At 46.9% G+C, this 72,089-nt stretch overlaps 1 pseudogene; it reads right to left on the reverse strand.

The window, feature by feature from the left end:
- Nucleotides 1-7,600: 7,600 nt before the first annotated feature.
- Nucleotides 7,601-21,895, reverse strand: LOC143808928 (uncharacterized; annotated as a pseudogene).
- Between the last annotated feature and the right edge of the window lie 50,194 nt (nt 21,896-72,089).

Consider the following 72,089-nt stretch of genomic DNA (forward strand, 5'->3'; position numbering starts at 1 on the left):
CATCATCATTTGCAGCCCCCATCACCCCCACATCATCATTTGCAGCCCCCATCACCCCCACATCATCATTTGCAGTCCCCATCACCCCCACTTCATCATTTGCAGTCCCCATCACCCCCACTTCATCATTTGCAGTCCCCTATCATTTCATCATGTGCAGTACCCCCTCAAACACGCTTCATCATCTGCAGCCCCCTATCATTTCATCATGCGCAGGGCCCCTCTCAAACACACTTCATCATTTGCAGCCCCCTATCATTTCATCATGCGCAGTACCCCCTCAAACACACTTCATCATCTGCAGCCCCCTATCATTTTATCATGCGCAGTGCCCCCTCAAACACACTTCATCATCTGCAGCCCCCTATCATTTCATCATGCACAGTGCCCCCTCAAACACACTTCATCATCTGCAGCCCCCTATCGTTTCATCATGTGCAGCCCCCTATCATTTCATCATGCGCAGTGCCCCCTCAAATACACTTCATCATCTGCAGCCCCCTCAAACACACTTCATCATCTGCAGCCCCCTATCATTTCATCATGCGCAGCCCCCTATCATTTAATCATGCGCAGCCCCCTATCATTTAATCATGCGCAGTGCCCCCTCAAATACACTTCATCATCTGCAGCCCCCTATCATTTCATCATGCGCAGCCCCCTATTATTTCATCATGCGCAGTGCCCCCTCAAATACACTTCATCATCTGCAGCCCCCTATCATTTCATCATCTGCAGCCCCCTATTATTTCATCATGTGCAGTGCCCCCTCAAACACACTTCATCATCTGCAGTCTCACTCTCCCCCACCTCACCCATTTAAAAAAACAAAAATAAAAATGTTTTTTATACTTACCTCAGTCGTTCCCGGCCGTCTAGTGTTTCCAGCAGTGAAGCAGCAGCTAGAATATATGGGCTGCTGAGAGGACCTGACAGGAGCCCCTACATTCTAGCACATTCACTACTGAGACTGCTAGAATGGATGGGCTGTAGTCAGGACCTGCAGGGAGCCCATACATTCTAGCTACAGCCGAGCAGGAGCTGTGCAGCCGACTAGGTAAGACAGCCGTGCACAGCTCCAAAAAGGCTCCCGGGCCCCAGCGCCGACGTGTGCGCCGCAGTGCACAGTATTTTAGTGCATGATGGGGCCCGATCAGTAGAAGCACAACAGTGGGGCCCCGGATCTGCGGGCCCCTCTGTGTACTGCTGCTGACCGGGCCCCATACAGCAGTAACGGCTGTAATGCCCTGATGGCGGCCCTGAGAAGGAGGTCTTGGGAGGACCGGAGATTACATGAGGGAAGATGTTGAGAGATTAGTCTGGAAATTTACGGAGGAGAAAGGTTATGGATGGGTTTGTAGGTCAGCGTTAGTACAGGTAGTTTAAACTGGATAGGCTGGGAAATTGGGAGCCAGTGAAGGGATTTGCAAAGTGGGGAAGCAGGAGTGTAGCGAGGAGAGAGATTAATTAGTCGGGCAGCAGAGTTAAGGAAAGACTGGAGGAAAGCGAGAGTGTTAGAAGGTAGGCCACAGAGGAAGATGTTGCAATAGTCGAGGTGGGAGATGATTAGGGCATGCACAAGCATTTTAGAAGACTGAGGGTTGAGGAAAGGACGGATTCTGTAAATATTTTTGAGCTGGAGGCGACAGGAGGTGGCGAGAGCTTGGATGTGCGGTTTGAAGGACAGGGCAGAGTCAAGGGTTACTCCAAGGAAGCGGATTACTGGGACAGAGGAAAGTGTGAATTCATTTATTGTGATAGATCAGGTAGGGCGGGTCTGCGAGATGGAGGAAAGTTAATTAGTTCAGATTTGTCCACATTGAGTTTAAGGAAGCGAGTGGAGAAGAAGGAGGATATGGCTGATAGACACTCTGGGATTCTGGAGAGCAGAGAGGTGACATCTGGGCCAGAGAGGTAGATCTGAGTGTCATTGACATATAGATGGTACTGGAAGCCATAGGACTTTATGAGTTGTCCCAGGCTAAGGGTATAGATAGAGAAGAGGTCCTAGGACAGAGCCTTGAGGAACACCAACAGAGAGTGGGCGAGATGAAGAGGTAGTATGGGAGTAGGAAACGCTAAATCTGCGGTTGGTAAGGTATGAGGAGATCCAGGAGAGGGCAAGGTCTTTGACACTAAAGGAAGAGAGAATCTTTTGTAGGAGGCAGTGGTCAACTGTGTCGAAGGCAGAGGACAGGTCTAGAAGGAGTAGTATAGAGAATTGTCTGTTAGCTTTGGCTGTTAGTAAGTCGTTAGTAATTTTGGTCAGGGCAGTCTCAGTGGAATGGTGGGGACAGAAGCCAGATTGTAGGTTGTCGAAGAGCGAGTTAGATGCAAGGTGAGAGGAAAGTTCAGTGTGGACGTGCTGCTCAAGGAGTTTGGAAGCAAATGGGAGCAAAGATATGGGGCGATAGCTGGACATAGCGCTTGGGTCAAGGGATGGCTTTTTGAGGATAGGTGTTATTGTGGCATGTTTGAAAGCAGAGAAGAAGGTACAAGAAGTTAGTGATAGATTGAAGAGATGGGTTAGGGATGGGATTATTGTAGTGGTGAGGTTGGTTGGGAATGAATGGGATGGGGTCAAGTGTTGTGAATTCTGCTCTTGGGCTCCCTCCGGTGGTTGTAAGTGGTAGCGCTGCTGTCTCTGAATCACAGCATTTATCAGGTGTTTTCACTTTTTCCAATTTGAACAGGGCTATTTAGTCTTGCTTCACCCTTTAGTCAGTGCCAGTTGTCCATTGTTCCTGGAGGATTCACATCCCTGCCTGGTCTCTTCTGCTTTGCAGTTCTTTTCAACAAAGATAAGTTCTGGCCTTGATTTTGCTGTCCACATGCTGTGGTCTTATTGTTCAGTTATTTTCCATGTTTTGTCTTGTCCAGCTTGGTCTGTATAAGGATTTGTTTAGCCAAGCTGGTATCTCTGGAGATGCAGATATACCCTCCATGTCTTTAGTTAGCTGTGGAGTTTTTGTATTTTCTGTGGTGGATATTTTCTAGTGTTTTAATACTGACCGCATAGTACTCTGTCCTGTCCTTTCTATTTAGCTAGAAGTGGCCTCCTTTGCTAAATTCTCATTTCAGTCTGTGTATGTTTTTTCCCTCTCCTCTCACAGTCAATATTTGTGGGGGGCTGCCTGTTCTTTGGGGATTTTCTCTGAGGCAAGATAGTTTTCCCTTTTCTATCTGTAGGGGTAATTAATCCTCCGGCTGTGTCGAGATGTCTAGGGAGCGCTAGGTACATTCCACGGCTACTTCTAGTTGCGGTGTTAGGTTCAGGGTCTGCGGTCAGTACAGGTACCACCTTCTCCAGAGTACGTCCCATGCTGCTCTTAGGCCACCAGATCATAACAGTCAAGTGCACATGTGGTGAGGTGTGATTTGGAGAGAAGATGAGCAAGCTGTCCTTCAGTGATTTTGGAGAGTGAAGTTATGGGGTTAGGGCATTGGTCTGGCATAAAAAAGGGTTGTGGTGATTTGACAACAAAGACTTGCCTTGTTTGGTCTATCTTATTTTTGAACTGCGTGGCAAAGTCCTCAGCAGAGATTGGGGAAGTGGTGGGCGGAGGAGGGAGTTAAAAGTGTTGAACAACTGTTTGGGGTTGTGGGATAAGGAAGATATAAGGGATGTAAAGTAGGCCTGTTTAGCAGAGGTGAGAGCTGATTTGAATGCAAGTGTTGCTTGTTTGAGTGCAGTGAAATCATCTTGCGAATGCGTTTTCTTTCAACGCCGTTCTACAATTCTGGATACTTGCCGAAGCTTTTTAGTGATGTTATTGTGCCAGGGTTGTCTATTGATTCATCGCACTCTGCTACGCATGACTGGGGCGACTGAGTTGATGGCTGATGCCAGAGTGGCATTGTAGAAACTAGTGGTAGTGTCTGTGTCGTGGAGTGAAGCTATGGAGGACAGTAGCTGAACAGAGTTAGAGAGTGTGTGAGGGTCTAGATGTACGAGGTTTCTGCGGGGATGCGCATGTTGCTGGACATGGGTGACAGGTGTGGAGGACAGTGATGAGAAAGTGAGAAGATGGTGGTCAGATAGAGGGAGAGGGGAGGTGGTGAAGTTAGATAGGGAGCAGAAACGGGTGAAGACCAGGTCTAATGTGTGTCCGTCTGTGTGGGTGGCTGAGGAGGACCACTGAGTAAGTCCAAAAGATGAAGTAAGGGACAGGAGTTTGGAGGCTGCTGACTGGTGGGTGTCAATGGGGATGTTGAAGTCATCCATGATGATGGTGGGAATATCAGCAGAGAGAAAGTGAAGAAGCCAGGTAGAGCATTGGTCAATAAAGGCAGTGGTCGGGCCCGGAGGTCGGTATATGATAGCCATTTGGAGCTTGGAGGGAGAGTAGATGCGGACAGAGTGGACTTCAAAAGATGGGAGGATAAGGGAGGGGAGAGGTGGGATTTGGCTAAAGGTGCAGTTAGAAGAAAGGAGAAGGCCTACTCCTCCACCATGTCTGTTGCCAGTCAGAGGAGTGTGGGTGAAGTGGAGGCCGCCGTAGCATAGCACAGCAGGGGAGGCTGTGTCAGAGGGTGTCAGCCATTGGTCGGTGAGGCCCAGGAAGGAAAGATTACGAGAGGTAAAGAGGCTGTGAATCACATGGAGTTTATTGAAGATGGAGTGGGCATTCCAGAGTGATCCAGAGAGAGGGAGCAGGGTGGTGGGCGTCAAGGGCACGGATTTAAGGTGGGCAAGATTTCAGGTGTTTATATTGGGTTGGGAGCAATAGGAGGGGGTAGTAATGGGAGGTATGAGCTGTGGGGGTCCAGGATTGGGAGATATGTCACCAGCAGTGAGGAGAAGCAGAGAGAGACAGAGCAGGTGGGAGAAGGAGAGTGGCCAGCTTGTTTTGTGTTTTATTAGGAGAGATCTGAGGTTGAGGAGCAGGTCAGCGGAGGAGATGAGGTGGGGAGGCAAGAGGGAAGGAGAGATTATTACTTGGTCCATACGAGAGAAAAGTGAATTGCACTAGAGATGATATGAGTCCATAATAGAAGTGAAATGGCCTTTTAGTTAACTGAATATTATCAGCTATGCAAATAGTTTGTGGTGCTCAGCACAGAATAAACATGTGAGTCTAATGCTTGACAAAAGAGGGAAAAAAAAAGCGTCACTCACCACGTTTGCAGTATCGTCGTCCTTTCCAGTACTCCCTGCATTTCTCCATAAGCCCAAATCCCGCACTGAAATGCCTGCACCATTGGTGAAATAAAAGATTTTTGAGAAATACTGCAAACGTGGTGAGTGCCGCATTTTTTTTCTCTTTTGTCAAGCATGAGATTATTACTTGGTTAGAGGGTGCTGGGGCTTGGGGATGGTGGAGAGTGAGAAGTAATGGAGCCAAAACTGTTAGAGCGTATGTCAGCATGATGAGAGTAAGTGTGGAGGAAAGGGAAAGAAATTTAGTATATTTAATAACCGATGTTAGGCGTACCTTCTGTTCACTTCTGGCATATTTCTGCTGTTTCCTTTTAGAGACATCCTTATAGAGACAGACTAAAGAGAAATGCAGTACAATGCATACATTAAATAATTAGATACAGCTGCTCATCACACAGTATTATCGAATACTTAGATACAGCAGCTCTGTAGACACTAGTACTCATAAGGGTATGTGCACACGTCAGGATTTCTTGCAGAAATTTCCTGAAGAAAACCGGAAATTTTCTGCAAGAAATCCGCATATTTTTTTTTGCGTTTTTTTCCCGTTTTTTTCCCGGTTTTTTTTTTAGCATTTTGCAAGCGAAATTAGCTTGCAGAATGCTAAAGTTTTCCAAGCGATCTGTAGCATCGCTTGGAAAACTGACTGACAGGTTGGTCACACTTGTCAAACATAGAGTTTGACAAGTGTGACCAACTTTTTACTATAGATGCTGCTTATGCAGCATAAATAGTAAAAGATAGAATGTTTAAAAAAAATGCTTATACTCACCGGCAGACAGCTGATCTCCTCAGCGGCGTCCGTTCCTATAGATGGTATGCGGTGAAGGACCTTCCATGACGTCGCAGTCACGTGAGCGGTCACATGACCGGTCTCGCGACCAATCACAAGACCGCGACGTCATCGCAGGTCCTTCACCGCACACCAGCTATAGGAACCGAAGCGGCAGCATGCACCTGAGAGGCGGGAAGACATCGAAGGTGAGTATATGACTATTTTTTATTTTAATTCTTTTTTTTTGACCAATTATACGGTGCCCAGTCCGTGGAGGAGAGTCTCCTCTCCTCCACCCTGGGTACCAACCGCACATAATCTGCTTACTTCCCGCATGGTGTGCACAGCCCCGTGCGGGAAGTAAGCAGATCAATGCACTCCTAGGTGTGCGGAACCCCGCAATTCCGCATTTTTATTGAACATGTTGCTTTTCTTTCCGCGATGCGATTTTTTTGCGGAAAAAAATGCAACATTTGCACAAAAAATGCGGAATACACTGTAAATAATAGGAGGCATATGTTAGCGAAAAAAACGCGAAAAATACTGAACATGGCCTAACATTAGGTAGCCTTGCAGCGCTGGGGTCAAATCCCACCAAGGACAACATCTGCAAGGAGTTTGTATGTTCTTCCTGCATTTGCGAGGGTTTCCTCCGGGTTCTCTGTTTCCTCCCACATTCCAAAGACATACTGATAGGGATTCTAGATTGTGAGCCCAATGGGGATAGCGGCGATAATGTCTGTAAAGCGCTGTGGAACTAATGGCGATATATACAGGTGCCTCCCACAACATTAGACTTCAATACAAAAAGTGAGACTCATATATTATATAGAGTCATTACAGACAGAGTGATCTATTTCAAGTGTTTATTTCTGTTGATGATGATTATGGCTTACAGCAAATGAAAACCCAAAAGTCATTATCTCAGTAAATTAGAATACTTTATAACACCAGCTTGAAAAGTGATTTTAAAATCCTAAATGTTGGCCTACTGAAATGTATGTTCAGTAAATGCACTCAATACTTGGTCGGGGCTCCTTTTGCATCAATTACTGCATCAATGCGGCGTGGCATGGAGGCGATCAGCCTGTGGCACTGCTGAGGGGTTATGGAAGCCCAGGTTGCTTTGATAGCAGCCTTCAGCTCGTCTGCATTGTTGGGTCTGGTGTCTCATCTTCCTCTTGACAATACTCCACAGATTCTCTATGGGATTAAGGTCAGGCGAGTTTGCTGACCAATCAAGCACAGTAATGTAAACCAGGCAGATAGTGTCAGATGTAAGAGTATATACTACAGTTTAGCAGCACAGTATCACACATGGTAGGCTTAGATACACGGACATTATAAATGGCAAGTTCTCATCCTTTATTGTAGTGATATAATACACACATGACTTCCTATCATTCAGCTGCACTGTCATTTCATGTATCATGTAATGGAGAAGTGAGGTTTGCTTTATGATTAGAGATGAGCGAGTATACTCGTTGCTCGGGTGACCTCCGAGTTTTTGTTAGTGTTCAGAGATTAAGTTTTCATTGCGCCAGCTGAATGATTTACAGCTATTAGCCAGGTTAAGTACATGTGGGGGTTGCCTGGTTGCTAGGGAATCCCCACATGTACTCAGCCTGGCTAGTAGCTGTAAATCATCCAGCTGCCGTGATGAAAACTAAATCTCCGAGCACTAACAAATACTCGGAGATCACCCGAGCGTGCTCGGGAAAACCCGAGCAACGAGTATACTCGCTCTTCACTATTTATATGTTGGTGCCTTGATGAGGAAGGCTAGACCTCACAGCGCTGGCCATGGCTTCTGGAGTTGGGTACTCTGCTGAGCGTCACCCAGCTGCTCTCTTCCCACTGTTACTGTCTATGTGGAAGCTGCGTATCTTGGCTCAGGCAGCACAAGTTTCAGAACTATCACTTTCTTTTTCAGCTCAAAAGGAAGACATTTTTTTCCTCCATAACAAGTATGTAAGCAGCAAAGCAGAACATATGGCAAGGATGGTGCAGCAGACGCACAACGTCTTTTTCTCCAAATCTTCCTGTTTCCTAAAGTGTTCAATAAAACCAACCTGTAAAAGGCAAAATAAATTAGTACAAAGGTCACAAGATGCCCAGGTGATACCGGCTGTACATATATAATTATATACAGGAGATTCCCAGGTTATACCAGCTGTACATACAGTATATAATTATATACAGGAGATACCCAGGTTATACCGGCTGTACATATATAATTATATACAGGAGATGCTCAGGTTATACCAGCTGTACATATATAATTACCGGTATATACAGGAGATGCTCAGGTTATACCAGCTGTATATGCAGTATATAATTATATACAGGAGATACCCAGGTTATACTGGCTGTACATATATAATTATATACAGGAGATACCCAGGTTATACCAGCTGTACGTATATAATAATATACAGGAGATGCCCAGGTTATACCAGTTGTACATATATAATTATATACAGGAGATACCCAGGTTATACCAGCTGTACATATATAATTATATACAGGAGATATCCAGGTTATACCAGCTGTACATATATAATTATACACAGGAGATGTCCAGGTTGTACCAGCTGTACATATATAATTATATACTGGAGATGTCCAGGTTATACCGGCTGTACCTATATAATTATATACAGGAGATGCTCAGGTTATACCAGCTGTACATACAGTATGTAATTATATACAGGAGATACTCAGGTTATACCGGCTGTACATATATAATTATATACAGGCGATACCCAGGTTATACCAGCTGTACATATATAATTATATACAGGAGATGTCCAGGTTATACCGGCTGTACGTATATAATTATATACAGGAGATGCCCAGGTTATACCGGCTGTACGTATATAATTATATACAGGAGAATCCCAGGTTATACCAGCTGTACATATATACTGTAATTATATACAGTAGAAGCCCAAGTTATATCAGCTGTACATATATAATTACATACAGGAGATGCCCAGGTTATACCAGCTGTACATATATAATTATATACAAGAGATGCCCAGGTTACACCAGCTGTACATATATAATTATATACAGGAGATGCCCAGGTTATATCAGCTGTACATATATAATTATATATAGGAGATACTCAGGTTATACCAGCTGTACATATATAATTATATACAGGAGATGCCCAGGTTATATCAGCTGTACATATATAATTATATATAGGAGATACTCAGGTTATACCATCTGTACATATATAATTATATACAGGAGAAGCCCAGGTTATACCAGCTGTACATATATAATTAAATACAGGAGATGTCCAGGTTATACCGGCAGTACCTATATAATTATATACAGGAGATGCTCAGGTTATACCAGCTGTACATACAGTATGTACCGTATATACTCGAGTATAAGCCGAGATTTTCAGCCCAAAAAAATGGTCTGAAAGTGCCCTTCTCGGCTTATACTCGAGCCATGGAAGGCAGGGAGGGGGTCGGCGGGTGAGGGGGAGCGACGCCTGTCAAATACTCACCTGCTCCCGGCGCTCCTGAATATGGACTCCACGCCCACAGGGGTGGAGCCGCATATTCATTACTGTAATGAGCGGTACCATGTGACCGCTCACTACAGGAAGAAGCTGTCGCGCCATACACCGTGGAACATGCAGGGACCGCGTCAGGAGCGCCGGGAGTAGGTGAGTATATTTACCTTCCCTCATTCCACCGAAGCTCCGTCTTCCCGTCCTCTTGCAGTGACTGTGCAGGTCAGAGGGCGCGATGATGTATTAGTGTGCGCGCCGCCCTCTGCCTGAACAGTCAGTGCGGAGAGACGGGATGCTGAGGAGCAGCAACGAGAGGTGAGTATGTCATTTTTTTTATTTTAGTGCAGCAGCAGCATTATATGTGGCACAATGCTGTATGGAGCGTCTATGGGGCCATAAAGAACTGCATGGAGCATTATATGGGGCATCTATGGGGCCATAAAGAACTGCATGGAGCATTATATGGGGCCATAACTGCATGGAGCATTATATGGGGCATCTATGGGGCCATAACTGCATGGGGCATTACATGGGGCATCTATGGGGCCAAAAAGAACTGCATGGAGCATTATATGGAGCATCTATGGGGCCATAACTGCATGGAGCATTATATGGGGCCGTAACTGCATGGAGCATTATATGGGGCCGTAACTGCATGGAACATTATATGGGGCATCTATGGGGCCATAACTGCATGGAGCATTATATGGGGCATCTATGGGGCCATAACTGCATGGAGCATTATATGGGGCATCTATGGGGCCATAACTGCATGGAGCATTATATGGGGCCATAACTGCATGGAACATTATATGGGGCATCTATGGGGCCATATGTTGTGAATTTGGTTTTTGGGCTCCCCCGGTGGTCACTGGTGGTACTGGACTTGTGTGCTTCACTTTCTCTGTTCACCTGTTTCCATCAGGATATGGGTGTATCCTATTTAGCCTTGCTGCTCAGTTATTCTAGTGCCGGCCATCAATGTAACCAGAGCCTTTCTGTTGCATGTTCCTGCTTCTAGACTACTATCAGCTAAGTTGGACTCTTAGTCCTAAGTTTGTTTTGCATTTTTGTTCCAGTTCACAGTTATGTTATTTTTCTGTAGCTGGAAGCTCTTGTGGGCCGAAATTGCCACTCCGGTGTCATGAGTTGACACATGAGTCTTAAAGTAATTTCTGGATGGTATTTTAATAGGGTTTTCAGCTGACCGTGAAGTTCCCTATTGTATCTTCTTGCTATCTAGTAAGCGGACCTCGCTTTGCTGAACCTACCTTCATACTGCGTATGTCTTTTCCTCTGAACTCACCGTCAATATATGTGGGGGGCTTCTGTCTCCTTTTTGGGGGAATTTCCCTAGAGGTAAGCCAGGTCTGTCTTTTCCTCTATTAGGGTTAGTTAGTCCTCCGGCTGGCGCTAGGCGTCTAGGGATAAAACGTAGGTACGCCACCCGGCCACTGCTAGTTGTGTGGTAGGTTTAGCTCACGGTCAGCTCGAGATTCCATCACCCAAGAGCTAGTCTGTTGTTTAAGTTCTCTGACGTTCCCTTGCCATTGGGAACCACGACAGTATGGCCGGCCAAGGGTTAAAACCGTTGGCAGAAGAAAGGAGAGAAAAAGAAGTCTGCAGATTTTTTTTTTTTCTTCTGAGCTTGCTTTTTAGTTGACTCAGTTGCATTTCTGCTCTAATTGCAGCCTTTGTCTCTCTCTCTCCTTCTAATCCTTGAATGGCTCTGATCTCACCTGATTAATATGGATCCTCAGAGTTTGGCTACAGGTTTGAATAATCTTGCTACGAAGGTTCAAAATTTACAGGATTTTGTTATTCATGCTCCTATATCTGAACCTAGAATTCCTATACCAGAATTTTTCTCCAGGGATAGATCTCGTTTCCTGAATTTCAAAAATAATTGTAAATTATTTCTTTCCCTGAGATCTCGCTCCGCTGGAGATCCCGCACAGCAGGTTAGGATAGTAATTTCCTTGCTGCGGGGTGACCCTCAAAACTGGGCATTTGCATTGGCACCCGGGGATCCTGCGTTGCTCAATGTGGAGGCGTTTTTTCTGGCTTTGGGGTTGCTTTATGAGGAACCTAACTTAGAGATTCAGGCTGAAAAAGCCTTGATGGCCCTATCTCAAGGGCAAGATGAAGCTGAAATATACTGCCAAAAATTTCGTAAATGGTCTGTGCTTACTCAGTGGAATGAGTGCGCCCTGGCGGCGAATTTCAGAGAGGGTCTCTCTGATGCCATTAAAGATGTTATGGTGGGGTTCCCTGCACCTACAGGTCTGAATGAGTCCATGACAATGGCTATTCAGATTGATCGGCGTTTGCGGGAGCGCAAACCTGTGCACCATTTGGCGGTGTCTTCTGAGAAGGCTCCAGAAAATATGCAATGTGATAGAATTCTGTCCAGAAGCGAACGGCAGAATTTTAGGCGAAAAAATGGGTTGTGCTTCTATTGTGGTGATTCAACTCATGTTATATCAGCATGCTCTAAACGTACAAAAAAGGTTGATAAGTCTATTTCAATTGGCACTTTACAGTCTAAGTTTATTCTGTCTGTGACCTTGATTTGTTCATTATCGTCAATTACCGCGGATGCCTATGTCGACTCTGGCGCCGCTTTGAGTCTAATGGATTGGTCCTTTGCCAGGCGCTGTGGGTTTGATCTAGAGCCTCTGGAAGTTCCTATACCTCTGAAGGGTATTGACTCTACACCATTGGCTAGTAATAAACCACAATACTGGACACAAGTGACTATGCGTATGAATCCAGACCATCAGGAGATGATTCGCTTCCTTGTGTTGTACAATCTACATGACGTTTTGGTGCTCGGATTACCATGGTTACAATCTCATAACCCAGTCCTTGACTGGAAAGCTATGTCTGTGTTAAGCTGGGGATGTCAGGGGGCTCATGGGGACGTACCTTTGGTTTCCATTTCGTCATCTGTTCCCTCTGAGATTCCGGAATTTTTGTCTGATTATCGTGATGTTTTTGAGGAGCCTAAGCTTGGTTCACTACCTCCTCACAGAGATTGCGATTGTACCATAGATCTGATTCCGGGCAGTAAATTTCCAAAGGGTCGTTTATTTAATCTATCTGTACCTGAACATGCTGCTATGCGAGAATATATTAAGGAGTCCCTGGAAAAGGGACATATTCGTCCTTCTTCATCTCCCTTAGGAGCCGGTTTTTTCTTTGTATCCAAAAAAGATGGCTCTTTGAGGCCGTGTATTGATTATCGACTCTTGAATAAAATTACAGTCAAATATCAGTATCCTCTGCCACTGCTGACTGATTTGTTTGCTCGAATAAAGGGGGCTAAGTGGTTCTCTAAGATTGATCTCCGTGGGGCGTATAATTTGGTGCGAATTAAGCAGGGGGATGAGTGGAAAACCGCATTTAATACGCCCGAGGGCCATTTTGAGTATTTAGTAATGCCTTTTGGTCTTTCAAATGCCCCTTCAGTCTTTCAGTCCTTTATGCATGACATTTTCCGTGAATATTTGGATAAATTTATGATCGTGTATCTGGATGATATTTTGATTTTTTCGGATGACTGGGATTCTCATGTCCAACAGGTCAGGAGGGTTTTTCAGGTTTTGCGGGCTAATTCCTTGTGTGTGAAGGGTTCTAAGTGTATTTTTGGGGTTCAAAAGATTTCTTTTTTGGGGTACATTTTTTCCCCCTCTTCCATTGAGATGGATCCTGTCAAGGTTCGGGCTATTTGTGATTGGACGCAACCTTCTTCTCTTAAGAGCCTTCAGAAATTTTTGGGCTTTGCTAATTTTTATCGTCGATTTATAACTGGTTTTTCCGATGTTGCTAAACCTTTGACTGATTTGACCAAAAAGGGTGCTGATGTTGCTGATTGGTCCCCTGCTGCTGTGGAGGCCTTTCGGGAGCTTAAGCGCCGCTTTTCTTCCGCCCCTGTGTTGCGTCAGCCTGATGTTACTCTTCCTTTTCAGGTTGAGGTCGATGCTTCCGAGATCGGAGCTGGGGTGGTCTTGTCGCAGAAAAGTTCCGACTGCTCCGTGATGAGACCTTGTGCGTTCTTTTCTCGAAAATTTTCGCCCGCCGAGCGAAATTATGATATTGGTAATCGGGAGCTTTTGGCTATGAAGTGGGCTTTTGAGGAGTGGCGTCATTGGCTTGAGGGGGCTAGACATCAGGTGGTGGTATTGACCGATCACAAGAATTTGATTTATCTTGAGTCTGCCAGGCGCCTGAATCCTAGACAGGCGCGCTGGTCGTTGTTTTTCTCTCGGTTTAATTTTGTGGTCTCATACTTACTAGGTTCTAAAAATGTGAAGGCGGATGCCCTTTCTAGTTTTGAGCCTGATTCCCCTGGTGATTCTGAACCTACAGGTATCCTTAAGGATGGGGTGATATTATCTGCTGTTTCCCCAGACCTGCGACGGGCTTTGCAGGAGTTTCAGGCGGATAGACCTGATCGTTGCCCGCCTGGTAGACTGTTTGTTCCTGATGATTGGACCAGTAGAGTCATCTCGGAGGTTCATTCTTCTGCGTTGGCAGGTCATCCCGGGATCTTTGGTACCAGGGATTTGGTGGCTAGGTCCTTCTGGTGGCCTTCCCTGTCTCGAGATGTACGAGTTTTTGTGCAGTCTTGTGATGTTTGTGCTCGGGCCAAACCTTGTTGTTCTCGGGCCAGCGGATTGTTGTTATCTTTGCCTATTCCGAAGAGGCCTTGGACTCACATCTCTATGGATTTTATTTCTGATCTCCCTGTTTCTCAGAAAATGCCTGTCATCTGGGTGGTGTGTGACCGTTTTTCAAAGATGGTCCATTTGGTGCCCTTGCCTAAGTTGCCTTCCTCATCCGAGTTGGTTCCTCTGTTTTTTCAAAATGTGGTTCGCTTGCATGGTATTCCGGAGAATATCGTTTCTGACAGGGGGACCCAGTTCGTGTCTAGATTTTGGCGGGCGTTCTGTGCTAGGATGGGCATTGATTTGTCTTTTTCGTCTGCGTTCCATCCTCAGACTAATGGCCAGACTGAGCGAACTAATCAGACTTTGGAGACTTATTTGAGGTGTTTTGTGTCTGCGGATCAGGATGACTGGGTTGCCTTTTTGCCGTTGGCGGAGTTTGCCCTCAATAATCGGGCTAGTTCTGCCACTTTGGTTTCTCCTTTCTTTTGCAATTCGGGGTTTCATCCTCGTTTTTCTTCCGGTCAGGTGGAGTCTTCGGATTGTCCTGGAGTGGATACTGTGGTGGATAGGTTGCATCGGATTTGGGGACAGGTGGTGGACAATTTGGAGTTGTCCCAGGAGAAGACTCGGCATTTTGCTAACCGCCGTCGTCGTGTTGGTCCTCGTCTTCGTGTTGGGGACTTGGTGTGGTTGTCTTCTCGTTTTGTCCCTATGAGGGTTTCTTCTCCTAAGTTTAAGCCTCGGTTCATCGGCCCGTATAAGATTTTGGAGATTCTTAACCCCGTGTCCTTTCGATTGGACCTCCCAGCATCTTTTTCTATCCATAATGTCTTCCATCGGTCATTATTGCGCAGGTATGAGGTACCGGTTGTGCCTTCCGTTGAGCCTCCCGCTCCGGTGTTGGTTGAGGGTGAATTGGAGTACGTTGTGGAGAAGATCTTGGACTCCCGTGTTTCCAGACGGAAACTTCAGTATCTGGTTAAGTGGAAGGGCTACGGTCAAGAGGATAATTCTTGGGTGACAGCCTCTGATGTTCATGCCTCTGATTTGGTCCGTGCCTTTCATAGGGCTCATCCTGATCGCCCTGGTGGTTCTGGTGAGGGTTCGGTGCCCCCTCCTTGAGGGGGGGGTACTGTTGTGAATTTGGTTTTTGGGCTCCCCCGGTGGTCACTGGTGGTACTGGACTTGTGTGCTTCACTTTCTCTGTTCACCTGTTTCCATCAGGATATGGGTGTATCCTATTTAGCCTTGCTGCTCAGTTATTCTAGTGCCGGCCATCAATGTAACCAGAGCCTTTCTGTTGCATGTTCCTGCTTCTAGACTACTATCAGCTAAGTTGGACTCTTAGTCCTAAGTTTGTTTTGCATTTTTGTTCCAGTTAACAGTTATGTTATTTTTCTGTAGCTGGAAGCTCTTGTGGGCCGAAATTGCCACTCCGGTGTCATGAGTTGACACATGAGTCTTAAAGTAATTTCGGGATGGTATTTTAATAGGGTTTTCAGCTGACCGTGAAGTTCCCTATTGTATCTTCTTGCTATCTAGTAAGCGGACCTCGCTTTGCTGAACCTACCTTCATACTGCGTATGTCTTTTCCTCTGAACTCACCGTCAATATATGTGGGGGGCTTCTGTCTCCTTTTTGGGGGAATTTCCCTAGAGGTAAGCCAGGTCTGTCTTTTCCTCTATTAGGGTTAGTTAGTCCTCCGGCTGGCGCTAGGCGTCTAGGGATAAAACGTAGGTACGCCACCCGGCCACTGCTAGTTGTGTGGTAGGTTTAGCTCACGGTCAGCTCGAGATTCCATCACCCAAGAGCTAGTCTGTTGTTTAAGTTCTCTGACGTTCCCTTGCCATTGGGAACCACGACAGCCATAACTGCATGGAGCATTATATGGGGCCATAACTGCATGGAGCATTATATGGGGCATCTATGGGGCCATAACTGCATGGAGCATTATATGGGGCCATAACTGCATGGAGCATTATATGGGGCCATAACTGCATGGAGCATTATATGGGGCATCTATGGGGCCATAACTGCATGGAGCATTATATGGGGCCATAACTGCATGGAGCATTATATGGGGCCATAACTGCATGGAGCATTATATGGGGCATCTATGGGGCCATAACTGCATGGAGCATTATATGGGGCCATAACTGCATGGAGCATTATATGGGGCCATAACTGCATGGAGCATTATATGGGGCCATAACTGCATGGAGTATTATATGGGGCATCTTATGGGGCCATAATGAACTGCATGGAGCATTATATGGGGCATCTTATGGGGCCGTAAAGAACTGCATGGAACATTATATGGGGTATATTTGTATATGGAGCATCTTATGGGGGGTGACCAGAAAAATGCCCACAGGAAAATTGCCCACACGGAAAATTGCCCACACGGAAAATTGCCCACACGGAAATTTGCCCACACGGAAAATTGCCCACACCGAAAATTGCCCACATGGAAAATTGCCCACACGGAAAATTGCCCACACAGAAAATTGCCAATTGCAGCATCACAAAGTTTCAGATCCATGATATTTGAGGTGCAAGGTGAAAAATGCCCACAGAAAATTGCCCACAGGCTGAATTATAGGTTAAATGCTCTGTAGGACAGGGGGATAGTATATGCATGTATACATGAGGTGCTCTGCAGGGCAGAAGAATAATATATAATAGGTGAGATGCTCTGCAGGACAGAGAATAGCAAAGACCTATAGGTTAAATGCTCTGCAGGACAGGGGAATAGTATGCAGGTATACATGAGATGCTCTGCAGGGCAGAATAATAATATAGATTTGTATGTGAGATGCTCTGCAGGACAGAGAATAGCAAAGAGATATAGGTTAAATGCTCTGCAGGACAGGGTGATATTATGCCTGTATACATGAGATGCTCTGCAGGGCAGAAGAATAATATATAATTATAGGTGAGATGCTCTGCAGGACAGAGAATAGCAAAGAGATATAGGTTAAATGCTCTGCAGGACAGGGGGATATTATGCAGGTATACGTGAGATGCTCTGCAGGGCAGGAGAATAATATAGAATTATAGGTGAGATGCTCTGCAGTACAGAGAATAGCAAAGAGATATAGGTTAAATGCTCTGCAGGACAGGGGGATATTATGCCTGTATACATGAGATGCTCTGCAGGGCAGAAGAATAATATAGAATTATAGGTGAGATGCTCTGCAGGACAGAGAATAGCAAAGAGATATAGGTTAAATGCTCTGCAGGACAGGGGGATATTATGCAGGTATACGTGATATGCTCTGCAGGGCAGAAGAATACTATAGAATTGTAGGTGAGATGCTCTGCAGGACAGAGAATAGCAAAGATATATAGGTTAAATGCTCTGCAGGACAGGGGGATAGTATGCAGGTATACGTGAGATGCTCTGCAGGGCAGGAGAATAATATAGAATTATAGGTGAGATGCTCTGCAGGACAGAGAATAGCAAAGAGATATAGGTTAAATGCTCTGCAGGTCAAGGGGATATTATGCAGGTATACGTGAGATGCTCTGCAGGGCAGAATAATAATAAAGAATTATAGGTGAGTTGCTCTGCAGGATAGAGAATAGCAAAGATCTATAGGTTAAATGCTCTGCAGGACAGGGGAATAGTATGCAGGTATACATGAGATGCTCTGCAGAACAGAGAATAGTATAGAATTATAGGTGAGATGCTCTGCAGCACAGAAGAATGTCGGAAAAAATTGCCCACATAAAAAACTACCGATATGTTTATTAAGAACAGTTTATTAAGGAGTTCTAATAACAACAATAACTTAAGTTTATTAAACAATCATTGCACACCTGCAAATAATTAGCTGCCGGGTGATTGTCCTTGACTTCCATGGGCTCCATTGAAATACAATACAGCACAACACAGGCAGCAAAGAAAATGTAGAATGGATTTCAACAAAGGTCTCTGGGCCCAGTTTACTTCTCCAGGTTCTACAGGTTCGGTTCACTCATCCCTAGTCCCAGAGTACGGATTCTGTTCTTAGGAGTTGTCATTCCACTGTGCTAACAATAATTCTACTCTCATTGTGGTGTGTCTGGGCCTAGAGACTTTATTCCACTCTCATTGTGCTGTGTCTGGGCCTAGAGACTTTATTCCACTCTCATTGTGGTGTGTCTGGGCCTAGAGACCCTTATTCCACTCTCATTGTGGTGTGTCTGGCCTAGAGACCCTTATTCCACTCTCATTGTGGTGTGTCTGGCCTAGAGACCCTTATTCCACTCTCAATGTGGTATGTTTGGGCCTAGAGACCCTTATTTCACTCTCATTATGATGTGTCTGGGCCTAGAGACCCTTATTCCACTCTCATTGTGGTGTGTCTGGGCCTAGAGACCCTTATTCCACTCTCATTGTGGTGTGTCTGGGCTAGAGACCCTTATTCCACTCTCGTTATGGTGTGTCTGGGCCTAGAGACCCTTATTCCACTCTCATTGTGGTGCGTCTGGGCCTAGAGACCCTTATTCCACTCTCATTGTGGGGTGTCTGGGCCTAGAGACCCTTATTCCACTCTGTGTGGTGTGTCTGGGTCTAGAGACCCTTATTCCACTCTCATTGTGGTGTGTCTGGCCTAGAGACCCTTATTCCACTCTCATTGTGGTGCGTCTGGGCCTAGAGACCCTTATTCCACTCTCATTGTGGGGTGTCTGGGCCTAGAGACCCTTATTCCACTCTCATTGTGGTGTGTCTGGGCCTAGAGACCCTTATTCCACTCTCAGAGTGGTGTGTCTGGGCCTAGAGACCCTTATTCCACTCTCAGAGTGGTGTGTCTGGGCCTAGAGACCCTTATTCCACTCTCATTATGGTGTGTCTGGGCCTAGAGACCCTTATTCCACTCTCATTGTGGTGCGTCTGGGCCTAGAGACCCTTATTCCACTCTCATTGTGGGGTGTCTGGGCCTAGAGACCCTTATTCCACTCTCATTGTGGTGTGTCTGGGCCTAGAGACCCTTATTCCACTCTCAGAGTGGTGTGTCTGGGCCTAGAGACCCTTATTCCACTCTCAGAGTGGTGTGTCTGGGCCTAGAGACCCTTATTCCACTCTCATTATGGTGTGTCTGGGCCTAGAGACCCTTATTCCACTCTCAGTGTGGTGTGTCTGGGCCTAGAGATCCTTATTCCACTCTCATTGTGGTGTGTCTGGGCCTAGAGACCCTTATTCCACTCTCGTTATGGTGTGTCTGGGCCTAGAGACCCTTATTCCACTCTCATTGTGGTGCGTCTGGGCCTAGAGACCCTTATTCCACTCTCATTGTGGTGTGTCTGGGCCTAGAGACCCTTATTCCACTCTGTGTGGTGTGTCTGGGTCTAGAGACCCTTATTCCACTCTCATTGTGGTGTGTCTGGCCTAGAGACCCTTATTCCACTCTCATTGTGGGGTGTCTGGGCCTAGAGACCCTTATTCCACTCTCATTGTGGTGTGTCTGGGTCTAGAGACCCTTATTCCACTCTGTGTGGTGTGTCTGGGCCTAGAGACCCTTATTCCACTCTGTGTGGTGTGTCTGGGTCTAGAGACCCTTATTCCACTCTCATTGTGGTGTGTCTGGGCCTAGAGACCCTTATTCCACTCTCAGTGTGGTGTGTCTGGGCCTAGAGACCCTTATTCCACTCTCATTGTGGTGCGTCTGGGCCTAGAGACCCTTATTCCACTCTCATTGTGGGGTGTCTGGCCTAGAGACCCTTATTCCACTCTCAGTGTGGTGTGTCTGGGCCTAGAGACCCTTATTCCACTCTCATTGTGGGGTGTCTGGGCCTAGAGACCCTTATTCCACTCTGTGTGGTGTGTCTGGGTCTAGAGACCCTTATTCCACTCTCATTGTGGTGTGTCTGGCCTAGAGACCCTTAGGCTATGTTCACACGCTGCGGATCCGCAGCGTTTCCGCAGCTGCGGGTCCGCATCGGTTTCCCATGCGTTTACAGTACAATGTACTGTACAATGCACATGCTGCGGAAAAAACGCGCAGAAACGCAGTGGTTTACATTCCGCAGCATGTCAATTATTTGTGCGGAATCCGCAGCGGTTTTACACCTGCTCCATAATAGAAAACCGCAGGTGTAAAACCGCAGTGGAATCCGCACAAAAACCACGGTAATTCCGCAGTAAATCCGCAGGAAAAATGTGCAGTTTTTGCCCTGCGGATTTATCAAATCCGCTGCAGAAAAATCCACAGATGATCATTCTACGTGTGCACATACCCTTATTCAAATCCACTCTGCATTTCCTTTCATCCTATGCCTGCCTGCACCTGCAGTATATGTGTATGATACATAAATAGGTGGGATCTGTTCACTCTTACTCTTGGTAGCCATAAGTGGATAGGGGAGGAAGTGCAGGCCCCAGATTTACTGCCACTGAAGTCAATGGGAGAGCGGCGCTGCTATGGCACTTCCGCTCAGATTCTGACAGCCTCACCTTTCTGCGGTGCCTTCTGGGCTTCCAGGACCATCTATCTCAGCCAGCAGCACCCTGCTTTTGGTGGGCACCCACTGAGATGATAATGTATTAGATCTGACCTGCAGTCCCATGTAACTCCACAGATAATACAGTGATTCTTTTGTGGGTACTGATAGCAGTGATGGCTCCTCTGGATCACACTGCTGCTGGTTTTGCATGTGCTTCTGTTCTGGGCTGGTGGGAGGAGTAAGGCAGAGTCAGTGAGAGATGAGAGCAGACTACATCTATCTATTGCTGAGAATGACAGACTGCTACAAACCACAGATCTTCAGCATGTTTGCAGTTTTGCACTAGGTCAGCTGTAAATCACAAGTTGATCACATATCATGTGAACATCCTCACCTTTCACCTCAAATATCATAGATCTGAAACTTTGTGATGCTGCAATTGGCAATTTTCCGTGTGGGCAAATTTCCGTGTGGGCAATCTTCCGTGTGGGCAATTTTCCATGTGGGCAATTTTCCTGTGGGCATTTTTCATGTGGGCATTTTTCATGTGGGCAATTTTCCTGTGGGCAATTTTCCTGTGGGCATTTTTCAGGGAACCAATTATATACAGGAGATGCCCAGGTTATACCAGCTGTACATATATAATTATATACAGGAGATGCCCAGGTTATACTGGCACATTGTGTATCACTGGACCATGCAGGTTGAATACTCACCCATCCACCCTTCCTCCTTAGCACTGGGCAGACATGTTCCCCCACATAGGCACCCATTCTCTCGGCCATCGGTTCCAGCACGCTCTCCATGCCAGGCTCCTGGCAGTATACGGCCATTTGCCCGGCTAGGACATATATGGACAGGACTGTGCCCCATGGAATGTCGGCCGGGTACCCCGGGTGCCTCGTCTGTCGGTCCCTGTACCCCTGAATGTTGTCATCTATGGTCTCTATGAGGAAGTCGCAGGCTCCGGCCTCTGTTACCCCTTGGAACACCCAGGGCCAGCGCTTGAAGAAGATGGGAAACCTTTCCAGGAGCTCGTCCCCGGCCTAGCGCAGGGTGCGGGTGCCCACTGAGGGTGCAGGCCCATTGGCTCGGCCCGTTACATAGGCTATATAGTCTTGGGCCAATTGATAGGCCTCAGTGACTAGTGGGTCCATGTGCCTCTCTGCAGACATCACTGGAGATGAGCGATGGTGTATTAATCTTCCGGAGCCCCCGCGACCACGTCTAAAAATATCACCACATCTATCACCACATACCTCCCTCGCTACCAACATCTCTGCTTGCTGCCTGTGAATGCCAGTATTACCTGCCTCCGCCATGTGGCCGTGTGACCAGGATGTGATCAACACTGACAGCAAGCAGAGGTCTGAGGTCCGGCAGAAACTGGTACATAGGTATTCACGCCAACAAGTAAAACACCTTGAAATGGCTCAAATTTTGTGCAGAATATGAAGTTGTTGAAAACATATGCGACTTTTGGTGTTGATACACCAGTCCCACACAGCTGTGCAGACAGGGGTGGGATGGGGCACGGCAAGTACCTCCCTGCTAATTCTTCACAATTTAGGCCACTATAAGTCCATAAATACGCCAGGAACGTAATCCAGGCCCTGACCAGTGACATTTCTGGTGCAAGGCACTTGTAAGACGCGTCTAATTCAATAAGTGCCGCATCTTACTGCAGCGGTGCCTTTTATAAGACTGGCCTGTAAGGCACCAGTCCTAAGGAATCTGACCCACCACTATATGGGATGTGATATCACTGTCTCACCACTAGGAGGTGACAGCATTCCATGTTTGGATGCCACTGATACTGAAACAGGCGGCACTGCAGCTCCTGTTTAACATTAGTGAATGTATGAAAGGGAAAATCTACCTTTTAGTAAAAAAGGACTGTACTGTGACATCACTATTAAGTAAAAAAGGGGGGAGAAGCCAGCGCTGCTTATGGTCAGAACGCAAAACATAAAGTGCACATGCACATATTGATTTCTAACTGAGTTTCAAAAATGAGACATTTAGCCAACAATCAATTCTTTGAGCCACCCCACCACTTCACGGCATTTTCATAATGGGGCAGTCCTCCTCTACGTTTTTTATATTCGCTGTGCCATTACGGCCTCTAAAAAGCAAGACCACATTAAATGCAACCTGTACCTGAAGCATTTCTGAATCACTCCCATGGCACCAGAAAGGACAGCACAGATAAAGGTTGACCAGGTCTGGACATAGACATTTCAGTTCCAACCTCCACACTGCCTAACCAGCACCACAGATGAAGGGTGAGACATGCTTGGACACAGGTGCACAATCAAACAAAGCCTAGGGCAGGGCAGGGCTGCTGTATGTGTGTACAGCAGCCTAGGTCAATCACAAAAAAAAACCCTGGCACCATGGGAGTGATTCAGAAATGCTTCAGGTACAGCTTGCATTTAATGTGGTCTTGCTTTTTAGGAGGCCTTTATGGCACAGCGAATATAAAAAACGTAGAGTAGGACTGCCCCATTATGAGAATGCCATGATGTGGCGGGGTAGCTCAAAGAATTGATCAATTGTTTGCTAAATGTCTCATTTTGAAATACAGTTAGAAATTAGTATGTGCATGTGCACCTTATGTATTGCGTTCTGACCATAAGCAGTGCTGGCTTCTCCCCTCTTTTGCTTTTACTGTGACATCACTGTGTGCATTATCCATGTACTGTAACATCACTGTGTGCAATATTACTGTGCTGTGACATCACTGTGTGCATTATTCCTGTGCTGTGATATCACTGTGTTTATTATCCATATACTGTGACATCACTGTGTGTATTGTCCCTGTAATGTGACATCACTGTATTATCTATATACTGTGACATCTCTGTGTGCATTGTTCTTGTGCTGTGACATTGCTGTGTGCATTATTTCTGTATTGTGACATCACTGTGTGCATTATCCCTGTACTGTGACATCACTGTATGCATTATTCCTGTGTTGTGACATCACTGTATTTATTATCCCTGTACTGTGCCATCACTGGGTCCATTATCCATATACTGTGACATCACTGTATTATCCATATACTGTGACATCTCTGTGTGCATTGTTCCTGTGCTGTGGCATTACTGTGTGTATTATCTCTGTATTGTGATATCACTGTGTTTATTATCTCTGTACTGTGATATCACTGTGTGCATTATCCCTGTAATGTGACATCACTGTATTATCCATATACTGTGACATCACTGGGTCTATTATCCCTGTACTAATATAAAAAAACTGACCGTCACATCGAAACATAGAACAAGTGTGAACAGGTGCTGAACCTAGAGTCACCAACTCGTATACAGTCAAATAAATAAGGCAGCACACTGCGGCGCTAAAACATGCAAACATGAAACATGAAAATTGAACTGCATTACTGCGTTAGAAATATGAAAAAATGAGAACGTTTAGCGCATAAATTGGCCAATTTATGTGTACCTGGTAGCCACATTAAGGCATCTCTTGTATACCAGGACCTAGACATTCCTTTCCTTGCTGAGAATAAACGTCTTCATCTGAATGGGAACCTACTGTGAATCCATTTCTTAGACTATAATCTCTCTGTGGAGGGGTAATGGTCCTGCTGCGATTAAAACACCTGTGTCAGATGAAGACGTTTATTCACAGTGAGGAAAGGAATGTCTAGGTCCTGGCATACGAATGATGCCTTAATGTGGATACCAGGTACACATTAATTGGCCAATTTATGCGCTAAAGGCTCTCATTTTTTCATATTTCTAATGCAGTAATGCAGTTCAATTTTCATGTTTGCATGTTTTAGCGCCGCAGTGTGCTGCCTTATTTATTTGATTGTATACGAGTTGGTGACTCTAGGTTCAGCACCTGTTCACACTTGCTCTATGTTTGGATGTGACGGTCAGTTTTTTGAAGTTTGTATTCATTAGCCTTCTGACTGAGCACTCCTCCTTTTAGCCACAGGTGTTTTTAATCACAGTAGGTCCACTACCCCTCCACAAAGAGAGAGATTTTCAGTCAAAGAGAGGACTTCCTTTTAGGTTCCCATTCAGATGAAGACTTTATTCTCAGAGAGGAAAGGTATTGCTAGGACCTTGTATACGAGAAATGCCTTAACGTGGCTACAAGGTACACATAGATTGGCCAATTTATGCGCTAAACTTTCTGAATTTTTCATATTTCTAGTGCAGTAATGCAATTCAATTTTCATGTTTCATGTTTGCAGGTTTTGGCGCCACAGTGTGCTGCCTTATTTATTTGACTGTATACGAGTTGGTGACTCTAGGTTTAGCACCTATTCACTCTTAGTCTATGTTTGGATGTGACGGTCAGTTTTTTGAAGTTTACTATCCCTATACTGTGACATCACTGCGTGCATTATCCATATACTGTGACATCACTGTGTGCATTATCCATATACTGTGACATTACTGTGTGTATTATTCCTAAACTGTGACATCACTGTGTGCATTATCCATATACTGTGACATTACTGTGTGTATTATTCCTGTACTGTGACATCACTGTGTGTATTATCCACATACTGTGACATCACTGTGTGTATTATCCCTGTACTGTGACATCACTGTGTGTATTATCCATATACTGTGACATCACTGTGTGTATTATCCCTGTACTATGACATCACTGTGTGTATTATCCACATACTGTGACATCACTGTGTGTATTATTCCTGTACTGTGACATCACTGTGTGTATTATCCACATACTGTGACATCACTGTGTGTATTATCCCTGTACTGTGACATCACTGTGTGCATTATCCATATACCGTGACATCACTGTGTGTATTATCCATATACTGTGACATCACTGTGTGCATTATCTCTGTACTGTAACATAATAATAATAATAATAATTTTATTTCTATAGCGCCAACATATTCTGCAGCACTTTACATTTTAGAGTGGACTTGTACAGACAATAGACAATACAGCATAACAATAATCACATAAATCCACAGATACCAAGAGGAGTGAGGGCCCTGCTTGCAAACTTACACTGAGGGCCCTGCTCGCAAGCTTACAATCTATGAGGAAAAAGGGGACACACGAGAGGTAGATGGTAACAATTACATTCATTTTTCTGACCAGCCATAGTGCAAGAATCGGGTGTTCATGTAAAGCTGCATGAACCGGTTATCAGCCAGAATATGTAACAGTGCAGACACAGAGGGCTATTAGATGCATGAAGCGTGTGAGAGCATGATACGAGGAACCTGGTTATGGTAAAAAGTTTGAATGGGCAACACAGGGATATTTAGGTAAATGCGTTGAGACGGTAGGCCAGTCTGAAGAAATGCATTTTTAGGGCACGCTTAAAACTGTGTGGATTGGGGATTAATCGTATTACCCTGGGTAGTGCATTCCAAAGAATTGGTGCAGCACTTGAAAAGTCTTGGAGACGGGAGTGGGAGGTTCTGATTATTGAGGATGTTAAGATCAGGTTATTAGCAGAACGGAGGGCATGGGTACGGTGGTAGGCTGACACCAGGGAGGAGATGTAGGTTGGTGCTGAGCCATGGAGTGCTTTGTGGGTGAGGGTAATAGTTTTGTACTGGATTCTGGAGTGGATGGGTAACCAGTGTAATGACTGGCACAAGGTAGAGGCATCGGTGTAACGGTTGGTGAGGAATATGATCCTGGCTGCAGCATTCAGGACAGTTCGGAGCGGGGAGAGTTTGTTAAGAGGGAGGCCGATTAGTAGAGAGTTACAATAGTCCAGACGAGAATGAATAAGAGAAATAGTAAGAGTTTTTGTTGAGTCGAAAGAAAGAAAGGGTCGAATTCTAGAAATGTTTTTGAGGTGCTGATAACAAGAGCGAATGAAAGCTCGGAATTAAGTATGACCCCAAGACAGCGGGCATGTTGCTGGGGAGTAATGGTAGAACCACACACGGAAATGGTATTCCTGCACTGTGACATCACTGTGTGCATTATCTGTATTATCACATCCCGTTTTGCATTATCTCTGTGCATTATTGAGGTGTAATCATCAGCTTTTCATTTTGTTAAAGGGAACCTGTCACCCCCAAAATCGAAGGTGAGCTAAGCCCACCAGCATCAGGGGCTTATCTACAGCATTCTGGAATGCTGTAGATAAGCCCCCGATGTATCCTAAAAGATGAGAAAAAGAGGTTAGATTATACTCACCCAGGGGCGGTCACGGTCCGGTCCGATGGGTGTCGTGGTCCGGTCTGGCGCCTCCCATCTTCATTAGATGACGTCCTCTTCTGGGCCTCTCTGATCTTTCCCGGCGCCTGCGCACTGTAGTACTTTGCTCTGCCCTCAACAGGGCAGACAAAGTACGCCTGTGCCGGAGCCGCAGTGTGAAGACAAGAAGAGGACGTCATCGTAAGAAGATGGGAGGCACCAGACCAGACTGCAACACCTTTCGTACCGGACCGCCCGCCCAGGTGAGTATAATATAACCTCTTTTTCTCATCTTTTAGAATACATCGGGGGCTTATCTACAGCAATGTAATGCTGTAGATAAGCCCCTGATGCTGGTGGGCTTAGCTCACCTTCGATTTTGGGGGTGACAGGTTCCCTTTAACTTGCTGCAGAAGGTGGTCGTGGTAGAGAAGGGCCCCATTCCAAGGTTTGCTGTGGGCCCCCGCGTTAGGGTACTGTCACACAGTGCAACTTTCCAACGATCACGACCAGCGATACGACCTGGCCGTGATCGTTGGAAAGTCGTTGTGTGGTCGCTGGGGAGCTGTCACACAGACCGCTCTCCAGCGACCAACGATGCCGAGGTCCCGGGTAACCAGGGTAAACATCGGGTTACTAAGCGCAGGGCCGCGCTTAGTAACCCGATGTTTACCCTGGTTACCAGCGTAAAAGTAAAAAAAAAAAAACCGTACATACTCACATTCCGGTGTCCTTCAGGTCCCGTAAAGTGAAAGCAGATCACAGCGTTGACGTCACCGCTGTGCTCTGCTCCGGCCGGCAGTCAGTCAGAGCGGGAAGCAGACGGCAAGGGACCTGAAGGACACCGGAATGTGAGTATGTACGTTTTTTTTTTTTTTACTTTTACGCTGGTAACCACGGTAAACATTGGGTTACTAAGCACGGCCCTGCGCTTAGTAACCCGATGTTTACCCTGGTTACAAGCGAACGCATCGCTGGATCGCTGTCACACACACCGATCCAGCGATGACAGCGGGAGATCCAGCGACGAAAGAAAGTTCCAAACGAGCTGCTACGACGTACGATTCTCAGCAGGGTCCCTGATCGCCGCTGCGTGTCAGACACTGCGATATCGTATGGATATCGCTGGAACGTCACGGATCGTACCGTCGTAGCGACAAAAGTGCCACTGTGTGACAGTACCCTTACTCTTAGTTCTGTTATTCCCCCGTTATCTATCTAATCTTCCTAAACGCAGTAAAAACATACAAACTCTACACAGATGTTGTTCTGATCAGGACTGAACCCATAACACCAGTGCACCAAGCAGGAGGCACTGAGTAACTAGACATATAGATAAGCCGGAGTGATTGATCCCTTTATCTCACACCACAAGTAGATAGATAGCCAGCACCAAAATAGACTGCACTTCCTTAAAGGGACAGTCCGCACAATTCTAAAAGGTTGTCAGGCGCCAATTCTATCCACTATATCTTATATTACATTTCTTGTTGTTATTGGATCCAAAATCACTATAAATCTTGGTGCTGGTGAGTACAACTAAGTGGCACTTCCCCGAGGATGAAGCCCTCTGACAATCCACGCCATTTTGTGATACAAATCCCATTTAGTGGTCCCTGATGTATTTTGATACAGAATGCGCTTAGTGATGCATACGGGGCTGATTCACCAAGAAGTTATCGCCAGAAATCTGGATTCAAACAGTTTGAAATGGCTGAAAATTTTTGTACAGTTCGAAGTTTCGCAAAAAATAGGCACCGTTTTTATGCCAGTCCCGGGCAGATCTGCCTACTTTTAGAAAAGTGGGTAGAGCTTGTGCTGGATTGGTCATGGCCAAAAGCGCCAAGGTGGAGAACATTACAACAGAAATGGCTGGGGTCAGGGGTGTAACTACAACAGGTGCAGGGGTTGCAATCGCATCCAGAGGCTGGAGCCTAGGGGGTCCTAAAAGTCCCTTTGGCCTATAGAAAAAGATTATAGCTATTAAAGATTTAAAATATTTGAGAGCCCCTTTGGAGCTTTCGCATTGGGTCCATGAGTTTCAAGTTACGCCACTGGCTGGGGTCAATTTCAAGTAGTGGCTCACGTCCATTGAAGGATGCGCCAAATAAATTAAAGAGTCCGACTGTTTTGCACCTTCTCGTGGCCCCCTATTTTGGGCTATGCATCTTGTCTATATAGCTTACCACGGACAGGTGCATAACAGTCAGGGTTTGTCTCTGCCTCTGTCTATTTTGAGGTCTGCTGACACATAGCGAGGAGAAATGCTGGAAGTAGGACCATCCCGACTGGGTCACCTTGTCGCGGTTGGATAGCTTTTACACTTTTTTAATCAAAATAGTGTCAACCAAATCCCCTATGTTATTTACATGTACTATTATTTCAGGGGATTTGCTCATTGTTTATATCTTAGGTTTTGTCTGTTAATAGCCACAGTGTGAATGTGCGCCTACACATTGCACTTATACCAACAAATGTGCCGTCCATTTCTAATGGTGGCACATACAGAAGTGCTGTAGACCGTGTGTGAACTTTCGCCTGTGTACGTGACTGTCTGCAGCGGTTGTCCTTTGAGTAAGTTTGTTATTGATGAAAATTACCTATATTCAAATTTATTGTAAGTCGTCCAAACTCCACTCCTCCTATCTGGTGACCTTAATAAACTTTCCGTGTTTTCCACGCTATCAATCATTCTACAGTGATTTCTCTAGTCCAAGTATTGTACAGTTACCGATCCTGCTGAAAGTACACACACACACACACACACACACATACATATACACAGACATACACACACACAGGTATATAATGTTAAATGTAATAGTAACATATAAATGTGTATAGTATATATGTATTTGTATACCCTGGAATAGAACAAAAATCAACTGGAAAAAACACAGAAAAAAATCCTGATTAATACATAAAGCATAAAATTATCAGAATTCATTACCTAGAGGTTTAGGACCCCCTTGGGGGCCATTTTTTTTACTTAACTACATGTAGTTTGGGTAAAAAGATATCATATTTATAATTGGGTTTTAGTGATAGAAAAAATTAAAATACATCTCGCTGGGACACATCTACAGCCCCGACTATACACTGGCATCATCATGTGTGGCCATTATACAGTATTGAACATCATGTGTGGCCATTATACAGTATGGAGCATCATGTGGGGCCATTATACAGTATTGAACATCATGTGTGGAAATTATACAGTATGCAGCGCTGTGTGGCCATCATACAGTATTGAGCATCATGAGGGGCCATTAGACAGTATTGAGCACTGTGTGGCTATTGCACAGTATGGAGCACTGTGTGACCATTATACAGTATGGAGCCTCATGTGTGGTCATTATACAGTATGGAGCATCATGTGTGGCCATTATACAGTATTGAGCATCATGTGTGGCCATTTTACAGTATGCAGCACTGTGTGGCCATTATACAGTATTGAGCATCATGTGGGACCATTATACAGTATGGAGCATCATGTGGGGCCATTATACAGTATGGAGCATCATGTGTGGCCATTATTCAGTATTGAGCATCATGTGTGGCCATTATACAGTATGGAGCATCATGTGTGGCCATTATACAGTATTGAGCATCATGTGTGGCCATTATACAGTATGGAGCATCATGTGTGGCTATTATACAGTATTGAGCATCATGTGTGGTCATTATACAGTATGGAGCATCATGTGTGGCCATTATACAGTATTGAGCATCATGTGTGGCCATTATACAGTATGGAACATCATGTTTGGCCATTATACAGTATGGAGCATCATGTCTGGCCATTATACAGTATGGATCATCATGTGTGGCCATTATACAGTTCGGAGAATCGTGTGGCCATTATACAGTATGGAGCATCATGTGTGGCTATTATACAGTATTGAGCATCATGTGTGGTCATTATAAAGTATGGAGCATCATGTGTGACCATTATACAGTATTGAGCTTCATGTGTGGCCATTATACAGTATGCAACACTGTGTGGCCATTATACAGTATTGAGCATCATGTGGGGCCATTATACAGTATGGAGCATCATCTGTGGCCATTATACAGTATTGAGCATCATATGGGGCCATTATACAGTATTGAGCATCATATGGGGCCATTATACAGTATTGAGCATCATGTGTGGCCATTATACAGTATGCAGCACTTAGTGGCTATTATACAGTATTGAGCATCCTGTGTGCCCATTATACAGTATGCAGCACTGTGTGGCCATTATACAGTATTGAGCATCATGTGGGGCCATTATACAGTGTTGAGCATCATGTGTGGCCATTATACCATATGGAGCGTGATGTGTGGCCATTATACAGTATTGAGCATCATGTGTGGCCATTATACAGTATTGAGCATCATGTGTGGCAATTATACAGTATGCAGCACTGTGTGGCCATTATACAGTATTGAGCATCATGAGGGGCCATTAAACAGTATTGAGCACTGTGTGGCTATTGTACAGTATGGAGCATCATGAGGGGCCATTACACAGTATGGAGCACCGTGTGGCCATTATACAGTATGGAGTATCATGTGTGGCCATTATACAGTATGCAGCACTGTGTGGCCATTATACAGTATTGAGCATCATGTGGGGCCATTATACAGTATTGAGCATCATGTGTGGCCATTATACAGTATGCAGCTCTGTGTGGCCATTATACAGTATGGAGCATCATGTGTGGCCATTATACAGTATGGAGCATCATGTGGGGCCAATGTACAGTATTGAGCATCATGTGGGGCCATTATACAGTATTGAGCATCATGTGTAGCTATTATACAGTATGCAGCACTGTGTGGCCCTTATACAGTATTGAGCATCATGAGGGGCCATTATTCAGTATGGAGCACTGTGTGGCTATTGTACAGTATGGAGCATCATGAGGGGCAATTATACAGTATGGAGCACTGTGTGACCATTATACAGTATTGAGCATCATGTGTGGCCATTATACAGTATGGAGCACTGTGTGGCCATTATACTGTACGCAGAATCATGTAGGGCCATTATACAGTATTGAGCATCATGTGTGGCCATTATACAGTAAGGAACACTGTGTGGCCTTATTTTTTCTGTCTATAATTTTTGTTTATTAAACAGTGTGATCAGCAGTGCTAAATGGATGTGGTTGGGGCGTGGATATGGGAGTGACTAGTTGTAAAATGGGTGTAGTCAGGGTCGGGGCCTAAAATTTTCCACACTGCATGTGCCGCTACCTTTGTCCCTCTTTGCTTTCTTCAAAAGTTGGGAGGTATGTTCACCTGCGTTCAATAGACGACAGCGGACATGTGCTGCATCCAAAGTGCTGCCAATTACTGAACGTCTGCACCTACCCTAAAGAGAGTGGGAAACAAGCGTGGAACAACTTCAATATTGTCGATCTCACTCGTTTATTGGCCTGAACTTAGCGCTTGTAAATACAACAGAAATGTTTCTGTGTGATGGTGCAATATGTGAGCATTTTGGTGCCCCACTTTAAGCTTTTGCCCAGGCCCCACTTTGTCTAAAACCGACCCTGATCGGAGGTGTATAAACCATATGCTCAGTGTGAGTTCCCCAATAACCAGCCTAGTAGTGGAAGCAGCCACTGCCTCGTCCATCACTCGTCAGACAATTATTGTGTAATAGTCCTGACAATTAGAGGCAGTGGAGTTGCGTTCCCATGATAACTGGTAGCAGCAGCGGCATCTGTGTGATCTCTCAGATGTCATCTGTGACAAAGGGGTAACAGTGGTGGGTGCAGCGTGACCCCCCAACTTTGTATCCATGACAGTTTCATTAAACATTGTGCACCATTTTACTCTTACAACATGTTGTTTCTCTGTACATTGCTATCTGCAGAATGACTTAACCGAGAATCAAATATCAAAGACTGACTGTAACTTCCAAACAAGGAACAGGTGCTTATTAAGGGTAACCATATCCATATATAACTAACAAATAAAGTTGCACTACCTAGCGCTATAGGATGCAAACACGAAATATATGAAAATTGAATTGCATTACTGCTCTAGAAAATAGTAAAGAATGAAGATACTTAGCGCATAAATTGGCCGATTCATGTGTGCCAAAAGCCACGACAAAGCAGTCTTCTTTGCTGGAAACCTAATCTAATCTGATTCCTCTCATGGGTTGATAGCCTACATTTATATGGGTAGGTAGGATCCTGCTATATGCTGATGGGTGGAGTGCTCGGTCAGAGAGCCTATATACCTACCATACAAATGTAGGCTATCAACCCATGAGAAGAATCACATTAGATTAGGTTCCCAGCACAGAGAGTTGATTTTCATGGCTGCTAGGCCTACATGACCGTGTATGGCCAATATGGCTATCTCTTACCTGTGACCTCCACTACTCACTAACCCATGTAGGAAAAAACACCACCCCTTTGAAATAAAAATATTACCCATTAATTCTTTTGGATAATTTGGGCCACAGCGGCCAGTTTATTAGCAAATAATAACAAACATTTTCATTAAATATTAATATGCAATTTATGCAAAAAATTTGAGGAGAGGGTTCTTGGAGCTCCCAAAAAAATCTGGCTTAAATATTTGGCAAATAAACCAAAAGAAGTTAACCACCACTTTTTACCCTCAGCCGTGCACCACCAGCTCGAAGGCACCATAAGGCCGGGATCACACATACGCGAGATACGGCCGAGTCTCGCAGGTGAAATCCCTCCTCTGGCGCCGGCACTCCAGAGCAGAGCGTGCAACCGCACAGCAATACATGGAGCTGCACGCTCCGCTCCCAAGTGCCGGCGCCAGAGGAGGGATTTCACCTGCGAGACTCAGCCATATCTCATGTATGTGTGATCCCGGCCTAAATCCCTTTCCGGGAAAAAATTAACCACCAACCAGCTCCCAAGGTAAAAAACCGCGTCCAGAGCCCGTAACCAAAATGCCAGATCAACCAACACAATTTTAACTGTCCGGAATTTTACTTACAATTCCTTCCCCGTTGAATCAGCATCAACTCCAAGAACCCTACCCCCGCTAACCACGAACAGCCCTGACCACCTCAGGCTCGTGAGTGCCCCAACGCTACCAATGCTCTCTCAATTCCTTCTTGTATTGCAAGTGCCCACAAATCAATTCCAATCTCGTTTAAATGAACTCCGTCTTCCCTCCAAAAATTACCAATACCCAATTCCAATTCAAAATGCCTTACACTTATCCCCCCATTCCTGGAAACAAAATTCGCCACTGCCCTGTTCAACTTCACCCTAGCCCTATTAATCCCTTTAACAGATCGTGCTAACCTCCAGTTCTGTCGGGGGGACAATATCCGACCATACAGTCAAAACCCCTGGAAATGACGTCCACAACCGGAGGAAGTTGAAACGAATGTCCCTGATCAACTCCCTAACCGGTTTAGAGCCCAAATCATTCCCCCCCAAATGCACCACCAAAATGTCAGGTGGTCTGTCTAAACGGGCATCTCTAGCAAAATAAGACATGGCTCTGCTCCAAACCATCCCTCGAAAACCCAACCACCGAACAACAACCTGATCCCTGCTAATGCCCAATTGCCTACCAGCTGGCCTCACATCTGCCCAAAGCGCCCCCCAATAAACAAACAAGTGTCCAAAAATCCAGGCCAAATACGCATCCCGACCTGAAATACATAACAACAGTAACCGTTAATCCAAACCCCTTGGTATGCCCCCAACGCAATTAATGACGCACATATGTCAAATAGCGACCCGAGCTCCACCGGCCAATCCGCTTGATAATGTCCGCTCCCAGGCCAAGACTATCAGCCTCTGAAGCGGCCCCGATCCTAAAGGAATGCGACCAGTACCTGTCTCGTGCTAGGCCCAACTCTGCTAATCCCCTATGGAGAATCGCAGTAAACTGAAAACGAGACAAAAAAGCCCCACCACTATGGCACAACAATGGGCCCACCTGACTTGACCACAAACTCCAGTATTCTTTCAAGCACCGTTCCGGGCACATCAACGACCCGACAACTCTACCCAGAACCACATGCTTCCCTGTACCCTCCTGATCTGTTTTGGAACATCGAATCCAAAAAACAATGCCCCCCTCCCAAAATTCCACATCCTGGGCCAAGAGGCCACCCGCCCTGACCCTGCTGCTAGACACTAATTCACCTATTCGCAGTGCCCTGAAAAACGCCAAAGAAAAAGCCAACTAAAACAATGCTGCTTCAAAATCAGAGCAGCAAATCCTCTCCAGAACTCAGCCTAAACGTTCAAGCACACTGAACGATATAGGGCAGCACCTGTTAACACTCCGATTGCCTTTTTGAAAACCTTTCAATGCTTGCTTCACCCAAAAAAATTTTGTCACGTCAACCAAGCCCTCCAACTTAAAACCGAAAGCAAGGCCGGCCACAAATTTATTAACTTTAGAAATAGACCATCCGATATCTGCCGCCCTGCCAACCAAACATAACACTGCGAGCGCCTTAACTTCCCCCGACCCCAACGTTCCCCACTGGACCTCCCAACTCTGCCATATCCTCCACGATGCTTCTTAAGACGCCCAGGTGTGGCTTGAAACCAAAGCTCGAATTAACCGTTCCGCTCCTACGTAAGAATCTCCCACAAGTGCTAAGGGCACACTGCTCCTGAGGCCCACTGCGTCTGGTGCCAGCTCCTGGAAACACTCCCACTGTAAACGAGATAAGGCATCTGCTATAGAATTTTGCAATTTTGCACGCCTGGCACATGCACCGCGGAAATCCAAGCGTTTAATTCCAGACACCACAAAACGAGTTCTCTCTTCAATTTAATCATGGGGGGGGGGAGACACGGACAGAGTGTTGATCACTGACACCACACTCATATTGTCACAATGGAACCGAACTCTGCGATTCGCAAACATTTCACCTCAGATCAAAACTGCCACCATGATGGGAAACAATTCCAACAAAACAAGGTTTTTTGTGAAACCCTTCTGATGCCACCAATCAGGCCACCTTCCAATGCTCCACTGCCCTCCACAATAGGCCCCGTAACCAACGCTGCCTGACGCGTCTGTGTAAATCTCGCAATCGATATTATTCACTATCTGTTGCTGTATCAAAGAACGACCATTGTACTGTACCAAAAAACGTTGCCACACCATCAAATCTTCCTTATGCTCCTTATTCAAGCGAACAAAATGATGCACCGACCACACCCCCGCCGTTGCCCCAGACAACCTGTGGCAAAAAATGCGGCCCATGGGCATGATTCTACATGCAAAATTCAAACGGCCGAGCAGTGACTGCAACTCCTTCAAGGTCACCTTTTTAAGCCTCCTAATTTGGTCCACTTCCTGCTTTAGTATCAAGAGTTTATCCTCTGGCAACCGACATTCCATTCTTTCCGAATCAATCAGTATTCCCAGAAAACTTAAAACAGTGCAAGGGCCTTCATTCTTTCGCTTAGCCAAAGGTACACCAAAACGCACAGCCACCCATTCCATTGCGGCCAAAGTATTCCTACATAAACTAGAATCTGGTGGACCTATAAATAAGAAGTCGTCCAAGTAATGTATAACGAACGGGACGCCAGCAACATCCCTAACCACCCATTCCAAAAAGGTACTGAACGTCTCAAACAATGAACATGAAATTGCACAACCCATCAGCAAACACCTATCCAAATAATAGCCACCATTCCAAAAACATCCCAACAAGGGAATACTATCCAGGTGCACCGGGAGTACTCTGAAGGCCGATTCAATATCTGTCTTTGCCAACAAGGCTCCCCTGCCATAACTGCGAACCTATTGCACTGCCGTGTCAAACAATGTACAGACAACTGAACACAACTCCTGAGAAATGCCATCATTAACCGACAACCCCTTCGGATACGATAAATGCTGTACTAACCTAAATTTATTCTGTTACTTCTTAGGTAACACCCCCAATGGAGAGACAATCATTCCCTCAACTGGTAAACACAAAAATGGACCCGCCATTCTACCCAACTCCACTTCCTTTTTTAATTTGCTGCTGACTACCTCTGCATGCAATTCAGCCGACCTCAAATTCTTAACTGAAAAAGGAACCGTGTGGTTGGGGGGGAATACTAAAAACTTCAGCAAAACCATCCCGAATGACCCCAGCCTTCTCCTGATCAGGGTACCTACTTAGAAAGGGGCCATATTTTGAAGACTCACTGGCGTCTCCCTCTTGACCGGTGCCCACTGCGGGCTTCTCCCTCGCTTTTTTAAAACATTTTGAGGCCCCGTGTGAACTTCCATATTTGCTCTGGCCCTCGTTGAATTGCTAGCACATTCCAGATTTGTCCTTTGCTCCCTGCATCCCCTGACTACTGCTTCCATGGCCCGCCTGCTAGTTGCCACTACTTCTGCTACTTCCGCCCCCATGAAAGGACTGGCTGTACCTGACTGGAGCCATCACTTTCAACAAGAGCCCAATATCTTTCTGGCCCCACCTAATCTCGGGTCTGACCGCCTTCCTCTGCCTAAATTGTTCATTGTAGCACAGCCAGGCCTGCCCTCCATATGTACGGTGTGTCTGACCAAACGAATCAAGATAACAGAATAAATCAGAACAATTCTCAGGAGACTTCTCACCTATTACGCTCGCCAATATCGCAAACGTTTGCAACCAATTAACAAACGTCTGCGGAACCAGTCGCCACCTCTTTTCCTCCTTCTTGCTATCGTCCTTCTTTCCCTTATCCAGATTAAACGTCCCCAATGGAAGAAGGGCAAAAATCTCCACATATTTGTCTCGCCAAATCTTTTCCTTTACCTCCTTCTTTAAATGCGCCCCCAAGGGCCCCTCAAACCAAACATACACTTCCCCCTTAGCTCTTTCATCCAGCTTTACTCAATCCCCTTTATCTTTTTCAGTTTGCACCGACACTGATACGCCCGATGACGGCGACTGCTCTCTCCCTACTGATCCAAGCGGCTCGCTTGCCGACTGCGACCCGAACCCCGATCCCCGGGAGCCATTCCCCAACTGGCGATGCCACAAGCCTGCTCGCCTCTCCACCGTCTAATCTACTCAAAATCTGCGACATGCTAACTAAGACATTCAAATACAAAAAAAAGAAAAGAAAAAGCATGCCCATAAGATAGGGAACACCCAAGCTCATTAGACTTTAAAATTTTTATTTCAATTAAAAAAAGATAATCACAGCACATAAGACACACTGACAATTAAAAACATTTTAAAACACAATGTGAATACTCAATGGTCATGCCTTATAATAAAGTCCATGATCCACCGCAGCTGCCTACTCAAAACCAAAATGATAATGTGAGCTCCAAAACATGCATGTAGAAACCACTAGATTATAACAGGACTGCATATGTAACAATAGACCTTGTATATAATATTGTGCATACCATAAACACATGCAAGTAAATACACTGACCTAACTATTCACAGTACCATATAGCTAAATAAGATGGAGGAATGCATGATCGGTTGTGGACAAATCTTTACACTCGCCTAGAGAAACCAGACTAAATAAATCTACATGCTCCCAAAACCATGTGGATCCCGTTCAAAAGTAATACCAATGGGGCTCAGGCTATAATGGTATACAAAACCTGGCTTCACCGCAGGCAAGGAAAAGGAAAAGAAGGCCAATGCTCAAACCCCACAATTGGGGTCTGTACAAATCCAAAGGAGCGTCATTTGAGCTGAGAGCAGGAGTGGGCGAGCACCCCACACATATCGCCACTACAGTTGTGGCTTCTTCAGGGGAAGAAAGAGAATGTACGCTGTGTCCAACAAATGCGTAATATGGCTATCATGATTGATTATTTAACTCTGACCAGGGTGATGATGAATCATGCAATCCTGGCCATCTTGGCAGGAGCGTTCTGTTGTTAGTGTCAATAAAGTTACACATAGACACCCATTGCGCAGGCGTCAAGAAGTCTGCTTCTCGTGTGTGTGTAGTAACAAAAGATGCTAGCGTCAGTGGAGCCACCCACAATCACCAACCGCGCAAGCGCCAAAAAAACTGCGCATGCGCATCGGCATAATACCGGCAAAGCTAGTATTTACAGCTGCCAGTGAGATGAGTGTCATAACTGCTAGTCAAGAGATAGAGAACCACAAGGCACAGAAACCGCACTACAAATACAATAAGCACCCGGGCAAAGTCAGGGAACATCAAAATAGACCAACATAAAAAATGGATGTTCGAAAATGTCATTTAAGGAAAAATATGAAAAGAAAAAGAAAGAATAAAAAGAAAAAAGAAAAAGAAAACTGCTTGTATGCATGTATATAGTCACTGATCAGTGTCCACATATACAAAAAACACAACGATCCAAATGGGTCACTGTGCTTGATGTAAAGCATGGTGAGTAGACAAACCATATGAAAGACTGGTAAAACGTACACACAGAAAGGGGAGGGAGAAGAAAGAGAGGAGAGGAGGGGGAGAGGGGGAAAAAGAAAAAGGGGAAAGAAGAAAGGAAAAAAGAAGATACCAAAATTTACGCCAAAAACATAAAGATAGCACAGTGCTACATGGTCACAATGTTTCAATAATGATATTTATTCATTGTATTCAGATAGATGTAATATACATCATCCAACACACGACCCAATTCTCCAGAGACGTTATAAGTATTGATTGTAAAGATCCAATATCACTAAAAAATGCTCATACAATTCATGATGTATAGGGATCTTTCCGATCTTTATCCAGGAAAGTATGTTAATGATAAAAGTGATGTTGAGTTAGGGAAGAACTATAAGACATACCAGCCCACAGCGACTTACATCGCTAGATGCGCAATATCGAAATAGGGGAATCAATCTCCTATCGGGAGAGGTATATCAAAAGGCAAAAAATGCCAACAATATGGAACTGTGAATAAAGTAAAAAACTTCTACTTCTTGGACAGATTGCCCTAAAGGAAAATCCTACATTGGTCCCAAATAAATACGAATACACCATATACCGAGTCCATCACATCAGACAATAATCTGATACTGTGAATAGAGTAGGAAACTGTGACTCAGATATGTTACCCTGATAAACGAGGGGGGTCCAGATGTTCCAGATATTCCATTATACACATCTACATATCGTATCAAGAGTCCACCACATAGATTGCCTACACCACAAAATATACATGCACAAATCCCAAGATGAAGGAAGTTCTTCATAAGTCAACACGATAGTGTTCTCAAGGCGGCCATCTGCATAGTAAGGAGGCTTGCATAATAAGCTGAAAATGTTTGCAGCCCTCCAAAACTATTCCCGTGAAGACGTATGTCCAGAGTAAGCCCATTTTTCATATGTCTCTCAGGTACGTAGACCATAGAAAAATGGAACCCTGATGTACATAGTTTTTAACCAAGGAACACATTGTAGGACGATGTGTCTCCAACGGAAAGGAAGTAACCATAAGTTGCAGAGGAGGGAGGAAATGAAAGACCTGGGGAAAGGAGACCAGCAATATATTAGATCTCAAAAAGATTATTAACCATAAAAACCAGAGAAACGTAGTTCTTCATTAAGACCATTTGGAGTCAGACTCTTTAGATCATATATCCAGCGTGATTCCCGGCGGAGCAATTCCTTAGTTGGATTCCCACCTCGGATATTGCTCTGAACTTGGTCCACCACCATTATACATAAGCCTTGTTGTTTACCTCCATGGAATTCTAAAAAGTGAGATGCTATTGATGTAATAGGCTTAACCTTCTCTAGGTCTATCTTGGCCTTGCTGATGTTAGAAATGTGTTGCCGGATCCTTCGCCTGACTTCCTGACCCGTTTGGCCCACATAAATCCTTGGACATGGACAAATCAGTAAATAGATCACATTTCTTGATCGACAATTTGAATAAAATTTGGTCTTAATGATTTCTGGAAAAATAGGTAGAGAAATATTATCATTGGCAATCATGTATGGACATACATTACGTCCCCCACAGGGAAAAGAGCCTACAAGGCGACTACCTGTTCCCAATCTGATCGTAGGTCTTTTAAAATGACTGATAGTTAGGTGGTCTTTGAGATTTTTTGCCTTTCTGGCCACCATCTTTGGAGAATCAGAAATAAAAGGCCTTAGTTTTGGCTCACTAAGTAAGATGTCCCAATGTCTACTCAATAGATCCCGGATATCCCGCCATTGGTTATTGTAAACTGTGACCAAGTTTATGGTCCTTGGTGCATCCCGTGGATTAGGTTGTAAAAGGGTGCGCCTGTCACTAGTAACCGAATGCAAAAAGGCCTAAGATATTACCCTACGGGGATATCCCCTCTGAGAGAGGCGATTGGTGAGGTCCAATGCACCTTCTCGAAAATCAGTGTCGGAACTGCAGTTACGCCTGACCCTTAAGAACTGACCTTTAGGTAAGTTATTACGCAGGTGTTGAGGGTGGAAACTCGTGAAGTGTAGTAGACTGTGGCAGTCAACTTGCGAAATAGTTTAGTCCGTATTCGAGTACCATCCTTCATGATCTTAAGATCCAGGAAGTCTACCGTGGAAGTCGAAAGGGAGGCTGTCAAAGCAATGTTGAGGGTGTTGTTATTCAGTTCAGAAATGAAGGCTATACAATCAGATTCAGAACCGGTCCAAAACAGTATAAGGTTATCAATGTATCGAAGCCAACGAAAAACGTTGGCTTGAAAAGCCCGCGATGGGCGCACACGTGTCTCCTCCCACCAACCCATGAAAAGGTTGGCGTAAGAAGGTGCACAGCGTGCCCCCATCGCGGTGCCCGACGCCTGCTTATAAAAGACACGGTCAAAAACAAAATAACTGTTAGACAGTACAAAGGACAAAAGATCCAAAATCAAAGAATGATGCCTTCGGTCACCTGAGGTTTGACAATCCAGGAAAAATGAAACCGCCTCTATTCCCAATGTATGATCGATACTTGTGTACAAAGACTCTATGTCTATCGTCACAGGACTGGTGTTCGAAGGAACGATCAAATCCTGCAGTTGTCGAATCAAATGAGAGGCGTCCTGTATATATGAGTCTAAAAGAGGAACAAAATGCTTCAAAAAATAATCCAAATAAGTACACGGCCTTTCAAACAGGCTGCCAATACCCGCAACAATTGGCCTACCTTGGGGCTCGTGAACAGATTTATGAATCTTTGGCAGTAGGTACTGTGTTGGCACGACTGGATGTTGTGTGGTCAGAAAATTGAACTCCTTCTTAGTCAAGATGTCGTTGCATCTAGCCATAAACAACAAACGGTCCAATTTCTTCTTGAAAACGGCAGTTGGATCAGATGGCAAGGCTTGATAGCAGTTAGTGTTGCTCAACTGTCGTTTTGCTTCTTTGGTGTACATATTAATAGGCCACAGAACAATATTGCCACCTTTGTCCGCCTCCTTAATAATAAATTACGGATTACTTCTCAATTTGGACATAATTTTCCGTTCCGTTGGTCCTAGATTCTCCCCTTGATGCTTGGTGGGCTTTAGATTGGCAATAGCCTTGCTCACCGTATCATAAAATGCTCGAATCGTGAGGAACAACAAAAAAGATGGTGTCGCTTGTGATGGTAATCGCCATAGCTGACTGGAGTCACTCTTGGTAATACCCGTGCCTGATACCTCATTTTCTTCCAACAGCTCAACAAGGTCTCCGAACGCCTGTCTTTCGTCCTGTGATAAAGAGTCAATGATGGAAGGCTGATGGTACAGGAGCTTCAAAGTTAATTGTCTACAGAATAGGTATAGATATTTTGTTAAAGTAAACTTATCTAATTTGTTCATTGGTGCAAAGGACAAGCCCCTAGATAACACAGATATCTCAGAATCAGAGAGAACATAATCAGATAAATTTACAACTTGCCAACTACCTGGATTTTGAGCTTTACTTCTGGACTCTATTTCTTCCTGTTGTGCCTCAATTCCCTCCGATATGTTGGAGACCAGGCCTGATACCGCCGTCTCTTTTTCCTTGGATTTATTCTGTTGACGACGTACTCTCCTGCTGCGCTTTCTTGATCGCTTGTTCCTGATAATAAAAAATCACTTGTGGAAGAATCCCCAGCAGCAGCAGAGAGTATTGGAAAAGGAGGCCAAACTCAGCACCTTTGATTTCCAAAATGTGGTCTTTTCAAAAACGACTCAAAGATACCATTCACAACTTTGAAAAGGATTTCATAGAGAAGAAAAAACGAAAATATGCCCGTGATAAGAGAGATTTTGATAACCATCAGATGTTTAAATGGTCACACCATGGCAACAAAAGGTTTGCCGGATTTAGAGGAACACATACGCAGAACCCAATACCCTCTGCTACTCTATTCACAGTATCAGATTATTGTCTGATGTGATGGAGTCGGTATAGGGTGCATTCGTATTCATTTGGGACCAAAGTAGGATTTTCCTTTAGGGCAATCTGTCCGAGAAGTAATAGTTTTTTACTTTATTCACAGTACCATATTGTTGGCATTTTTTGCCTTTTGATATACCTCTCCCGATAGGAGATTGATTCCCCTATTTCGATATTGCGCATCTAGCGATGTAAGTCGCTGTGGGCTTGTATGTCTTAGGGTATGTGCACACGTAGAAATGGTCCACTGCGGATTTTTCCGCAGTGGATTTAATAAATCCGCAGGGCAAAAACACTTCGGTTTTCCTGCGGATTTATCGCGGATTTACTGCGGTTTTTGTGCGGATTCCACTGCGGTTTTCTATTATGGGGCAGGTGCAAAACCGCTGCGGATTCCGCACAAAGAATTGACATGCTGCGGAATGTAAACCGCTTCGTTTCCGCAAGTTTTTTTCCGCAGCCTGTGCACTGTGGATTGCGTTTCCCATAGGTTTACATTGTACTGTAAACGCATGGGAAACCGCTGCGGATCCGCAGCGTTTGCACATAGCCTTATAGTTCTTCCCTAACTCAACATCACTTTTATCATTAACATACTTTCCTGGATGAAGATCGGAAAGATCCCTATACATCATGAATTGTATGAGCATTTTTTAGTGATATTGGATCTTTACAATCAATACTTATAACGTCTCTGGAGAATTGGGTCGTGTGTTGGATGATGTATATTACATCTATCTGAATACAATAAATAAATATCATTATTGAAACATTGTGACCATGTAGCACTGTACTATCTTTATGTTTTTGGCGTAAATTTTGGTATCTTCTCTTTTTTCCTTTCTTCTTTCCCCTTTTTCTTTTTCCCCCTCTCCCCCTCCTCTCCTCTCTTTCTTCTCCCTCCCCTTTCTGTGTGTACGTTTTACCAGTCTTTCATATGGTTTGTCTACTCACCATTCTTTACATCATGCACAGTGACCCATTTGGATCGTTGTGTTTTTTTGTATATGTGGACACTGATCAGTGACTATATACATGCATACAAGCAGTTTTCTTTTTCTTTTTCCCTTCATATTTTTCCTGAAATTACATTTTCGAGCATCCACTTTTTATGTTGGTCTATTTTGATGTTCCCTGACTTTGCCCGGGTGCTTATTGTATTTGTAGTGCGGTTTCTGTGCCTTGTGGTTCTCTATCTCTTGACTAGCAGTTATGACGCTCATCTCACTAGCAGCTGTAAATGGCTTTGCCGGTATTATGCCGATGCGCATGTGCGAGCGCAGTTTTTTTGGCGCTTGCGCGATTGGTGATTGTGGGTGGCTCCACTGACGCTGGCATCTTTTATTACTACACACGCTCGAGAAGCAGACTTCTTGACGCCTGCGCAATGGGTGTCTATGTGTAACTTTATTGACACTAACAACAGAACACTCCTGACAAGAGGGCCGGGATTGCATCCGGCTCGCATGATTCGTCATCTCCCTGGTCAGTATGCTTCCAGATTTTTTGAGTTAAATAATCAATCACGATAGCTATATTACGCATTTGTTGGACACAGCGTACATTCACTTTCTTCCCCTGAAGAAGTCATAACTGTAGTGGCGATATGTGTGGGGTGCTCGCCCACTCCTGCTCTCAGCTCAAATGACGCTCCATTGGATTTGTACATACCTCAATTGTGGGGTTTGAGCATTGGCCTTCTTTTCCTTTTCCTTGCCTGCGGTGAAGCCAGGTTTTGTATACCATTATAGCCTGGGCCCCATTGGTATTACTTTTGAACGGGATCCACATGGTTTTGGGAGCATGTAGATTTATTTAGCCTGGTTTCTCTAGGCGAGCCTAAAGATTTGTCCAGAATCGATCATGCGTTCCTCCATCTTATTTAGCTATATGGTACTGTGAATAGTTAGGTCAGTGTATTTACTTGCATGTGTTTATGGTATGCACAATATTATATACAAGGTCTATTGTTACATAAATGTTTTTAATTGTCAGTGTGTCTTACGTGCTGTGATTATCTTTTTGTAATTGAAATAAAAATTTGAAAGTCTATTGAGCTTGGGTGTTCCCTATCTTATGGGCATGCTTTTTCTTTTCTTTTTTTGTATTTGATTGTTGTATTTTTGCCCATGGTGAACCCCTTGTAGCTATACATATGGTGATGCCTTCCACATTCTCCTTTGCTTCTGGACACTAACTAAGACATCTCGCAGCCTCGGCACTACTGTCCCACCGGAACCCCCCAACTCCCTTGCTATCACACCTAACACCTGACTCCCTCCAACATCACCTGACCTAACCCCCCCCCCGGGCAACAGACTAGACATAGATTCAAACTCACCGAACTGTGCGGGTGCTGTGTCCCCGCCAGCCGGACGTCCCGAATCCTGACGTTCTCTGTCGCCATCTTGATCATTGCCAAAATCAGACTCTTCTGCGCCACTACGCTGCTCCAGGCCCGCGCCCCTGGCCTCCTCGTCACCAGGGGGGACCTGAACGCCTGCAGCAAGTCACACCACTGACCTCAGCCTCCATCTGGACCGTTGTAAATGAATCATAAAAGCCTCACAATGCACAAGAATTTTATTAAAAATAATTAAAAACAAATGATGTCCAATGAACCAATTTTAATATATAAAAATAATATATATAAAATTATTATATTTTATTTCGCTATTATAGTAGTGAAACATACGTTGGAGAGGTGTGTACAGGGGACGGTGTGAGCTCCAGACTGGTGAGCACTGTGGCATTATGTGATCTTCTTTGATTTATATTATTCCAGCACCATTGGCTCTTTGATCACTTGATCACATTCAAGGCATTTATTATTATTATTTGCCTCCATTATTGTTGCTCAATTCACTTTAAGTTTGGTATTCATTTGTGTACTTTTATTTATCACATGATATGAATTTTTTGGTGTATCACTATTGATTGTCATTATTCACTTTTGGTTATATATTGAACATTGATTCACTATTTTAATATAAATACATTTTTTCACTTCATTCACATATTTTTTTATTACAATAACACACACACACACACACACACGCACGCACGCACGCACGCACGCACGCACACACACACACACACACACACACACACACACACACACACATATATACAGTGGGGCAAAAAAGTATTTAGTCAGTCAGCAATAGTGCAAGTTCCACCACTTAAAAAGATGAGAGGCGTCTGTAATTTACATCATAGGTAGACCTCAACTATGGGAGACAAACTGAGAAAAAAAAATCCAGAAAATCACATTGTCTGTTTTTTTATCATTTTATTTGCATATTCTGGTGGAAAATAAGTATTTGGTCAGAAACAAACAATCAAGATTTCTGGCTCTCCCAGACCTATAACTTCTTCTTTAAGAGTCTCCTCTTTCCTCCACTCATTACCTGTAGTAATGGCACCTGTTTAAACTTGTTATCAGTATAAAAAGACACCTGTGCACACCCTCAAACAGTCTGACTCCAAACTCCACTATGGTGAAGACCAAAGAGCTGTTGAAGGACACCAGAAACAAAATTGTAGCCCTGCACCAGGCTGGGAAGACTGAATCTGCAATAGCCAACCAGCTTGGAGTGAAGAAATCAACAGTGGGAGCAATAATTAGAAAATGGAAGACATTCAAGACCACTGATAATCTCCATCGATCAGGGGCTCCACGCAAAATCCCACCCCGTGGGGTCAGAATGATCACAAGAACGGTGAGCAAAAATCCCAGAACCACGCGGGGGGACCTAGTGAATGAACTGCAGAGAGCTGGGACCAATGTAACAAGGCCTACCATAAGTAACACACTACGCCACCATGGACTCAGATCCTGCAGTGCCAGACGTGTCCCACTGCTTAAGCCAGTACATGTCCGGGCCCGTCTGAAGTTTGCTAGAGAGCATTTGGATGATCCAGAGGAGTTTTGGGAGAATGTCCTATGGTCTGATGAAACCAAACTGGAACTGTTTGGTAGAAACACAACTTGTCGTGTTTGGAGGAAAAAGAATACTGAGTTGCATCCATCCAACACCATACCTACTGTAAAGCATGGTGGTGGAAACATCATGCTTTGGGGCTGTTTCTCTGCAAAGGGGCCAGGACGACTGATCCGGGTACATGAAAGAATGAATGGGGCCATGTATCGTGAGATTTTGAGTGCAAACCTCCTTCCATCAGCAAGGGCATTGAAGATGAAACGTGGCTGGGTCTTTCAACATGACAATGATCCAAAGCACACCGCCAGGGCAACGAAGGAGTGGCTTCGTAAGAAGCATTTCAAGGTCCTGGAGTGGCCTAGCCAGTCTCCAGATCTCAACCCTATAGAAAACCTTTGGAGGGAGTTGAAAGTCCGTGTTGCCAAGCGAAAAGCCAAAAACATCACTGCTCTAGAGGAGATCTGCATGGAGGAATGGGCCAACATACCAACAACAGTGTGTGGCAACCTTGTGAAGACTTACAGAAAACGTTTGACCTCTGTCATTGCCAACAAAGGATATATTACAAAGTATTGAGATGAAATTTTGTTTCTGACCAAATACTTATTTTCCACCAGAATATGCAAATAAAATGATAAAAAAAACAGACAATGTGATTTTCTGTATTTTTTTTTCTCAGTTTGTCTCCCATAGTTGAGGTCTACCTATGATGTAAATTACAGACGCCTCTCATCTTTTTAAGTGGTGGAACTTGCACTATTGCTGACTGACTAAATACTTTTTTGCCCCACTGTATATATATATATATTTTGTATGCCGATGTTTTTTTGGATAAAAAATAAAAGATAAAAAATATAGTAAATTATATACCTGCTGCTACACGGTCTGGTCTGTTGCTCCATGTCCCCTGTTTGACACATCTTTTCTTATATTTATACATATATATTTTTTTTATATATGTATAATTTTATATATATATATATATATATATATATATATATATATATATATATATATATATATTATTTTTATATATTAAAATTGGTTCATTGGACATCATTTGTTTTTAATTATTTTTAATAAAATTCTTGTGCATTGTGAGGCTTTTATGATTCATTTACAGCCTTTTATTTATGTTTTTGTGTATAATCATGTTTTGATTTTCAATAAAATAAAACTTAATCAACATTTTTATTCATTCTTTTGAATACTTTTTTTGGGGGTATATATATTATTGGTTTCAGTATTCATAGTATTTTATATTCTTATAATGGTGGTATTTCTTTTCTGTATAGGTTTTGTTCCATCTGGACCGTGCCTGGTCCCTGGACCCACTTGTGCGATTCGACGCCCATCCTTGGAATATGCCAGGCAGCGTGACTCCACTGCCCGCCGCCCTTCCTGCTCGTTGCTGACTTTCTGGGCCCGGTTGCAGGTCGGTCCCCTGCTGCTGCCTGCCCACTTAAATCCTCCTGCGTGTGCTCCTTCCAGTTGTTCCCCCCGCTAGGGGCCCCACCAGGGGGAACAGCCATGCAGTCGACACCAGAGGCCGTATCCGCCGCCCCTGGCCTCCGCCTACCCACTGGAGTCGCAGTAAGTCCTGCCAGGGTATCCGCTCCCCTCCCGGCCTGGCCACGGGCCCTCAGTGCCTCCTGTACCGCCGCTGCAGGCCGCACTTCCGGTGTGGCCCTCGCTCTTGATGTGCGCCGTTGTCCCGCACCAGCAGGCCAGCTGTAAGAATTCCTGCCAGAGGAGGCACAGCGGGGGGATGCCACACCGCTGCACCCGGCCTCCGCAGGGTCCCTAGAGGGTCTCCGGAGCCTGCACCTGCGGCGCGTCGTTACCTCCTGTGGCAGTCTCTCTGGAGGCCTTGTCCTCCTGCTGGCACAGTCCCGGGTTCCAGCGCCACCCAAAAGTGATTAAATCTGCTCCCCCAGCCAGCCTCCTCTCCTGGATCGCGCGACACCCCGCAGGCACTCCACCAGGCATTCCACTGACTCCATCAGGTAATGTGTTTGCTGGAGGTCTCTTCACTCTCTCTTCACGCTGGCTTCCTGGGTCCAACTGGCAGTTTTCCCGCACTTTCGCCTACTCCCAAAGCCCCCGCCCCTAATGTCCCTCCCCTAACCCCCCCTTTAACCAATCCTATCCCTCAGCCACCAAATTTAAAAAATGCCTTATGTCCAAGCGTAGTCATGGGGGGCTTCTATTGAGCTGCGCTTATTCCTGCCCCCACTTTGATTTGGCCAATTTATATGCTAAATATCTTTGTTTGCTTTGTCCTATTTTCAAGAGCAGTAATGCAGTTCCATTTTCATATATTTCATGTTTGCATGCTACAGCGTTACAGAGTGCAACTTTGTTAGTTAATTGAGAATCAGTCAGTAAGCTTGTTCTAAGTAAGTCTTTTTTCTGTCTTTTTCAGATCCCTGCTCAGCTTATTTATGACCATAAAGTTCAGCTCAACTTTGATGTGGTCATAACTCAGCATGGAGTAGCTTAGAAACATGCAGATAAAATAGTTGCAAACTGCTCGTCAGAACCAGTTCACTGACTGATTCTCAGTTAACTCATTCTCTAGCACACAAAGGTATTAAAAGACACAACGAAACAACATTTTTAATGAAACCCAATTGCAAAATTATATTTTGCCCAAAATACATTCATTTGTATAAAAATATCCCTGAAGGTGTCTTTATCCTTTGATTTGGTTAATTCTACTATTTTAATATACAGTACAGACCAAAAGTTTGGACACACCTTCTCATTTAAAGATTTTTCTATATTTTCATGACTATGAAAATTGTACTTTCACACTGAAGGCATCAAAACTATGAATTAACACATGTGGAATTATATACTTAACAAAAAAGTGTGAAACAACTGAAATTATGTCTTACTAGATGGCAGCCCGATTCTAAAGAATCGGGAGTCTAGAATCCATATATACTTTATTTATTCAAATGTAAGAATAATACAATTAATAAATAATAGTAAGAAAGAACAAAAAATGGCTGCACTCACCAGCTCTTGACAATTCTTGACAGTACGGCACATTTCTGATTGGTCGCTCGCGGCAGGCGGCAACCAATCAGAAAAGTGCCGCGCACCACGAAGGCATATATCTTTGTCCACCCTGAGCGGGTGTAGGACGCTGGTGACGTCACTTATCTCCGGACATTATCTCCGGACAAAGCCACGGAAGTTGGCACGAATTGCCGGAAGTAGTATTCTAGGCAATTATATATTAGATTTTAATGTTATCAGTGTTTACCTTTGAACGTTTATATTGTATTGTCCTGTCACCAGCCATGTGTACGATTATCGGCCGAAAGCCTCTCTGGAACCAATAATCACCCCATGTAAAGGTATCTTTATAAGTTAAAGATTCAGAATACTATGACTTTTATCATATCCTGAACAGTCAAGTTTTTTATGAACCGTTAAGGTTTTCTGGTTGAAGTAAAAAAAACTCTGAGTGTTTACAGTTTGAAACCATAAAATGTTGACAAATTATGTCATTCTTGAGTATATCACTCAATGGTGCTCATAAACGTGTCAAATTTGATCTATAATATACTTTAATATACGTTACTTTAATCTTTAATATACTTAAGAACAGGGCCCCAGACATCACACAGGGGGTCTGAAACACCGCACAGTGGTCCAAAATATCGCTGTGCTCTGCCTGGGGCCCCATATGCTGCCTGGGGCCCCTGTGCTCTGCCTGGGGCCCCATATGCTGCCTGGGGCCCCTGTGCTCTGCCTGGGGCCCCTGTGCTCTGCCTGGGGCCCCATGTTCTGCCTGGGGCCCCTGTGCTCTGCCTGGGGCCACTGTGCTCTGCCTGGGGCCCCATATGCTGCCTGGGGCCCCTGTGCTCTGCCTGGGGCCCCATATGCTGCCTGGGGCCCCTGTGCTCTGCCTGGGGCCACTGTGCTCTGCCTGGGGCCCCATGTTCTGCCTGGGGCCACTGTGCTCTGCCTGGGGCCCCATAAGCTGCCTGGGGCCCCTGTGCTCTGCCTGGGACCACTGTGCTCTGCCTGGGGCCCCATATGCTGCCTGGGGCCCCTGTGCTCTGCCTGGGGCCACTGTGCTCTGCCTGGGGCCCCATATGCTGCCTGGGGCCCCTGTGCTCTGCCTGGGGCCCCATATGCTGCCTGGGGCCCCTGTGCTCTACCTGGGACCACTGTGCTCTGCCTGGGGCCCCATATGCTGCCTGGGGCCCCTGTGCTCTGCCTGGGGCCCCTGTGCTCTGCCTGGGGCCCCATGTTCTGCCTGGGGCCCCTGTGCTCTGCCTGGGGCCACTGTGCTCTGCCTGGGGCCCCATGTTCTGCCTGGGGCCACTGTGCTCTGCCTGGGGCCCCATAAGCTGCCTGGGGCCCCTGTGCTCTGCCTGGGACCACTGTGCTCTGCCTGGGGCCCCATATGCTGCCTGGGGCCCCTGTGCTCTGCCTGGGGCCACTGTGCTCTGCCTGGGGCCCCATATGCTGCCTGGGGCCCCTGTGCTCTGCCTGGGGCCCCTGTGCTCTGCCTGGGGCCCCATGTTCTGCCTGGGGCCCCTGTGCTCTGCCTGGGGCCACTGTGCTCTGCCTGGGGCCCCATATGCTGCCTGGGGCCCCTGTGCTCTGCCTGGGGCCCCATATGCTGCCTGGGGCCCCTGTGCTCTGCCTGGGGCCCCTGTGCTCTGCCTGGGGCCCCATATGCTGCCTGGGGCCCCTGTGCTCTGCCTGGGGCCCCTGTGCTCTGCCTGGGGCCCCATGTTCTGCCTGGGGCCCCTGTGCTCTGCCTGGGGCCACTGTGCTCTGCCTGGGGCCCCATATGCTGCCTGGGGCCCCTGTGCTCTGCCTGGGGCCCCATATGCTGCCTGGGGCCCCTGTGCTCTGCCTGGGGCCACTGTGCTCTGCCTGGGGCCCCATAGGCTGCCTGGGGCCCCTGTGCTCTGCCTGGGACCACTGTGCTCTGCCTGGGGCCCCTGTGCTCTGCCTGGGGCCCCATGTTCTGCCTGGGGCCCCTGTGCTCTGCCTGGGGCCACTGTGCTCTGCCTGGGGCCCCATATGCTGCCTGGGGCCCCTGTGCTCTGCCTGGGGCCCCATATGCTGCCTGGGGCCCCTGTGCTCTGCCTGGGGCCCCATAGGCTGCCTGGGGCCCCTGTGCTCTACCTGGGACCACTGTGCTCTGCCTGGGGCCCCATATGCTGCCTGGGGCCCCTGTGCTCTGCCTGGGGCCCCTGTGCTCTGCCTGGGGCCCCATGTTCTGCCTGGGGCCCCTGTGCTCTGCCTGGGGCCACTGTGCTCTGCCTGGGGCCCCATGTTCTGCCTGGGGCCACTGTGCTCTGCCTGGGGCCCCATAAGCTGCCTGGGGCCCCTGTGCTCTGCCTGGGACCACTGTGCTCTGCCTGGGGCCCCATATGCTGCCTGGGGCCCCTGTGCTCTGCCTGGGGCCACTGTGCTCTGCCTGGGGCCCCATATGCTGCCTGGGGCCCCTGTGCTCTGCCTGGGGCCCCATATGCTGCCTGGGGCCCCTGTGCTCTACCTGGGACCACTGTGCTCTGCCTGGGGCCCCATATGCTGCCTGGGGCCCCTGTGCTCTGCCTGGGGCCCCTGTGCTCTGCCTGGGGCCCCATGTTCTGCCTGGGGCCCCTGTGCTCTGCCTGGGGCCACTGTGCTCTGCCTGGGTCCCCATGTTCTGCCTAGGGCCACTGTGCTCTGCCTGGGGCCCCATAAGCTGCCTGGGGCCCCTGTGCTCTGCCTGGGGGGAAGGACACTGGTGACGTCACTTATCTCCGGACATTAGCTCCGGACATTAGCTCCGGACATTAGCTCCGGACAAAGCCACGGAAGTTGGCACAAATTGCAGGAAGTAGTATTCTAGGCAATTATATATTAGATATTCTAGGTTCTTTAAAGTAGCCACCTTTTGCTTTGATGACTGCTTTGCACACTCTTGGCATTCTCTTGATGAGCTTCGAGAGGTAGTCACCGGGAATGATCTTCCAACAATCTTGAAGGAGTTCCCAGAGATGCTTAGCACTTGTTGGCCCTTTTGCCTTCACTCTGCGGTCCAGCTCACCCCAAACCATCTCGTTTGGGTTCAGGTCTGGTGACTGTGGTGGCCAGGTCATCTGGCGTAGCACCCCATCACTCTCCTTCTTGGTCAAATAACCCTTACACAGCCTGGAGGTGTGTTTTGGGTCACTGTCCTGTTGAAAAATAAATGATGGTCCAACTAAACGCAAACCGGATGGAATAGCATGCCGCTGCAAGATGCTGTGGTAGCCATGCTGGTTCAGTATGCCTTCAATTTTTAATAAATCCCCAAGAGTATCACCAGAAAAGCACCCCCCACACCATCACACCTCCTCCTCCATGCTTCATGGTGGGAACCAGGCATGTAGATTCCATCCGTTCACCTTTTCTGCGTCGCACAAAGACACGGTGGTTGAAACCAAAGATCTCAAATTTGGAGTCATCAGACCAAAACACAGATTTCCACTGGTCTGATGTCCATTCCTTATGTTCTTTAGCCCAAACAAGTCTCTTCTGCTTGTTGCCTGTCCTTAGCAATGGTTTCCTAGCAGCTATTTTACCATGAAGGCCTGCTGCACAAAGTCTCCTCTGAACAGTTGTTGTAGAGATGTGTCTGCTGCTAGAACTCTTTGTGGCATTGACCTGGTCTCTAATCTGAGCTGCTGTTAACCTGCTATTTCTGAGGCTAGTGACTCGGATAAACTTATCCTCAGAAGAAGAGGTGACTCTTGGTCTTCCTTTCCTGGGGCGGTCCTCATGTGAGCAAGTTTCTTTGTATGGTTCTTTTGATGGTTTTTGCCACTGCACTTGGGGACACTTTCAAAGTTTGCCCAATTTTTCTGACTGACTTACCTTAATTTCTTAAAGTAATGATGGCCACTCGTTTTTCTTTACTTAGCTGCTTTTTTCTTGCCATAATACAAATTCTAACAGTCTATTCAGTAGGAATATCAGCTGTGTATCCACCAGACTTCTGCACAACACAACTGATGGTCCCAACCCCATTTATAAGGCAAGAAATCCCACTTATTATACCTGACAGGGCACACCTGTGAATTGAAAACCATTCCAAGTGACTACCTCTTGAAGCTCATAAAGAGAATGCCAAGAGTGTGTAAAGCAGTCATCAAAGCAAAAAGTGGCTACTTTGAAGAACCTAGAATATAAGACATAATTTCAGTTGTTTCACATTTTTTTGTTAAGTATATAATTCCACATGTATTCCACATAATTCCAGTGTGAATGTACAATTTTCATAGTCATGAAAATACAGAAAAATCTTTAAATGAGAAGTTGTGTCCAAACTTTTGGTCTGTACTGTAGTTTTATTTGACCCTCCCCTCTTTCCCATGCAATCCGCTCTCTGCTCACATGCTGAAATTCATCTTTTTTTTATTCTGAAAATGAGAATTTGTCACAATCACCAAAGCTAGTACGATAAGTAAAAAAATACTAAAACACCCAAGTAGTTTGTGTTTGTTCTTTCCTTTTAATTTTTGTATGTTTTATCCACTTTTCTCAAGTTGTCCATCAGCAAATAAGGATGGATTAGACAAAGTGGGTGTGTATCGTTCAAACTAAAAACAAAATTTTACTTTTTTCATAATTTTTAGACTGACTTAACAATATAATTCCTCGCACATTGAAAGCGAGTCACATCGCTTCGTCTCAAAGTCCTGGAAGGAGAGTTGGGTCAGTCGGTTCACAGAGAACTTAGAACATTCTTCTTATCTGTGACCAATGAGTTTGCGCAAAACGGATTGTGATAAGCCCATTCCAGAGGATGTAACCACAGAAATCTTTTCATCACCATTGGCACTGTTCAGGAGAGATTTCTTTTTATTTTTTTCGACTTGGTGTCAGTCTAAAAATTCTTCTAATTTTAGAAAAACATTAAGATTTGAGAGTCCTCAGTGGTTGATACCTTTTAATGACTTACTGAGAAGATGGTAACAAATGGCAAGCTTTCGTTGTAATCATTGTAATTTGTGTGCAGCTCCCCTTAGTGTGGCGCCCTGTGTCTGTGTTGCTACAAAATGGTCAAATATGTACTATTTTATATGTGTATTATATATTAACACAGTCTTATAGAAAAATTAAGCAAAAAAGTCTATTAACGAAGTCTATATACACAACCTCAATTAAATGTATAGAGGTACGAAAATAAAATGCACGATATAGAAGATTAAAAATAAATCTTTATTGGTATTTAATAAATTACAAATATATTCAATAGAATGATGATAAATCAAGCTTCTGGAACAAAAGAAGGGTGCGGGAGCATAAGGACACAAGGTAAGTACTTTTGCACATAGGTGCCCATTATACAATCCAAGAAAAAATAAAAAAAGAGGAAGGGGGGACTTTCAGATGAGAACATAGACTGTTAAGTCAATACCAATTCAAAAATAACATGTAAAGTGCATAGTGTCAACATTCATTATGAATCAGTAAAATGTTAGATGTACAAAGCCAAATCGCAATAAGAAAGTGACAAGTGCATGGGCAAAAAGGAATGGCTCATATATAACACATAATGCAAGAAGTTGGGCCCAAATCGAGGGCCAATCAATGCAAGTTAAAAGATGAACGAAATAAATGCAAGTCAGTGCTAAAGAGTACCTATAAAGTGCTTTATATGCGGGTCCCAGCTGCCATGCGCTCTCACCCCGACAGCACCGTTTTGCAGAATGCTTCTTCCATGAGGGCGCCCCTAAGGGTACCGTCACACAGTGCAATTTTCATCGCTACGACGGCACGATCCGTGACGTCGCAGCGTCGTATGATTATCGATCCAGCGTCGAAGACTGCGGTCACACGCTTTGCAATCACGGTGCTGGAGCGATGCCGAAGTCCCCGGGTAACCAGGGTAAACATCGGGTTACTAAGCGCAGGGCCGCGCTTAGTAAACCGATGTTTACCCTGGTTACCAGCGTAAACGTAAAAAAAACAAACAGTACATACTCACATTCCGGTGTCTGTCCTCCGGCGTTCTGCTTCTCTGCACTGTGTAAGCACAGCGGCCGGAAAGCAGAGCGGTGACGCCACCGCTGTGCTCGTTTCCGGCCGGCAGGCGCTCACAGTGCAGAGAAGCTGAGACGCCGGAGGACAGACACCGGAATGTAAGTATGTACTGTTTGTTTTTTTTACGTTTACGCTGGTAACCAGGGTAAACATCGGGTTACTAAGCGCGGCCCTGCGCTTAGTTACCCGATGTTTACCCTGGTTACAAGCGAACACATCGCTGGATCGCTGTCACACACAACGATCCAGCGATGTCAGCGGGTGATCAAGCGACGAAAGAAAGTTCCAAACGATCTGCTACGACGTACGATTCTCAGCGTGATGTCTGATCGCAGTAGCGTGTCAGACACAACGATATCGTAACGATATCGCTAGAACGTCACGAATCGTGCCGTCGTAGCGATGAAAATGGCACTGTGTGACGGTACCCTAACTGGGAGGGGAAGGGCATGGTTAGTCTGTGAGGAAACAGTGTGTGAAAAGAAAATGTAGAATGTTCGTGGAGGAGAGACATGTGCTCTCTCCAGGGACAGTGCTGAGAAGGATCAGGGCATCAGCCCCTAGGCCATCCAGGCTTCCAGAGTTGGGTGATAAGCTGAGATGCTCTGTGGTTTTCATAACCAGCAGTGATATGTTTTTCCCAGGAGCTCCATAGAAACAGAGAATCAGTAAGGGATTGTGCAAGAACAAACACGTGCTTCACATAGGATTCACACTGCGGGCTGCTGTGGGAGAAAACACAGTGAGTACGTGGCTGTACTGGAAGTTTCAGACTCCAGGAAACCTTTGTCCCAGAAGGGATTAGAGCAGCAGAGAGTTCATACTGAATCACAGCAGAGAGAGATAATTCCCATCGTGCAGTGCAGACTGTATACCTGGTGAGAGTTGTATTCCATCCTCTGAAACTGCATCTGGACTTCAGTAAATGGTAAAGTGACTTTCCCTGTCTCCTGCCTTATCACTCTGCAGCATCTACTTCCATCACTATCCCTGGGGGCCAGCCCTAGTTGGAGGGGGTTAAACACCTACACTGCCATCATCACCGACTCCCCAGGGATCATCTGCAGTGCCGGCCATCTTACAGCCGAACACTCCAACTGGTGTCACAAACTCTTCTCTTTAATTTTTGTTTTCCTTTTTATTTTTTAATTTTTAATCCCAATTTCACTGTCCCCGGAGTACAGGCACCGGGCACAGCTGCCATCCCCGTGACCCCCTGAATCCAACGCTGCCCGGCGACCTGAGTACCTGGGTGATACATTAGCACTTCCAGATTTGGATTGTAGATGACTACTAGAGGCACCCGGTTATTTTATTCTTTAGCTTTACAATACTGGAGGTGATTTCTTTATATTCTGGTGGCTCTTGCAGTCTGGTTTTCAATTGTTCTTAGATGGTAGCCTTGGTTCAAAAAGATCTTTCTGAGACCAACAAGGTGTTGGGGTACTGTCACACAGTGGCACTTTTGTCGCTACGACGGTACGATCCATGACGTTCCAGCGATATCCATACGATATCGCTGTGTCTGACACGCAGCAGCGATCAGGGACCCTGCTGAGAATCGTACGTCGTAGCGGATCGTTTGGAACTTTCTTTCGTCACTGGATCTCCCGCTGTCATCGTTGGATCGGTGTGTGTGACACCGATCCAACGATGCGTTTGCTTGTAACCAGGGTAAACATAGGGTTACTAAGCGCAGGGCCGCGCTTAGTAACCCGATGTTTACCCTGGTTACCATCGTAAAAGTAAAAAAAAAAAAACCGTACATACTCACATTCCGGTGTCCGTCAGGTCCCTTGCTGTCTGCTTCCCGCTTTGACTGACTGCCGGCCGGAATGTAAGAGCAGAGCACAGCGGTGACGTCACCGCTGTGATCTGCTTTCACTTTACGGCGGCACTCAGTCAGAGCGGGAAGCAGACTGCAAGGGACCTGTCGGACACCGGAATGTGAGTATGTACTATTTGTTTTTTACTTTTACGATGGTAACCAGGGTAAACATCGGGTTACTAAGCGCGGCCCTGCGCTTAGTAACCCGATGTTTACCCTGGTTACCCGGGGCCTTCGGCATCGTTGGTCGCTGGAGAGCTGTCTGTGTGACAGCTCCCCAGCGACCACACAACGACTTTCCAACGATCACGGCCAGGTCGTATCGCTGGTCGTGATCGTTGGAAAGTTGCAGAGTGTGACAGTACCCTTGGTCTCTGTCCATAGGGTTGGAACATATCCGATTGTATCTGATGGCCTGACTGTAGACAATAGAGTTTATGTGTTTTGGATGGAAACTGTCCCATTTAAGGTATGTTGGATGGTCGATTGGCTTCTGGTACAGGGTTGCTTCTATTTAATTGTTCTGTAGCTTAATGATGGTGTTCAAAAAGTTACCGTATATACTCGAGTATAAGCCGAGATTTTCAGCCCAAATTCTTGGGCTGAAAGTGCCCCCTCGGCTTATACTCGAGTCATGATCGGTGGTGGGGTCGGCGGGTGAGCACTGTCATATACTCACCTGCTTCCGGGGCTCCTGTCGCCCCCCCTGCCCGTCCCACTGTCTCCGGGTGCCGCAGCCTCTTCCCCTGAGCGGTCACGTGGGACCGCTCATTAGAGAAATGAATAGGCTGCTCCACCTCCCATAGGGGCGGAGCCGCATATTCATTTCTCTAATGAAGCGGTGCCGGTGACCGCTGATAGAGAAAGAGGCTGCGGCACCGAAGACAGGCAGGGGGAAGGAGCGGGACGCCGGGAGCAGGTAAGTATGTCATATTCACCTGTCCTCGTTCCACACGCCGGGCGTCGTGCCATCTTCCCGGCGTCTCTCCGCACTGACTGCAGGCAGAGGGCGCGATGACGCATATAGTGTGCGCGCCGCCCTCTGCCTGATCAGTCAGTGCGGAGAGACGCCGGGAAGATGGCGCCGAGGAGCTGCAAGCAAGAGAGGTGAGTATGTGTTTTTTTTTTTTATTGCAGCAGCACAGATTTATGTGGAGCATCTATGGGGCAATGGTGCAGAGCACTATATGGCAGAGCTATGGGGCAACGGTGCAGAGCACTATATGGCAGAGCTATGGGGCAACGGTGCAGAGCACTATATGGCAGAGCTATGGGGCAATGGTGCAGAGCACTATATGGCAGAGCTATGGGGCAATGGTGCAGAGCACTATATGGCACAGCTATGGGGCAATGGTGCAGAGCACTATATGGCAGAGCTATGGGGCAACGGTGCAGAGCACTATATGGCAGAGCTATGGGGCAACGGTGCAGAGCACTATATGGCAGAGCTATGGGGCAACGGTGCAGAGCACTATATGGCAGAGCTATGGGGCAATGGTGCAGAGCACTATATGGCAGAGCTATGGGGCAATGGTGCAGAGCACTATATGGCACAGCTATGGGGCAATGGTGCAGAGCACTATATGGCAGAGCTATGGGGCAACGGTGCAGAGCACTATATGGCACAGCTATGGGGCAATGGTGCAGAGCACTATATGGCAGAGCTATGGGGCAATGGTGCAGAGCTATGGGGCAATGGTGCAGAGCTATGGGGCAATGGTGCAGAGCACTATATGGCAGAGCTATGGGGCAATGGTGCAGAGCACTATATGGCACAGCTGTGGGGCAATGGTGCAGAGCACTATATGGCAGAGCTATGGGGCAACGGTGCAGAGCACTATATGGCACAGCTGTGGGGCAACGGTGCAGAACACTATATGGCAGAGCTATGGGGCAACGGTGCAGAGCACTATATGGCAGAGCTATGGGGCAACGGTGCAGAGCACTATATGGCACAGCTATGGGGCAACGGTGCAGAGCACTATATGGCACAGCTATGGGGCAACGGTGCAGAGCACTATATGGCACAGCTATGGGGCAACGGTGCAGAGCACTATATGGCACAGCTATGGGGCAATGGTGCAGAGCACTATATGGCAGAGCTATGGGGCAACGGTGCAGAGCACTATATGGCACAGCTATGGGGCAATGGTGCAGAGCACTATATGGCAGAGCTATGGGGCAATGGTGCAGAGCTATGGGGCAATGGTGCAGAGCTATGGGGCAATGGTGCAGAGCACTATATGGCAGAGCTATGGGGCAATGGTGCAGAGCACTATATGGCACAGCTGTGGGGCAATGGTGCAGAGCACTATATGGCAGAGCTATGGGGCAACGGTGCAGAGCACTATATGGCACAGCTGTGGGGCAACGGTGCAGAACACTATATGGCAGAGCTATGGGGCAACGGTGCAGAGCACTATATGGCAGAGCTATGGGGCAACGGTGCAGAGCACTATATGGCACAGCTATGGGGCAACGGTGCAGAGCACTATATGGCACAGCTATGGGGCAACGGTGCAGAGCACTATATGGCACAGCTATGGGGCAACGGTGCAGAGCACTATATGGCACAGCTATGGGGCAATGGTGCAGAGCACTATATGGCAGAGCTATGGGGCAACGGTGCAGAGCACTATATGGCACAGCTATGGGGCAATGGTGCAGAGCACTATATGGCAGAGCTATGGGGCAATGGTGCAGAGCTATGGGGCAATGGTGCAGAGCTATGGGGCAATGGTGCAGAGCACTATATGGCAGAGCTATGGGGCAATGGTGCAGAGCACTATATGGCACAGCTGTGGGGCAATGGTGCAGAGCACTATATGGCAGAGCTATGGGGCAACGGTGCAGAGCACTATATGGCACAGCTGTGGGGCAACGGTGCAGAACACTATATGGCAGAGCTATGGGGCAACGGTGCAGAGCACTATATGGCACAGCTATGGGGCAACGGTGCAGAGCACTATATGGCACAGCTATGGGGCAACGGTGCAGAGCACTATGTGGCACAGCTATGGGGCAATGGTGCAGAGCACTATATGGCAGAGCTATGGGGCAACGGTGCAGAGCACTATATGGCACAGCTATGGGGCAACGGTGCAGAGCACTATATGGCACAGCTATGGGGCAATGGTGCAGAGCTATGGGGCAATGGTGCAGAGCTATGGGGCAACGGTGCAGAGCACTCTATGGCACAGCTATGGGGCAACGGTGCAGAGCACTATATGGGACAGCTATGGGGCAACGGTGCAGAGCATTATATATATGGCACAGCTATCTATGAGGCAACGGTGCAGAGCATTGTATATATGGCACAGCTTTATGTGGAGTATCTATGGGGCCATAATGAACGGTGCAGAGCATTATATATGGCACAGCTCTATGTGGAGCATCTATGGGGCCATAATGAATGGTATGGAGTATCTATTTCTAATTTTTAAATTCACCGGTACCTGCTGCATTTTCCACCCTAGGCTTATACTCGAGTCAATAAGTTTTCCCAGTTTTTTGTGGCAAAATTAGAGGGGTCGGCTTATACTCGGGTCGGCTTATACTCGAGTATATACGGTAATTTCAGTACAGGAGTAGTTGAGTGCTAAGTTGATGGTAGGATGAAATTGATTAAACTGTTTATGGAACGTCTTTAGCTGTGTCTCAGACTCCGTCCAGATGATTAAAATATCATCAATGTAGCGGTAGTAGGCCAGAGGCCTGATGGGGCATGAGGACAAAAAGTCGCTTTCAAGCTTGGCCATGAAAAGCTTTGTGTACTGTGGAGCCATTTTACTTCCCATTGCTGTACCAGTCTCCTGTAGATAGATCTTGTTATCAAATTCAAAGTGATTGTGGGTGAGGACGAATTTTGTAAGTTTTATCACAGAATCAGCATCAATTCCTGTATTTTCCATGAGGACTTTGCAGTCATTTAGTCCATCCTGGTGCGGGATATTAGAGTAGAAAGATTCCACATCCATGGTGGCCAGGATGGTTCCATCTGGTAGAGGACCTATTGATGCTAGTTTATTCTATAGGTCAGTTGTGTCCTGATTGTAGCTGGGTGTATCCTTTACCAGGGACTTAAGAATACCCTCTACCCATCCAAAAACCTGATCAGGAAGGGTGCCCACACATGAAATAATTGGTCTTCCTGGATTTCCAGATTTGAGGAATTTGGGAAGCATGTAGAATGTCCCTAATCTTGGACTCCCTGGTATCAGGTCATCGACTCTTATGGATTTGTCAGGCAGATAAGATACCAACTTGTTTAGTTCCTTATAATAGTCTTGCGTGGCGCACCAGGGTCCTGGTTGTCACAGTAGCATTGCTTTCCTCACGGGGAGAGTGATGTTACCTTTGGAAGTGATGAAGGATATCTTTTATCAGGTAATCACCATACACACAACATGTTCACACTCCAGGCCACAAGGGGGAGCTTTTGATCCTATTCCTAGGTGACTCCCCCATATATATTGTGGTTTAGAGGATGTGATGGTGTGATATGCTATGTGGGTATCATTTTTGTGTATATTTCTATTTTACTTATTTTCATGATGTTCTCTTGTAGAAGGAGTTATTTGCTAATTGATGAATGGCTGTGGTTGCCATCTGATATCAGCACTGTATTGTTGTCTTCTCAAAGGGTTCAGTGAATAAACCTGTTTGCTAATATGTTAATGACATATTGAACTAGATGGGTATTTCCTGAAGGAACTACAGATAGTGCTTTGGAATGGTGCCCGGGCTGCCCCTGCAAGACTTTCACACTTGGGTGCCCCTCAGGCGCTGGTTTGGTAGTTGTAGCCCCTCAGGGTTGAGGCTTGGTGGGCCGGGTCACTCTGGGTCCGATTTGGTGGGCCGGGTCACTCTGGGTCCGATTTGGTGGGCCGGGTCACTCTGGGTCCGATTTGGTGGGCCGGGTCACTCTGGGTCCGATTTGGTGGGCCGGGTCACTCTGGGTCCCATTTGGTGGGCCGGGTCACTCTGGGTCCCATTTGGTGGGCCGGGTCACTCTGGGTCCCATTTGGTGGCCCGGGTCACTCTGGGTCCCATTTGGTGGCCCGGGTCACTCTGGGTCCCATTTGGTGGCCCGGGTCACTCTTGGTCCGATTTGGTGGCCCGGGTCACTCTGGGCCCGATTTGGTGGCCCGGGTCACTCTGGGCCCGATTTGGTCAACCCGGGTCACTCTGGGCCCGATTTGGTGGCCCGGGTCACTCTGGGGCCGATTTGGTGGCCCGGGTCACTCTGGGGCCGATTTGGTGGCCCGGGTCACTCTGGGTCCGATTTGGTGGCCCGGGTCACTCTGGGTCCGATTTGGTGGCCCGGGTCACTCTGGGTCCGATTTGGTGGCCCGGGTCACTCTGGGTCCGATTTGGTGGCCCGGGTCACTCTGGGTCCGATTTGGTGGCCCGGGTCACTCTGGGTCCGATTTGGTGGCCCGGGTCACTCTGGGTCCGATTTGGTGGCCCGGGTCACTCTGGGTCCGATTTGGTGGCCCGGGTCACTCTGGGTCCGATTTGGTGGCCCGGGTCACTCTGGGTCCGATTTGGTGGCCCGGGTCACTCTGGGTCCGATTTGGTGGCCCGGGTCACTCTGGGTCCGATTTGGTGGCCCGGGTCACTCTGGGTCCGATTTGATGGCCCGGGTCACTCTGGGTCCCATTTGGTGGCCCGGGTCACTCTGGGTCCCATTTGGTGGCCCGGGTCACTCTGGGTCCGATTTGACGGGCGGCGCCACTCTGGGTCCGACTTGGCGGGCGGCGCCACTCTGGGTCCGACTTGGCGCGCGGCGCCACTCTGGGTCCGACTTGGCGGGCGGCGCCACTCTGGGTCCGACTTGGCGGGCGGCGCCACTCTGGGTCCGACTTGGCGGGTGGCGCCACTCTGGGTCCGACTTGGTGGGCGGCGTCACTCTGGGTCCGATTTGGCGGGCCGGGTCACTCTGGGTCCGATTTGGCGGGCCGGGTCACTCTGGGTCCGATTTGGCGGGCCGGGTCACTCTGGGTCCGATTTGGCGGGCCGGGTCACTCTGGGTCCGATTTGGCGGGCCGGGTCACTCTGGGTCCGATTTGGCGGGCCGGGTCACTCTGGGTCCGATTTGGCGGGCCGGGTCACTCTGGGTCCGATTTGGCGGGCGGCGCCACTCTGGGTCCGATTTGGCGGGCGGCGCCACTCTGGGTCCGATTTGGCGGGCGGCGCCACTCTGGGTCCGATTTGGCGGGCGGCGCCACTCTGGGTCCGATTTGGCGGCCCGGGTCACTCTGGGTCCGATTTGGTGGGCGGCGCCACTCTGGGTCCGATTTGGCGAGCGGCGCCACTCTGGGTCCGATTTGGCGGGCGGCGCCACTCTGGGTCCGATTTGGCGGGCGGCGCCACTCTGGGTCCGATTTGGTGGGCGGCGCCACTCTGGGTCCGATTTGGCGGGCGGCGCCACTCTGGGTCCGATTTGGCGGCCCGGGTCACTCTGGGTCCGATTTGGCGGCCCGGGTCACTCTGGGTCCGATTTGGCGGCCCGGGTCACTCTGGGTCCGATTTGGCGGGCGGCGCCACTCTGGGTCCGATTTTGCGGGCGGCGCCACTCTGGGTCCGATTTGGCGGGCGGCGCCTCTCTGGGTCCGATTTGGCGGGCGGCGCAACTCTGGGTCCGATTTGGCGGGCGGCGCCACTCTGGGTCCGATTTGGCGGGCGGCGACACTCTGGGTCCGATTTGGCGGGCGGCGCCACTCTGGGTCCGATTTGGCGGCCGGCGCCACTCTGGGTCCGATTTGGCGGGCGGCGCCACTCTGGGTCCGATTTGGCGGGCGGCGCCACTCTGGGTCCGATTTGGCGGGTGGCGCCACTCTGGGTCCGATTTGCCGGGCGGCGCCACTCTGGGTCCGATTTGGCGGGCGGCGCCACTCTGGGTCTGACTTGACGGGCGGCGCCACTCTGGGTCCGATTTGGCGGGCGGGGGCACTCTGGGTCCGATTTGGCAAGCGGGGGCACTCTCGTCCGATTTGGTGGGCTGGGTCCGATTTGGTGAGCGGGGCAATAATGATAAGACTACAGATAGTGCTTTGTAATTGTGCTGTACTGTCACTTTAAGAGCTGATATTATCTGACAAAACTTGTGACCTGGTGGGCTGGTAGAGTTTATAGGCGTTGGCATAGTAACTGGGTCTCACTGCGCATATCAATGAGGTAATCAGCCAGGTGGCAGTTATTTTTAGAAATTGCCTCAGAAATCAGGCCCATTATAAACGTATTGGAAAATTTCCCTATTGAAATGCATTGAGACACTTTTTTCAAACGCAAATTGCGCCAAAACTACAAATCCGATCGACACGAAAAATACTTAGCACACCTCTCAGGAACGCTGGCTTCGAAATGACACCTCACTGGAGTCTGTGAGTTTAGCGGTTCGGGCCGCATTACGTGCGGACTGAATAATAATAATCAGAACTAGATGGGTATTTCCTGAAGGAACTACAGATAGTGCTTTGGAATGGTGCCCGGGTTGCCCCAGCAAGACTTTCACACTTGGGTGCCCCTCAGGCGCTGTTTTGGTAGTTGTAGCCATTCTGGGTCCGATTTGGCGGGCGGCGCCTGTTGTGAAATTGGATTTTGGGCTCCCCCGGTGGCCACTGGTGGAATTGAACTGGTGTGCATCATCCTCTCTGTTCACCTGTTTCCATCAGGATGTGGGAGTCGCTATTTAGCCTTGCTCCTCTGTCACTTCCATGCCGGTCAACATTGTAATCAGAAGCCTTTCTGTGCATGTTCCTGCTGCTAGACAACTCCCAGCTAAGTTGGACTTTAGTCCTTGTTTGTTTTTGCATTTTGTTCCAGTTCACAGCTGTAGTTTCGTTTCTGTGTCTGGAAAGCTCTTGTGATCTGAAATTGCCACTCTGATGTTATGAGTTAATACTAGAGTCTTAAAGTAATTTCAGGATGGTGTTTTGATAGGGTTTTCAGCTGACCATGAAAGTGCCCTTTCTGTCTTCCTGCTATCTAGTAAGCGGACCTCAATTTTGCTAAAACCTATTTTCATACTACGTTTGTCATTTCATCTAAAATCACCGCCAATATTTGTGGGGGCCTCTGTCTGCCTTTCGGGGAAATTTCTCTAGAGGTGAGCCAGGACTATATTTTCCTCTGCCAGGATTAGTTAGTCCTCCGGCCGGCGCTGGGCGTCTAGGGATAAAACGCAGGCTACGCTACCCGGCTACTGCTAGTTGTGCGGCAGGTTTAGTTCATGGTCAGTTTAGTTTCCATCCTTCCAAGAGCTAGTTCTTATGTTTGCTGGGCTATGTTCTCTTGCCATTGAGAACCATAACAGTTTGACCGGCCCCAAAAGGGTTAAATTAATTGACAGAGAAAGGAGAGAAAAGAGGAGTCTGCTGAAGATTTTTTTTTTTTTTTTTTTTTCAGTTCTGAGTGTGCTTGTAATTGAATCTCTTGCAAGTCTGCCTATATTGCAGCCTTTCTCTCTCTCTCTCCTTCTAATCCTGGAATGGCTCTGTGTTCACCTGTTTAAAATGGATATTCAGAGTTTAGCTGCAGGTTTGAATAATCTCACCACGAAAGTTCAAAATTTACAAGATTTTGTTGTTCATGTTCCTATATCTGAACCTAGAATTCCTTTGCCTGAATTTTTCTCGGGGAATAGATCTTGCTTTCAAAATTTCAAAAATAATTGCAAGTTGTTTTTGTCCCTGAAATCTCGCTCTGCTGGAGATCCTGCTCAGCAGGTCAGGATTGTGATTTCCTTGCTCCGGGGCGACCCTCAGGATTGGGCTTTTGCATTGGCTCCAGGGGATCCTGCGTTGCTCAATGTGGATGCGTTTTTTCTGGCCTTGGGGTTGCTTTATGAGGAACCTCAGTTAGAACTTCAGGCGGAAAAGGCCTTGATGTCCCTATCTCAGGGGCAAGACGAAGCTGAAATATACTGCCAGAAATTCCGTAAATGGGCTGTGCTTACTCAGTGGAATGAGTGCGCCCTGGCGGCGAATTTTAGAGAGGGTCTCTCTGATGCCATTAAGGATGTTATGGTGGGGTTCCCTGTGCCTGCGGGTCTGAATGAGTCCATGACAATGGCTATCCAGATCGATAGGCGTCTGCGGGAGCGCAAACCTGTGCACCATTTGGCGGTGTCTACTGAGAAGACGCCAGAGAATATGCAATGTGATAGAATTCTGTCCAGAAGTGAACGGCAGAATTTTAGACGAAAAAATGGGTTGTGCTTCTATTGCGGTGATTCAACTCATGTTATATCAGCATGCTCTAAGCGTACTAAGAAGCTTGATAAGTCTGTTTCAATTGGCACTTTACAGTCTAAGTTTATTCTATCTGTGACCCTGATTTGTTCTTTATCATCTATTACCGCGGACGCCTATGTCGACTCTGGCGCCGCTTTGAGTCTTATGGATTGGTCCTTTGCCAAACGCTGTGGGTATGATTTGGAGCCTCTTGAAACTCCTATACCCCTGAAGGGGATTGACTCCACCCCATTGGCTAGCAATAAACCACAATACTGGACACAAGTAACTATGCGGATTAATCCGGATCACCAGGAGATTATTCGCTTTCTTGTGCTGTATAACCTACATGATGTGTTGGTGCTTGGATTGCCATGGCTGCAATCTCATAACCCAGTCCTTGACTGGAAAGCTATGTCTGTGTTAAGCTGGGGATGTAAGGGGACACATGGGGACGTACCTGTGGTTTCCATTTCATCATCTATTCCCTCTGAGATTCCTGAATTCTTGACTGAATATCGTGACGTTTTTGAAGAACCTAAGCTTGGTTCATTACCTCCGCACCGGGAGTGCGATTGTGCCATAGATTTGATTCCGGGTAGTAAATACCCTAAGGGTCGTTTATTTAATCTGTCTGTGCCTGAACATGCTGCTATGCGAGAATATATAAAGGAGTCCTTGGAAAAGGGACATATTCGTCCTTCGTCATCTCCCTTAGGAGCCGGTTTTTTCTTTGTGGCTAAGAAAGATGGCTCTTTGAGGCCGTGCATTGATTATCGGCTTTTGAATAAAATCACGGTTAAATATCAATATCCGTTGCCACTGCTGACTGATTTGTTTGCTCGCATAAAGGGGGCCAAGTGGTTCTCTAAGATAGATCTCCGTGGGGCGTATAATTTGGTGCGAATTAAGCAGGGGGATGAGTGGAAAACCGCATTTAATACGCCCGAGGGCCACTTTGAGTATTTGGTGATGCCTTTTGGTCTTTCAAATGCCCCTTCAGTCTTTCAGTCCTTTATGCATGACATTTTCCGTGATTATTTGGATAAATTTATGATTGTGTATCTGGATGATATTTTGATTTTTTCGGATGACTGGGACTCTCATGTCCAACAGGTCAGGAGGGTTTTTCAGGTTTTGCGGTCTAATTCCTTGTGTGTGAAGGGTTCTAAGTGCGTTTTTGGGGTTCAAAAGATTTCCTTTTTGGGATATATTTTTTCCCCCTCTTCCATCGAGATGGATCCTGTCAAGGTTCAGGCTATTTGTGATTGGACGCAACCCTCTTCTCTTAAGAGTCTTCAGAAATTTTTGGGCTTTGCTAACTTTTATCGTCGATTTATTGCTGGTTTTTCTGATGTTGTTAAACCATTGACTGATTTGACTAAGAAGGGTGCTGATGTTGCTGATTGGTCCCCTGCTGCTGTGGAGGCCTTTCGGGAGCTTAAGCGCCGCTTTTCTTCCGCCCCTGTGTTGCGTCAGCCTGATATTGCTCTTCCTTTTCAGGTTGAGGTCGACGCTTCTGAAATCGGAGCTGGGGCGGTTTTGTCGCAGAGAAGTTCCGATTGCTCCGTGATGAGACCTTGTGCTTTTTTCTCGCGTAAATTTTCGCCCGCCGAGCAGAATTATGATGTTGGGAATCGGGAGCTTTTGGCCATGAAGTGGGCTTTTGAGGAGTGGCGTCATTGGCTTGAGGGGGCTAGACATCAGGTGGTGGTATTGACTGACCACAAAAATCTAATTTATCTTGAGTCCGCCAGACGCCTGAATCCTAGACAGGCGCGCTGGTCGTTGTTTTTCTCTCGGTTTAATTTTGTGGTGTCCTACCTGCCGGGTTCTAAGAATGTTAAGGCGGATGCCCTTTCTAGGAGTTTTGAGCCTGACTCCCCTGGTAATTCTGAACCTACAGGCATCCTTAAGGATGGAGTGATATTGTCTGCCGTTTCTCCAGACCTGCGGCGGGCCTTGCAGGAGTTTCAGGCGGATAGACCTGATCGTTGCCCACCTGGTAGACTGTTTGTTCCTGATGATTGGACCAGTAAAGTCATTTCTGAGGTTCATTCTTCTGCGTTGGCAGGTCATCCTGGAATCTTTGGTACCAGGGATTTGGTGGCAAGGTCCTTCTGGTGGCCTTCCCTGTCTCGAGATGTGCGAGGCTTCGTGCAGTCTTGTGACGTTTGTGCTCGGGCCAAGCCTTGTTGTTCTCGGGCTAGTGGATTGTTGTTGCCCTTGCCTATCCCGAAGAGGCCCTGGACGCACATCTCGATGGATTTTATTTCGGATCTTCCTGTTTCTCAGAAGATGTCTGTCATCTGGGTGGTGTGTGATCGTTTCTCTAAGATGGTCCATTTGGTTCCCCTGCCTAAGTTGCCTTCTTCTTCCGAGTTGGTTCCTCTGTTTTTTCAAAATGTGGTCCGTTTGCATGGTATTCCGGAGAATATCGTTTCTGACAGAGGTACCCAATTCGTGCCTAGATTTTGGCGAGCATTCTGTGCTAGGATGGGCATAGATTTGTCTTTCTCGTCTGCTTTCCATCCTCAGACTAATGGCCAGACCGAGCGGACGAATCAGACCTTGGAGACATATTTGAGGTGTTTTGTGTCTGCAGATCAGGATGATTGGGTTGCTTTTTTGCCTTTAGCGGAGTTTGCCCTCAATAATCGGGCCAGCTCTGCCACCTTGGTGTCTCCCTTTTTCTGTAATTCGGGGTTTCATCCTCGATTTTCTTCTGGTCAGGTGGAATCTTCGGATTGTCCTGGAGTGGATGCTGTGGTGGAGAGGTTGCATCAGATTTGGGGGCAGGTAGTGGACAATTTGAAGTTGTCCCAGGAGAAGACTCAGCTTTTTGCCAACCGCCGGCGTCGGGTTGGTCCTCGGCTTTGTGTTGGGGACTTGGTGTGGTTGTCTTCTCGTTTTGTCCCTATGAGGGTTTCTTCTCCCAAGTTTAAGCCTCGGTTCATCGGCCCGTACAAGATATTGGAGATTCTTAACCCTGTGTCCTTCCGTTTGGACCTCCCTGCATCTTTTTCTATTCATAATGTTTTTCATCGGTCATTATTGCGCAGGTATGAGGTACCGGTTGTGCCTTCCGTTGAGCCTCCTGCTCCGGTGTTGGTTGAGGGCGAGTTGGAGTACGTTGTGGAAAAAATCTTGGACTCCCGTGTTTCCAGACGGAAACTCCAGTATCTGGTCAAATGGAAGGGATACGGTCAGGAGGATAATTCTTGGGTGACTGCCTCTGATGTTCATGCCTCCGATTTGGTCCGTGCCTTTCATAGGGCTCATCCTGATCGCCCTGGTGGTTCTGGTGAGGGTTCGGTGCCCCCTCCTTGAGGGGGGGGTACTGTTGTGAAATTGGATTTTGGGCTCCCCCGGTGGCCACTGGTGGAATTGAACTGGTGTGCATCATCCTCTCTGTTCACCTGTTTCCATCAGGATGTGGGAGTCGCTATTTAGCCTTGCTCCTCTGTCACTTCCATGCCGGTCAACATTGTAATCAGAAGCCTTTCTGTGCATGTTCCTGCTGCTAGACAACTCCCAGCTAAGTTGGACTTTAGTCCTTGTTTGTTTTTGCATTTTGTTCCAGTTCACAGCTGTAGTTTCGTTTCTGTGTCTGGAAAGCTCTTGTGATCTGAAATTGCCACTCTGATGTTATGAGTTAATACTAGAGTCTTAAAGTAATTTCAGGATGGTGTTTTGATAGGGTTTTCAGCTGACCATGAAAGTGCCCTTTCTGTCTTCCTGCTATCTAGTAAGCGGACCTCAATTTTGCTAAAACCTATTTTCATACTACGTTTGTCATTTCATCTAAAATCACCGCCAATATTTGTGGGGGCCTCTGTCTGCCTTTCGGGGAAATTTCTCTAGAGGTGAGCCAGGACTATATTTTCCTCTGCCAGGATTAGTTAGTCCTCCGGCCGGCGCTGGGCGTCTAGGGATAAAACGCAGGCTACGCTACCCGGCTACTGCTAGTTGTGCGGCAGGTTTAGTTCATGGTCAGTTTAGTTTCCATCCTTCCAAGAGCTAGTTCTTATGTTTGCTGGGCTATGTTCTCTTGCCATTGAGAACCATAACAGGCGCCACTCTGGGTCCGATTTGGCGGGCGGCGCCACTCTGGGTCCAATTTGGCGGGCGGCGCCACTCTGGGTCCGATTTGGTGGCCCGGGTCACTCTGGGTCCGATTTGGTGGCCCGGGTCACTCTGGGTCCGATTTGGTGGCCCGGGTCACTCTGGGTCCGATTTGGTGGCCCGGGTCACTCTGGGTCCGATTTGGTGGCCCGGGTCACTCTGGGTCCGATTTGGTGGCCCGGGTCACTCTGGGTCCGATTTGGTGGGCCGGGTCACTCTGGGTCCGATTTGGTGGGCCGGGTCAATCTGGGTCCGATTTGGTGGGCCGGGTCACTCTGGGTCCGATTTGGTGGGCCGGGTCACTCTGGGTCCGATTTGGTGGGCCGGGTCACTCTGGGTCCGATTTGGTGGGCCGGGTCACTCTGGGTCCGATTTGGTGGGCCGGGTCACTCTGGGTCCGATTTGGTGGGCCGGGTCACTCTGGGTCCGATTTGGTGGGCCGGGTCACTCTGGGTCCAATTTGGTGGGCCGGGTCACTCTGGGTCCGATTTGGTGGGCCGGGTCACTCTGGGTCTGATTTGGTGGGCCGGGTCACTCTGGGTCCGATTTGGCGGGCGGCGCCACTCTGGGTCCGATTTGGCGGGCGGCGCCACTCTGGGTCCGATTTGGCGGGCGGCGCCACTCTGGGTCCGATTTGGCGGGCGGCGCCACTCTGGGTCCGATTTGGCGGGCGGCGCCACTGGGTCCGATTTGGCGGGCGGCGCCACTCTGGGTCCGACTTGGCGGGCGGCGCCACTCTGGGTCCGACTTGGCGGGCGGCGCCACTCTGGGTCCGATTTGGCGGGCGGCGCCACTCTGGGTCCGATTTGGCGGGTGGCGTCACTCTGGGTCCGATTTGGCGGGCGGCGCCACTCT

Source organism: Ranitomeya variabilis, chromosome 2 (genome assembly GCF_051348905.1).
Source record: "Ranitomeya variabilis isolate aRanVar5 chromosome 2, aRanVar5.hap1, whole genome shotgun sequence".
NCBI classification, from domain to species: Eukaryota; Metazoa; Chordata; class Amphibia; order Anura; family Dendrobatidae; genus Ranitomeya; species Ranitomeya variabilis.